The sequence below is a fragment of the Panthera tigris genome, chromosome C1 (assembly GCF_018350195.1).
Source record: "Panthera tigris isolate Pti1 chromosome C1, P.tigris_Pti1_mat1.1, whole genome shotgun sequence".
Lineage (NCBI taxonomy): Eukaryota > Metazoa > Chordata > Mammalia > Carnivora > Felidae > Panthera > Panthera tigris.
In genome coordinates, this window is record NC_056667.1 from 118250976 (window position 1) to 118322356 (window position 71381).

The 71381-nt window shown below is 49.3% G+C and overlaps 1 protein-coding gene across 1 annotated transcript; it reads right to left on the minus strand.

Annotated features, from left to right (window-relative positions):
- Positions 1-17973: 17973 nt before the first annotated feature.
- Positions 17974-58201, minus strand: MARCO (macrophage receptor with collagenous structure). The gene is made up of 16 exons (XM_015541598.2): positions 58016-58201; positions 44035-44136; positions 42724-42945; positions 41368-41403; positions 36279-36323; positions 35918-35962; positions 35490-35597; positions 31973-32071; positions 31840-31875; positions 31256-31354; positions 31101-31163; positions 22784-22828; positions 21691-21789; positions 21064-21108; positions 20387-20563; positions 17974-18234 (listed from the first exon to the last, which is right to left on the minus strand). Exons 1-16 carry the CDS (start codon positions 58122-58124, stop codon positions 18104-18106), a joined length of 1461 nt encoding a protein of 486 aa, XP_015397084.2. The 5' UTR covers positions 58125-58201; the 3' UTR covers positions 17974-18103.
- Positions 58202-71381: the final 13180 nt, after the last annotated feature.

Genomic DNA, 71381 nt, shown 5'->3' on the forward strand with positions numbered 1-71381 from the left:
CTCTATCTCTATCTCTATCTCTATCTTTCTAATCTGTATCTCTATCTCTATCTCTATCTTTCTAATCTACATCTCTATATCTCTATCTCTATCTCTATCTCTATCTCTATCTCTATCATCTCTATCTTTATCTCTATCTATCTCCATTCACCAGTTGATGGACACTTGGGCTGCTTCCATAGTTTGGCTATCATAGACAGCCAATGGATAGATTGGCTATTGATGCCGCTATAAACAACGGGGTGAACGTATCTTTTCAAATTAGTATTTTTGCACGCTTTGGGTAAATACCTAGTAGTCCATTTGCTGGATCCTAGGGTAGTTCTATTTTTAACTTCTTGAGGGAACTGCATTCTGCTTTCCAGAGTGGCTGCACCAGTTCACGTTCCCACCAGCAGTGTGAACGTGGACGGAGCTAGAGTGTATTATGCTCAGTGAAATAAATCAGTCAGAGAAAGACGAAGACCATATGATTTTGCTCATATGTGGAATTTAAGAAACAAGACAAATGATCATGGGGCGGGGTGGGGGGGAGAGAGAGAAAAGCCAAGAAACAGTCTCCTAACTACAGAAGACAAACTGCCGGTTCCCAGAAAGGAGGTGGGTGGCCGGGTGGGTGCACTAGGTGACAGGGATTAGGAGGGTGCTTGCTGTGATGAGCACTGGGTATTGTATGGAAGTGATGAAACACTAAATTCTACCCCTGAAACTAATATTATGCTGTATGCTAACTAAGTGGAATTTAAATAAAAACTTAAAAAACAAGAAGCCCTACAGTCAAGGAATGCATCTCTTTGCCTTGTCCAGCTTCTAGAGGTCCCCTGTGCTCCTTCCCTGATGGCCCCCTCACCTTTACCCTGACTTTGACCTTCCTGCCTTCCTCTAACAAGGACACCGTGGTTACATTTAGGTCCCACCCGGATAATGCAGAATGCTCTCCCCATCTCCAGATCTTTAATGTAACTGTATGCGCAGAGTCCCTTTGGTCACCTAAGGTAACATATTCACGGGTCCTGGGGAATCGGATGCGGACGTCTTTGGGGATCTTTTTTCTGCCGAACACACAGCCTCCTGGAGTTAATATTCTGGTGCTTAAACACAAAGATATTCACGGCAGCATTACTTGTAACAGCAGAGAACTTGAAAAGCTTAACCGACCATTAATAGCAGACTAGTTAAATTGGTTATGATGCCTCCATTTAGTGGAGTCCCAGGCTGTCAAAGATCTGAGCAAGGTGGGGGCTGTTTGTAGTCACAGGGATCCATCTCGCAGATGCTTCGCTGAGTGAAAAAGTGACTGCAGGGCAGGATGAAAAGTGAGCTGACAGCTGAGTGGAAAGAAAAGTGCATATGCTTTGATATGCATAGAATGTATTTGGAAAGATACACAAGAAACTGTTAATGAGACCAGAACTGGATTGAGGGTTTGAGTCAGGGCGAGACTCTTCATAATATATCCTGTGGTATTGTTTTCCTTTTTCACCATTTGTAGAAACAACTTTTCAATTAAAAAGAAATCTAGCTAGGGAAAGGATGGAAATGAGACCATCAGTATCTTAGCGGCAACACCTATCACTTCCCAAAAGATCTGCCCCAATTCTCTTCTGACTGATATGCCCTCGAGGGCATCCTAGAGCAGCTCTGGTCCTGGGAGGGCTGGCTGGAGGGCTCAGGCAGCTGGAAGAACACAGAGGTGGGACCTGAAGGCAAGAGGGCAGGCAGGAGAACAGCCAGGTATGATTCCTTCCTTCCTTCCTTCTGTATTTCTTCCTTCCTTCCTTCCTTCCTTCCTTCCTTCCTTCCGTATTCCTTCCTTCCTTCCTCCCTTCCTTCTTTCCTTTCTCCCTCCCTTCCTTCCTTCCATATTTCTTCCTCCATCCCTCCCTTCCTTCCTTCCTTCTTTCCTCCCTCCCTCTCTTCCTCCCTCCCTCCCTCCCTTCCTTCTTTCCTCCCTCCTTCCCTTCCTTCCTTCCTTCCTTCATTCCTCCCTCCCTCCCTCCCTCTCTTCCTTTCTTCCTTCCTTCCTTCCTTCCTTCCTTCCTTCCTTCCTTCCTTCCACAAATATGTACAGAAAGCCAGTGTGCAGGGCCTGAGTCAGCATTGGGAGGGGGAGCTGGGGGGTGAGGGGCACTCCCTGGAGCCTAATCTCTTAAAGTCCCCTCTCACTTCAGACCCACGAACACTTGACAGGCGCCCTGGGTCTGGGAAGTCTGGGCACCTGGGTACTCTGCCTCACCCTTGATGAAGTCAGATGTGAGTTTTAGAAAACCCCTTGGGCTGGGAGGGGGAGCGGGGCACAGAGACCAAGAGGGGCAAGAGACGAGGCAGGGCAGAAGCTGGAGGTTGGTTCGGGGGAAGCGGGACAAAGATCTGGGTTAAGACAGTGGCTGCTGGGAAGAGGGAAAGGGTCTGAGGATGACCTGGTGACAGATGGAAAAGACTGGGGGAGCTGGAGGGACCCCTTATCTCCTTTCTGAGAAGGGGCGTGAGGGGGACAATGGTCCTACTGTGAGAACGTGCAGGCAAAGGCACTTGCGGGACGCCCAGAGGATGATGACGCTGCAGGGGTGGATGAGGGGCCAGCAGCAGGGTCCTCACCAGAGGGACAGAGTGGTGGCGGTGCAGGGAGGGGAGGGGCCACAGCGACCGGGCTGCACGTGCATGCGTGGCACCCCGCTCCTGCTCACCTCACTACCATAGAAATAGCAAAGTCCTCTAAGATGATTTAAGCTTTACTGAAGAATGACAACACACACACGTCACTCACTCGCATTTTCTCTCTTCCTCTTCCCCCTCCTCTTCTTCATCTGCTTTGGAGGTGGCTTTGGGAGGAAGCAGATAGAGTTGGGGTGACCACCCCCAGCTACCACGTGGCACCGTTCCTACCAAAGAACGTATGGACAGTGAAGCAAAGAGAGAGTGAATATCAGTTTTTCAGGGCCAAACAGAAGAGAAAGAAGCTGGGGAGGAAGGCTGAAGGGGGTGGGTCAGGGAGACAGCGGGGTAAAGCTCCAAAAAAGTTTGAGAAAATGAAGGAGAGACAATGTTTCGAAAAACACATAATGCATTTTGAACTTAAAACACATTTTTTTTAAAGGAGGCAACGGTTAACAGTGTCAGCTATCTCCTCTCTCTCTCTCTCTCTCTCTCTCTCTCTCTCACCTATCTATCCATTCATCCATCTGTCTAATCCATAGATACCTAAGGCATGTCTGCCAAGCACAAGGCATTATGGTAGAATCTTTAGGCAACGCTGTTAAAGTACCTACACTCTAGTTGGGTGACACTTGAAAACTAGCCATAAAATATTGAAGTGGCAGCTTACCCCTGAAGCCACAAAGGAAAAGATGGATAAATCTGACCACACACAAAAAATGAAAAGCTTTAGTCCAAAAACAAAAAAACAAAAAAACAAAAAACCAAACCCTTCAGTACACACTGCAGAGGTATTTGGAGTGCATGTGACGGTTGGCCCATTTCCCTAATTTACATTGAAAGAATCATTGAAAGACCCCAAAGGAGCAGATGTGAACAGGAAGCTCTTGAAAACGAAAGCCAATAGGAAAAGTAGTCTCAACTTAACTCATAATTAAAAGAACGTGATTTAAAACAGCAAGGAGACTTCAATAATCGCACCTACAGCTTGGCAAATCTTAAAATGCTCATTACTATCAAGTGTTGTCCAGGGTTGGGGGAAATAGGTACCCTCTCACTCCCGGTGGCAAGTCAACTGGGAAACCTTTTTTGGAAGCGCCTTTAGGACTATGTCAGCATTTAGAACACATACCCCATTCGACTCAGCAATTCTACCACCACGTACACAAGGTATACCAGTAGGAACACTCAGGGCAGCACCGTTTGAAGACCGCAAACTACCTAATATCCATCGACTGGGGACGGGAGGGATGAGTCATTTTGCATCTCTATTGTGGAATATCGTGTTAGCCATTAGGAAGGATGGGGTATAATAGAGAACAGTGTGTCTAGAATTATGCCATTATGTTGATAAAAAGCTTAGGCAGTAAGCTGTATGTGGATTACACTCAATTTGTTTTGGAAGGATACATGTGAAACTGGTAACCGTTTCTGTCTTAAAACACTGTATGAATGGTTACTCCATCGGGCCAGATGAGAAATGCAGGAGCAGGTCTTTGGATGGAAATCATGAGTCTGGCTTTTGCCTGTTGAGTTTAAGGCATATTTAGGGGGAAGACAGAGAGGGGCTCAGTGCAGACAGAAAGTCACTGCTATTGTCTACTTTATGTTTTCAAGTACTATTTCAACTCTCTACTGTGTGCGTGTATTACTGTTGCCTTGTAACAGATTTTAGGTAAAATTACATACTAAGGCAATAATGGAGTAGTTGGCCCAAGGCCGCATGTGAGAAACATTGAATTGCTCAGCCAACAGGGGCTGGGATGGGAGGGCTGTCTGGTCACCCCTCTGCACCATGTTGTTTTTCTATTTTGTGAAGTCCTTATGTTACTGCGTATTGTTCATGGAGGTCCTCAGGAAAAGCCCCCCCAAGATGCCCGAGATGTTCCCCCACCACCATTAGCAGCCCCCGCCATCTTGCCCCAAGATACAGACATGGCAGGTTTGTTCTGAGCAGCTTCCATTGCATGGTGATCCTTACATGTCCAAGTATTGTCTTGGCCAAAGACAAAATGAGTCACTAACTTGGGTAACTGTGTGTGTGTGTGTATGTGTGTGTGTGTCCCAAGGTGGCACAGCTCGGTGAGTGGAAGGAGCCCTGAACTGGGGACAAGGAAACTTGGGTTCTAATCCAACTCAGCAGTTAACCCAGATGTGTCTCAGTGCCGATCTCATTGCCTCTCTGGATCTCCCTCACTTGCCTATAAAATGAAAGAATCCAATTCAAGTCACGCCCTACAAAGATCCTCGTAGCCCAGACATTCTGGTTTTGCCACATTTCTTTCTAGACCCCATTGCAAGCCTTGGTTATATTTTCCTCCATTTCTCTACTTTCCCATAGAGCCTCCTGTAGAGCTGAGCCAACAGAGGGCTGGAGTGGTTGGCATCCTAGGGTGGAGAGTTTGCGCCTCGAGTCAGTCACATGTCCTCGGATTGGGACTCCGTTTCTGCTTCTTACCAGCTGTGTGGCCTGGAATAAGCTGATGATCTTTTCTGAGACTTGGTTTCTCCCTGTATAGAGTACCCTCAAGGTGGTCATGGAGATTAGAGATGCTTCCTCTCAGGGGCCTGGCACACAGTAGGTGCCCAATAAAAAGGGAAATTCTTATCACTGCACCAGAAAGTAATGACAGGAGGGCACAGAATGTCTACGCCCTCACCTCCTTCAAGGCTTCTCAAATGCCCTTCCTTCAGGCATCTGTGTTGCCTCACTGTTGACTGTATGAGTCATGCCCTATTGGAATTGTCTCTGGATACCCCCATCTTCCTCATTAGACTCTGAACTCCTGGATCACGACGTTCGCCCCCCGATCTCTAGTACTTGGCACGGTGGCTAGCACCGAGAACTGCTCTACAAACATTTGTCGAGCTAGTGTAGCCACGTGCAGGCTTGTGGGGCCTGCAGGCTTTGGACGGTGGTTTTGCCCCTGGCCCACGCTTTGGTCCAGACCACCTGTCCCAGCTCTGATTGAGCTAACCCAGGAGGGTTCCTGTACAGATGGGGGTGAGGAGGGCAAACTGATGGAAGCTAACCCAGGGAGGGGGTTCATTTTCAATTAATCGCAGCCTCTTTTGTCAATGACAGGAGGGGCCACAATCGGCATCACAGAATTGCTCTAATTACCTCTGAAAACTCTCCACACTTCGGATGCTCTGGGAGGGCCTCCGCAGCGGGCCCAGGCAGCCCTGATGACTCCCTCCTCTCTTCCCCAGTTAGTCAGCTCCTCTGGGGCATCCCATAGGTCAAACTCAAGCTTCTCTTTTCCACGACCTGCCCTGTTCCCAAATTCTCCGTGTTGGTGACTAGCACAGCCACACTCCTGGGCACCCCAGCCAGGAATCAGCCTGGAGTCCACCTTCCATTCTGGGCATTGAGGGCCCATCCTGTGCCCAGGCCCCTGTCCCAGCCCTGGTCCTCTCTTGGCTCGGCTGCTGAGCCAGGCCCCTCGCCGGCCTTGCCTGTTGAATGTCCAGCCCCTACACCCTCCTCACCCAGCTCTCCCTTTCTACAACAGCTTTGCCCCGGCCTCACTCCTCTGGCCAACCTCGATCAGCCTCCCATGAGCTCTGTCACCTCAGGTTCACCATCCTGCTCCATGTCCCTGGACCCCATATTAGATCCTCTAGTTGTGTGTTGATGATTCCTCTCCCCGGCTGGACCGAGAGCTCTCTGGGGTCCTGGCTGTGATGGGCCCTCTCTTTCTCCCCTCCCAGCCCCTGCTACAGGGCTCCTGGTGCTTAGAATGTGCCTGGGCAAGTTTTGTTGAAATGGAATTAAATCCAACACCCTCAGAGAGAAAGAGGCTGAAGAGAGAGCTTTCTTCAAGGGAAGGGAGGACGGCTGTCAAATGCCGGGAGCACCTCCTGATGCCAGAGAGCTTGAGACGTAACCAGCGGCTGCAGACCGGCTGAGACCATGCGTGAGCAGCTGCTTAGGAGCGCATTTGTTCCCCTGCGCACTTCCCAGATGGCACACCCGTGAGATTGTTGGCATGAAGGCCCCTCCTGGTTCTTTGCTGTCCTCGCTGGCCAGTCCTTGGATGAAGCCCCTACTTGGGGAGTCCTGCATGCACAGACTATTGGAGATGGTAGGGGGCTTTGCAGTGACCTAGTCTCACCCTTCCTTGTCCGCTAGAGAACCCAAGCTCTTCAGAAGCCCCTCCATCAAATCTGCCGGAGGACCCACCGCCCGCCCAAATTCTTTACCCGGGAGTGTGGGTATGAGAAGAGGATTGCCAGTGCAGGAGAAGAACATGAACTTCTAGGTCAGCTTGTGTTTAGACCATTAGCTCTGCTGCATACCTGCTTGCTGGGTGGCCCTGGGCAAATAAGGTAACCTCTCTGAGCTTTGGTCTGTCTCCTCAGTAAAATGGGAGTTATAGACGCTCATGGGATTGTTCCGAGGAATTAATGCATATGAAGGACTTCATGGAGCACCTGGGTTGAGTGCCCAACTTCGGCTCAGGTCAGCATCTCACGGTTGGTGAATTCGAGCCCTGCGTCCGGCTCTGTGCTGACAGCTCAGGGCCTGGAGCCTGTTTCCCCCGCTTGCGTTCTGTCTCTCTCTCAAAAATAAATAAAGATTAAAAAAAAAAAAAAAAAAGAACTTCATATGGTACCAGCTCATAGTCAGTGCTTAATAAACGGAAGTTTCCCTACATACTAAGGGAAACGGACCCAAGTACGTGCCTTTTTGAAAGCATTCTGTCCAGGGCCAGCTGTAGATTGGTTATTCCCGGGGAAGGTGAGGAAGGAAGGAGGAAGGACTTTAGTGGAGGCCCGGGCCGGGCACAGACGAAAGGCGTGTGTTTCTTCCGAGGCAGGTGGGTTGAGACCCACCGGCCAGCCGACCTTGGCCGACCGACCGCAGCGTCTGGAGGTCTGTACACGGGCAGAACCGCGGAGACCGAGGCAGCTGCCTGGCGGGCTGGGCATGGCCTGCAGCGCCCCCTCGTGCCCACAGCGAGAAGGCAACCTCCCAAACCACCACCACCGGATCTGCTTGTCCCCAGGGCTTGTGCCCTGAAGGGAGAGCAGGGTCCTGTCAGCAGGCCCTGAAATCAGAGGCAGGATATGTTTAGAGGAAAGGAGAGGCCTGAAACCCACCCTTTTCCAGACCGCTCCTCAACAGCAGCTCTGCCATCACCTGCAATGGTCAGTCATTGCCCAGCATATACCAGATTCTTGCCCCGGGGAACGCCAGCCTGTGTGCATTAAGCCCCTGTTATGCCCCTTGTTGTATTCTTCCCAGTCCCGGCCATAAGGGCCAGAGGGCCAGAGAAGAGGTTTCATCAACTTATCAAAGGACTGCAATAAGAAATCCAGATAAAAAAATCCCATTTAATGTGTATCTTAAACTTGGAAAGTTCTTGTGTTATCTTTTGCATGATTTTGACGTGCACTTACTGGGGAGACACCATAAAGCTGTTTCGCATGTGTTATGAAGACTTTTCTACAGAGGGGCACCTGGGGGCTCAGCTGGTTAAGCGTCAGGACTCTTGTTTTTTTTTGGCTCAGGTCATGATCTCTTTGTGGGTTCAAGCCCCGCGCCCGGCTCTGCGCTGACAATGCAGAGCTTGCTTGGGATCCTCTCTCTCTCCACCTGCCTCTCTCTCTGCTCCTCCCCACCTCGACACACACACACTCTCTCTCAAAAATAAATAGGGGCACCTGGGTGGCTCAGTCGGTTAAGCGTCCGACTTTGGCTCAGGTCGTGATCTCGCGGTCCGTGAGTTGGAGCCCGGTGTCGCGCTCTGTGCTGACAGCTCAGAGCCTGGAACCTGCTTCGGATTCTGTGTCTCCCTCTCTCTCTGCCCCTCCCCCACTTGTGCTCTGTCTCTCTCTCTCTCCAAAAATAAATAGACATTAATAAATAAATAAATAAATAAATAAATAAATAAAAGATTTTACTATGTAGATTTGGGAAGCAGGGCTGAAGGAAGGAATTCCAATTGGGCCCTGGGTCTGGCTGGGATTCAGAGCAAAGACCCCCCACATTCCTGGGCCAGCCCAGTCCATTGCTCTGTCCTGAGAATGTATTCACTTGTGGCTTCCCCCATGGACCCTGACCGCAGGGGACAGGAACTGGGCCGTTTATCTTTGTGTCAGTGACTCCCTCGTAGAAGGCACAGGTGAATGAATGTCTGACACATTGCAGGGGAACGTGCAAATGCGAGATGTTGAGATTGGGAACAGGGTGGCTCCCAGTGGAAAGGGAAACAGAGGTGCAGCACCGTGTTAAGTAAGAGGGGTCCTCGCCAAAAACGCCTTTGAATTTTCATTAAGGCGTCGGCAGCCATCGATACATGAGACACCCCCCCCCCCAAATCTGTTGGGTTCTCGGGCAACAGGACTTGACTGGGAGGTGAGCAGTGGCATGGGGTGAGGCCCAGAAGGGCAGAAAAGGAGGCCAGGGGGGCGCCTGGGTGGCTCAGTCGGTTGAGCGACCAACTTCGGCTCAGGTCATGATCTCACGGTTTGTGAGTTCGAGCCCCGCATCAGGCTCTGTGCTGACAGCTCAGAGCCTGGAGCCTGCTTCAGATTCTGTGTCTCCCTCTCTCTCTGCCCCTCCCCCACTCATGCTATCTCTCTCTGTCTTGGAAATAAATAAACATAAAAAAAAAATCTCATAGAAAAGGAGGCCGGGGCGCGAGGTTCAGCAAAGGCATCTTCAGCAGAGTGCACGGAGGGCCACTTGACCCTGGCATCAGACATGCCTGGGTTCAATTCTGGCCTCAATTCTGTGCACGTTGTGTGTGACCTTGAACACAGACCTCCTCAGCTCTAGAACGGTTTCAGGAATCTTCACCCTGTAGGGTTTTTTTTTTTTTTTTTTTTTTTTTTTTTTTAAGTGAAGGCTAGTTGACACACAATGTCACATCATTTCGGGACGTACAGCCTAGTGATTCGACAAGTCTATTAACGTGGTGCTATGTTCACAAGTGCAACTGCCATCGGTCACCATACAACACCATCCCCGTTCCATCGACCATATTCCCTAGGCTGTGCCGTTCACCCCCACGACTTATTCATTCCACACCCAGAAGCCTGCGCCTCCTACTCCCTTTCACCCATTTTGCCCATCCCCCACCCCCCACCAATTATCAATTTGTTTTCTGTACTTAGGGTCTGTCTCTCGCAGGTTGTTTTGAAGATCAAATGAGAGGATGAGTGTCTGGCCCAGGGTAAGCCTCGGTGGATGGCAGCATTTCCAGTAAAGGCAGCAGTGGGCTGCACGCCCCCCCCCCGCCCCCTCCGCCCCCCGCCCAAACCCCAGAGTCAGATCCTTCTCCCTTGACACTTCCGCCACCCGTCCCTCCCCGCGTTCAGCGGCTGACCTTGGTTCATGCCTTTTGAGAACGTAGAAGCAATCAAATGAGAACTCCACCCGTCCCTCATCTTCCCAATACCCAATGCACGGCTTCTGCGTCTTTATTCGGATTTTCACCTTCCTTCCTCCTGCCATGGAAGAGCTCTCCTGCTCCCACCAATTGCTCTGAACCCCTCTGACCTCTAGCCCTTGTAAGGACGTAGCTGCTGAAATTCTGCCCTGTCTCCCGATTTACAACTTTCTCCCTACCTACTGGGTCCTTCCCATCAACATACAAACAGGACTTAGTATATCTTGTTGTAAAATACAAAGTCCTCCCCTGCACGCCTCGTCTCCTCCGGCTGCGGTCCCCTTCCCCGTCACAGCCCAGCGCACCCTAGGTGTTCTGTGGACCCCATGCCTCATGTCCTCCAAGGGGCTTGTGCTCCAGGACACACAGAGAGGGGGACCAGGACTGAAGGTCTGAGCCCAGGATGGGGAAGACGCTGGACCCTTTGATGGTGCATCGTGTGCTTTTACCGTCCACTTTAAATAACAATCTCTCTTCTGCTTACGAATATACATTCATGGTATATATTTATTGTCATGGTAGACAACTCCCAACGCAGAGAAAAATAGAAAAAATACAATAAAAACCAATGCTAAAATAAATCAAAAATAAAATGAAATCCATCAGGATCCTGCCAAAGAGAAATATTTTGGTGCATTTGTTTCCAATTTTTTTCCCAAAGTGTATACATTTAAAAATTTATTTATTACATACACATACACCTTACATACGTACACACACATGATATATACACACTATGTGCCTGGCACTATGCTGAATAATTGGAGGACACTACTAAAAACACAGTTCCTGCATACACAGCAGAGAGAGGCAATGAACAGTCTTTTTTTTTTTTTTTTTTTTTTTTTTGGAGAGAGAGAGAGAGAGACAGAGCGTGATCAGGGGAGGGGCAGAGAGAGAAGGAGACATAGAATCTAAAGCAGACTCCAGGCTCTGAGCTGTCAGCATAGAGCCCAACATGGGGCTCGAACTCATGAACCATGAGATCATGACCTGAGCTAAAGTCAGACGCTTAACTGACTGGGCCATCCAGGTGCCCAGAACGGTTCCGAACTATGCTGAGTGCCATCTTACTGACTGGATCTGGGCATATGGGGATCAGAGGAGATGGGGCGGGAGGAAAAGTGGGGGCGAGGAGGGATGAATGGCCACGGCTGTTCTGAGGGACTGTGTGGAGCTCCTCAGGCTGGAGAGTAAATTTGGGCCAAGTGACAAGAAGCGGTTCAAAGGCCAAGAGGTCAGTGGGGCCAGATGACAGAGGGCTCCTTCTACCACGGATGGGAGAGGGGACCTTCTTATAATGGCAGTGGGTGTTCTTTGAAGGGTGTGAAGCAAGGAGAGTGACCAGATATAAGGCCACTCTGGCCGCTTGGGGAGAATGGCTAGGAAGAGGCCAGACTGAAGGGAGAGAGACCAGCTGGGAGGTGAGCATCACATAGGCCCCTGACGGGAGCTCGGGCTGTGGTAGAGGCAGGGGTGGGAGGTGGGGGGACCGGTGGACACATTCAAGAAGCATCTGAGGGAGAACTCAGACATCTGCGGCGTGTGATCGACTCTTGGTTAGGGGTGGTGAGAAGGAGAAAGCTGACTTTATTAAATTGTGGTCCTTCTGTACATATTGTTTTACAGCGAGGGAGACACAGAATCCGAAGCAGGCTCCAGGCTCCAAGCTGTCAGCACAGAGCCCGACACGGGGCTCGAACCCACGAACTGCAAGATCATGACCTGAGCTGAAGTCGGACGCTCAACCGACTGAGCCACCCAGGCGCCCCTAGACTCCTATTTAAATTGCCATTTCTCTTTTGATTGTTCTGAACACCTTTAACATAAGTTAAAGGTGCATCTGTGTGGCTCTGTAGCGTTACACACAGTGCTCCACGGATATACTTCTGTGGGTTTGTAGATGCCTAATTGGCCCAGTTCTACCCCCTCTCCCATACATGCGTTTTGTCCCTTTGCCATCCTCCTACTGAAGGTGGAGGGAACATTCCTGCCCAAGGACTTTGGGCTTGGCCATGTGACTTGCTCTGGCCAGCGAAATGTGGCCAGAGGTGACAACGTGCCGGCTCTGAGCCTGGGCTTTAAGAAGTATCCTGTATTCTTGCTTATCCTTTGACGTTGCTGCCTTTACCAGGAGACAAGTTGTGGAGGGAATACAGGTGGCACAGCTGGGCCTGATCCACAGCGAAGAGCTTAACCCAGCTGGCCCTGCAGCTTGAAGCAGCGCCCCCTAGTGGAGCCCAGCCTGGATCCGCCAATCTCCAGCTGACCTGCAGGTGCAGTATAAGAATTCTAACCTGACAAATCTTGGTGTGATTTGTCGTGCAGCAATAATGAACCAATACAGGGGGCATTTCTGATTCGTTCCTTTTTCTGTTTCAAAAAGCTCAAGTCACATCTCGACAAATTCCCCTCCCCCACACCCGGGAGATCCATCTGTATTTCTATTTGCAGTGGTTAATGGTGTTCTTTTCCTTCCTCTTTGACCAACACCAAAGATTTTTTTTTAATTGCCAATTTGACATTCAAATAAATGACCTCATGGGTTGTTGTTGCTGTTGCTGTTTTTTGCATTTCTTTAATTGAATGTAATGATGAACTTAAAACAATGATTATTGGACCATGATCTCTTGTGAATTGATGGCTTATATTCCTGGGACTTGATCTAATTGGCCTCTGATTGCTCCACTACAAAGGGGAACTGAAGAGTGTTTAAATGAAAGAATTCCTCGAGTTCTGATCCCCTCCTCAGTCCCAAAGACTTAGAACAGCCCTATCAGGGGAGTGTTGTTTGCATATTATTTTAATGCAGGCTCCCATATGGCAACAATACACATTTCCTGAATGGTTCCCGAGTCCAACATGGTGCAAAGGAAAAAGAGCATAAGTAGAAGACCTGGGGATGAGTTTTACTGAGCAAAGAAAAGTCGCCTTATGTCTCCCAGCCTCAGTTTTTCCATCTGCAAAATGGAGGTATTAATGAAACATTCCATCCGATGCGGCGGCGAAGGATAATCGGCACAAAAATATAACGCATCCAGCATAGTGCATATCACACAGTTGGCTCTCAGAAAATCTTAGGTTCTGTGCTGATTTCTCTTTCCTTACATGGATGGGCCATTGGGATTGAGTGAAAAGAAAGATTTGTCTGCAGCAAGAGTCGTCAGAAAAGGTTTCCTAAAGGAAGTACAACGTCAACTGGGCCATACAGGGTGGAAAGGATTCTGGAGTGGTGGGTGGAAGAAGATACAATATTCTAGGCGTGGAGACAGGTTACAGTGGAAGCTTGGAGTCAAGCTGTTCTCATAACTACTGTTACTCAGTTCCCAGTATGTACCAAGAGCACGGGCAGTTAATCCATGTGAGGCACTATATTATTTTTATTTTTATCATCATCATCGTCATTTTCCCCCCTTTACAGATGGGGAAACAGAAACTCAGAGAGGGTATGTGACTTCCCCAAAGCCACACAATCGGTCATTGGTGCTGGGATTTAAATTTGACCCCAAACCCCACACGCTTTCCCCCAAACCACCCCCAGCAGCCACGCAGGAGAGAAGCTATCCTTCAGCTGCGGGAGCACAGGAGCCTCCGGCCTCTGGGCGGCGATGTCCGGATGCACCTCCACTTCCTGGTCAAGTCCGCGCACTTCCGGGGCAGCCTGGCCAGGGACTGAATGGGGCAGGGGACGGTGTAGGGCCTGACTATTCCTGCCCAGCACGGGACGCCTAGAGGGGACCGAGTCATGTCTGCATGTGGGTCTCCGTCTCTAGTGCCTTTTGTCTTTCACAGGCCTTACCCCCAGTAAACGTCTCCCACTGCCAGCTCTGTCTGTGTAGGGCCCTGGAGGACCCACGGACCCCATCTTAGTGCATCCTACCCCACAAGCGTGTCGCGGATGGGAGGGCTCTGAGAACACCCTCTTGCCTGGGGCACAGGGCCCAGCAGGGCAGTTGGGGGGAGGCAAGGGTCGAGGGGTGGACTGTGGAGGGTGTTGAAGGATCATAGTAAGGAGCACGGAGCATTTACCATGTGCCGGGCACCATGCGAAATGCTTTCTTTTTAGCTATCATTTTGATTAATCCTCACAAGAACTCTGAGAGGGAGGAATTCTTACTATATTTTATAGACAAGGAAACCAGGGCCCAGAGAATTTTTTTTTTAATTTTTAATGTTTATATTTGAGAGAGAGAGAGAGAGAACCATGCTGATAGCAGAGAGCTCCATGCGGGCTTGAACTCACAAACTGCGAAATCATGTCCCGAGCCAAAGTCCTACGTTTTACCGACTGAGCACCCAGGTGCCCCCCGGGGCCCAGAGAATTTCAACACCTTGATTGTCCAGGTAAAAGCCTGTTATAGGCTGCCCAGCCCAGGCAGCCTGGCTCCGGAACCTTCCCTCTTAGGTGCATCTCTATGGTTGGATGCCAGGGAGCTCTCTGGGCTTTCCCTGCTGGGCAGGGGAGTGATGGGGGCGGGGGGTGCAGATTGTGCACAGAGGGCCATCTCTGTCCTGCTGGGCCGGGGGGCCCCGTGCTGGTTTGTGACCTGCGGGCCTCAGCCAGGCCACAGCATTTCCAGGAAGCAGGAGGGAAGAGGATTACTGCACATGAACAGCAACGTCTGGCAGAGGTTAGGCAGTCATGCCCAACATTCAGCAGCCCCAGCCCAGCCTAGTCTGCTCTCGGGCAGTTGAGGATGCTGTCATGCTAATTTTACCCACTTCCCCTCCTGCCCCACAACCAGCCCTCCATCAGCCACAGAACCAGCGTGCCCACGCTGCGGCCATGTGCCCCGCCCTGCCCCGCCTGGCGGAGGTTCTGGAAGGAAGGTTTTCTCAGCTTAGCTTGGTCTGAGAGCTAATGAGGGGAGCTGCCTGGCTGAGGTGCGGGCGGCAGCAATTTTCCTTGGTCTCTTAAATGTTACTGGTGCCAGACAGACCTGGGTTCAAATCTCTCTGCCTCTTACTGGCTGGGTGTCCTTAGTCGAGTTAATTGTGTTAGGGGGTTACTGCTACATAGCAAACCACCCCCAAAGCCAGTGGCTTTAAGCCACAGCCATCGGTGATTGCCCATGCGTTTATGGCTTGGTTGGACAGTTAGTCCCTCCAGCGTGGGTCAGGCTTGACCAGCCTTGGCTGGACTCCCTCATGTGACTGGGGCCTAGGCTGGCTGGTGGAGGCTGGCCCCAGCCGGGGTGACCGGACCCTGCTCCACATGCTCATTCATCCCCCAGTGGGCTAACCTGGACTAGTTTTCATCACATGATGAGAATTCCCAGAGAGAGAGAGAGAGAGAGAGTGTAAGAGAAGAGACCTGGCCTCTGTTGACGAGCTGCAGGGTCACGTTGTGAAGGCCACGGATGGAAGGGTGATGAATTGGGAGCCACGTGCCGCGGGTTTATAAGATGAGAATAGTATCACTTGCATCACGTGATGCTCTCGGCTCCCTGTCCTTTTCGGGGATGTCACTCAGGTGCTGCCACAAGACGGGGCACAGGAGAGGTGCAGGGAAAGGAAGTGTGCTACGCTCACAGGTCCTAGTGAGACAGAGTCACCGCAGGCCGAGGGGCCGCCACATGGTGGGGAGTGTTCAGGTTCAGGGAACAGGTTGAGCCATATAGGTGGGGAGCAGAGAGACCGAGGACCCATGGGCAAGGGCCTTTATGGGGGGTCAGGGCGGTGCACAAGCAAAGGGCATGAGGGCTCTTCACGGGTCCTCTTTGGTGTTTGACTATCACCAGGTCATAGTCGTGGGAGGTGGGAAGGGGCACCTGTGGCAGGGGGCCACCTTACCATACCGGTACACCTGGTCCCCTGGGCTGGGTGCTCACAGCATGTTTTGTGGGGATGTTGATGCAGCAGGGAGATAGGAACTTTTAAAATTTACAATGCACCTAGTAAACCATGAGCTCCGTGAGTTTGTTTTGAAAGCTACCCTTATAAAATGTAAACGACCGAGGATTAGACTCACCTTTGGAGAAAGCCGTTCCTTCCTTTCCTTGGGAAGGGGTTTCAGTGGGGAGGTCCTCTGTCACAATAATTAGAGTACGATGCACAACATTTGAGGGAAGACGGTGATGCCATCCCAGGGCAGAAAAAGCTGAGTGCTGGGTTTAGCCTGCCTTCTTCCTTCCTTCCTTCCTTCAGGGAGTCGATCAGAAAACAGATAGCAAGAGCCCGTTGTGTGATGTGTAGGAGATAGATCGATTGTCAGGGGCACTTTCTTGTAAGCCATGTGATGCATGTGGCCCACTGCCTCGGGGAATGGGGAGCCTTTGAAGGCCTTAGGTGGGCATCAGCATGGTTTCTTTGTCATTTCTAAAGATCTCTCAGGCTGCTGCCCAGAGAATGAAGAGGTGGCTGATGGGGTGTGGTGCAGGGAAGAGACTGATTAGGAGATGTTCCAAGCATCTGGACTATTGGTGCTGTGGCCTGAACCGTCGTGGTTGCAGAGAAGGAGCCAGCTGGATGGGCTGGAGAGATGTTTTGAAGGCAGGGCGGTAGAATTAATGGGACTGGGTGCCTGGTGCTTGAGGGGTAAGGGATGGGGAGGCGTGGGCTTTGGCATTCAGTTTCTGTCTTGGGCCCTGATGGAGGGAGCCATTGGCTGAGATGGGGACGCAGGAGTGGCAGATGAGTCAGACCTTAGCTTCCTGACCTTGAGACACCCACAAGGAGGTGGCTGGTAGGCAGATCTGTATGACTAGGGCTCGGGAGAGAGCTCTGCACTTGGAGTATAAGCTAGGGAGTCAATAGCTCAGGGATGGAAACCAAGGACATGGATGGGAAGTGACTGTGAGCCTAAGGAGCTAAGGAGCATCGTGTGTGCCTGCTTACATTTTTATGCTGCTGCCTTCACCAGGAGACAAGCTGTAGAGGGCATCTAGGTGGCAGGCTGAGCCTGACCCTCAGTGAAGAGCCAAACCCAGCTGGCCCTGCAGCTTGAAGCAGCGCCCCCTCGTGGAGCCCAGCCTGGATGGGCCAGTCTCCAGCCGACCTGCAGGTGCACGAATGAGTAAAAACTAAGAATTCTAACCTACCCGTACTTGGTGTGATTTGTCGTGCAGCAATAACTAACCAACACAGGGGGTGTTCCTGATTCGTTCCTTTTTCGGTTTCAGAAAGTTCAGCTCACATCTCACCAAATTCCAGCTTCTCCATCCCGCAGAGATCCACCTATGTGTTTATTCGCGGTGGGTAACTCCTAGGCCCGGGCCTTCCATTGCCCCTCTGTGGGTTCTAACCTTGGCTCCCCTGTTTACAAGTGACCCTGGGCATTTTTTCCGAATGCCCTGAGGCTGAGCTCCCCATGGGTCCGGTGCAAATGATGATACCTCAGAGTCATATCACACATGCATCTCACTCTCCCAGATTTACCATTTACCCAAAGCATTTATAGTGGACAGAGAGAGAGAGAGAGAGAGAATACTCGTGAGAGTGCACTCAGAAAATATATAACCCAGGGGAAGCTGAAAAGGGAGTCAGAAGCCAAGTTGTGCAAAGCATGAGCCCCTCCACCCTCTTGGTTTAATTCAGTTCATTCACTACATGTTTACTGAGTCCCTACATGGGTGAATAAAACAGACAAAAGTCCTTTTATTTATGGAGCTCACATCCCAAGGAAACTAATTTTCATGCTTAAAGGCGCCATTCCTATTTATCACGCACCATGATGTCAACCACATGCCAACGTCCTCACTCGCTGGCGAACGGCCCCAGTGCTGGGGCTGAATGATGGTCATGCCTCACACTGACTTCGGGCACTCTTCGGTTTCCACATCGCGTTTAGATCCCCCGAGTTGAGACGCCACTGTCTCCCCGGGAGAACTCAGTGAAATGTGTGCGTGGAGTGGGCTCATCCGTAAGGGATGAGAGGTAAGAACGAGTGATTTCGGCCCCAGCCAATGACATTACCAGCTAGTGCTTTGAGCTTTATTAGTGACCCCACCCCAGAGGGACCCCTCGGAGAGCAGTGGCCCTCCCCCAGGTGAGCTGAGTGCCCATGCCTGCAGACACTTTGGGAGCGGAAGTGGAGGGGCTGTGGGGGGTCAGCTGCATTCCACGCCTGCGTCCTCATTGTGGTTGCAGTTGTGAGAGCCCCAGCTATTCTTGTTGCAATTCCACAGGGTCCCTTCTGTCCCTTGACATGCAACGTTATCCAGCCAGATCTGCCCAGTGCCTGGAGATACGGAAGGCGAGGAGAGAGAGGAAAGCACAATTAGGGTCAAACTTCCATTTGTGGGTAGACTGCCAATTTCCCTTGCATCCACTCAGGCCCAGGGTGCTGACAGCTGGTCTAGTCTCTCTCTTTCTCTCTCTCTCTCTCTTTTTTTTTTTTTTACTTTTTTTAAATGTTTATTTATTTTTGAGAAAGAGACACAGTGCGAGTGGGGGAGGGACAGAAAGAGAGAGAGAGGGAGACACAGAATCCGAAACAGGCTCCAGGTTCTGAGCTGTCAGCACACAGCCCAATGCGGGGCTCGAACTCACAAACTGTGAGATCGTGACCAGAGCCGAAGTCGGACGCTTAACCGACTAAGCCACCCAGGCACCTCTCGTCCACACTCTTATGTTAACTCCGCTTCTATTCTGCTTTCTACCCTTTGGCAAAGGTCTCACCCAAAGATTAAATGAGATAGATTAAGATACATTATGATATTCAAGCTGTTATTAATTATTATTACTTAAGCTATGCACTGTTTGAAATTTCCTCCTAGGGGCTCCCAGTGTTTACCTCTTTCCTGCTGATTCACAGCAGCCATACCTACCTTCTTCAAATGGCCTTTTATTACCAGGCCATCCTCTGGCTGGAAAGCATTCACACATTCTTCAAAAACCCCTAACTTCTGATATAAATGATTTCAGATCAATAGCACAGGGAAAAACAGCAGGATGACAGAGTCCCCACTTACGATGGTCTGATTTATGACTTTTCAAGTTCACGATGGTTCAAGAGTGACCCACGTTCAGTAGAAATCATACTTGAGAATTGTGAATTGTGATCTTTTCCTAGGCTAGAGACATGCGAGGCGGTGCTCTTGGGGTGTGGGCCAGCACGAGCTCTCAGTCAGCTAGGCGACCACGAGAGTCAACAACGGATAGACTTAGAGCCCTTCAGTACCCAGATGACCATTCCGTTCATCACTTTCAGTATGGTAGTCAATCAATTACAGGGGCAAGTTGACAACATGATAAGTAGGTTTCGTGTTAAATAATTCTGCCCAACTGTGGGCTCCTGTAAGTGTTCTGAGTATGCTTAAGGTAGATGAGGCTAGGCTATGATGTGTAGGTGAGGTGTATTAGTTGCATTTTGTGCACAATGTTTTCAAATTAGGATGAGTGTGTTGAGATGTAACCCCATCGTAAATCGAAGAAGATGTGTATTCAGTTATAGTAATTTATACTACAGTGTGGCCATCTATATAAGGGTAATCTACATGAGGAAAATATATCCTTTAAAGTAGTGTCACAATCCAACTGGAACTCAGATTAAAAAGCAGGTGGGTGCTGGGGCACCTGGGGGTCTCAGTCAGTTGAGCGTCCGACTTTGGCTCAGGTCATGATCTCATGTGGGTTCGAGCCCCTCGTCGGGCTCTGTGCTGACAGCTCAGAAACTAAAGCCTGCTTCAGAGCCTGTCTCGCTCGCTCTCTGCTCCTCCCCCATTCACGATCCCTCTCTCTCTCAAAAAATGAATAAACATTAAAAAAGAGAGGAGGCATTTTGGAGTAGAGTAAGGGCAGAGAGTATTTAGAAGTGTGGGCAGGAGAAGCCAGCCTAGTGTCCCTGCCAGGTCAGCTCTTGTGGCCAAAGAAATGATCTCAGCCTGGGGTCTTCACTCCTTTGTTGAAAGTTTGGACCTTTTGCTGAAAGACACAGGACATCTTTCCAAAACGAACTTTAGGAAGTCCTTGCCCCAATTTATTTTCTCTTCCTTTTGCACCTTCTCCTTAAAGACGGTCACAATATGGAATGTCCTCGTGTCTAGTTCCCAGAAGACTGAGAGGAACCCCCGCGTTTGCCCGTCCTGCAACTTCTCTGTCCTTCCGGGGCCAGCGCCTCAGCTGGCCTTCAGAGAGCCATGCCTCGGCCACGGAGCGACCTGGCTTCAGGGAGGCGCAGACCGCGATCCAGGCCAGGTCAGCCAGAGCCCCGACCAAGCCTTTGCCGTCACTGTTGTGGAAGACAAGTCCTCTTTCTCCTGGAGCCGCCAACCTGGAAGGCTGGCGGCCAGGGGCACTTTTCAGATGCTTAAGCCAATCCCTCTCTTTTAACCCAAACTCGCTGAGTCACTTGCAACCGAAGGGAAGGCCTCAAGGAAAGACGCACTCACCAGGTGCCATATTGACAAGGGCCCTCCCCCTGGAGTAGCCCAGCATGCGGCAGAAGACAGTGGCATCTGAATGGTCCCAGTCATCGTCACAAATTGTCCCCCAGACGCCGTTATAGTAAACTTCAGCCCGGCCTCGGCTGCTAGTGCCGATAATCCTGACGGACACCAGGGATTCACCTGGGTGAAAGACATACATGGGAGAGGTGAGGAGAGTAGTCTAGGGCTTTGCATGGATGTGTGCTCTGCCTGTCCGTTCTTGGAAGCTCTGTCGTTAGGGAAGAGCCAGCCCCCCGCTTGGCCGTCACCAGAGCAGGGAAGATCCCACATACGGCACAGGTATGACCCGGCCGGCAGCCTCCATGCACCTGCAGCTGGCCTGGCCTGGCCTTGTGGGGAGAAGAAAAGGAAAAGTTGAGGGGGTAACGGGAGGGAGGGAGAGAAGGGAGGGGGAGACAAAGGGAAGGGGGGAAGAAGAGAGAAAGAGAAGGAGTCGGGGGGAGAGGACGGGAGCTGTGGCTCTCGGCCATGGGCAGGCCTAGCCGAGGGATAAGCCTGTTAGCTTTTCCCAAACCGAGGGATTTCTCCGAGAACCAGGGCCTCTCCCCACCGCACCTGCAGTTTTCAAGTGCAGAGTTTCCTCTAAACCACAAATTAAAGAGACTAGAAATAGTGATTACCTTTTTGACCTTTTTGTCCCTGTATTCCTTGTTGTCCAGAGGATCCTGTCACAAGGACAAAAAAAAAGCCCCCCCCCCAACACACACAATTTGAAGGAAACCAAGAAGCCAGGATCCCCTCACCCCTCTTTGCCAGCAGTGGAGGAGGGTGGGGAGGTCAGATGGTCTCCTGCAGTTTTGCAGGTGACCTGGCATCATGAGGGCTGGATGGACCACGGGCACCCATGGTTGAGCCAGACGAAATAGGCTTACAATACAGCATGAAGGATTTGAGCTCGACCAGAGAGGAGCATTTAACAGGGGAGAAACATGTGACCCCATCATGTGACATGTGGGAAGTACATGTGACAGACAGGGGAGGCATCTCCTTTGTGGAAAGGTGCAGCGGCCGGGGCATTGGCTGGGCGTGAACGCGTCAAATGTTCACATGTTTGCCTCTCTGAAACGCCCACAACGTGCCTTCTTCACTTCTGTGTGCTCAGGGCCAAGGGCAATCCCAGCACAGAACTTGTCCAGGGTGGAGGAGGGGAAGCCAGTAAACCTCTACACCTCTGGTTCTGGAAACTCCCAAACCCCTGACAACAGGGACTCTCCTCAGAACCCACAAATCAGAGACCGAGGCCTGACCTTTCACTCCTGGCTCTCCCTTTTGGCCTTTTAGTCCCGGTGCACCCCTGAGGCCTGCCAGGCCTGGGCTTCCCTGGCTTCCCTTCATGCCTGCAGGGCCTGGAGAGGAGAGAAACCATGTTAGTCAGATGCTTCGCTCTGCTTTCCGAGGGGGGCCAAGGGCCTTGGTCCTCAATGACTGAGTTGTCCTCGACTACCACGTTTCCCACCTCCGTGAATGGGCTGCTAGGATGTTCAGCCCGTGTCTTTGGTCCACCTTGGAGGGACAGTAGGGTGCAGGGTGTTGTTCTGATCTCCCCACTGACTCTCCTACGAATGCCGGCTGGGAACACACAGGTAAAAACAGCGGACGGGATCCTGGAGGGCCTCACCGAGTGACATAATTGTGTGGAAGGTGTGGCCATTCTGAGAGAACTTGCCGTCGTGTTTCTAGGTCTCGAGTTCTCCTTTAGGAAGTTCAAACAGGAACCGAATACCCAGATCATGAGGCAGAAAGAGGGTTCAAGAGATGTGTCTGAGAAGTTTTGCGTTGGCGCCCGTTGGGGCGGGGGCTGTGGAGAAGGCTAGAAGCGAGTGCTCTGTGGGAAGTGCCATGCGCAGTGACCGACCACGCGCTTGGGCTTGGGAGGTGATCATAATAGGCTAGCGGACAGCAGCAGGAGGAGGGGAGGAGCTTGAGGGGCCAAAGGGAAGACAGAGATGGACCAGCGCAGGTACGGGGAAGCAGATGAGGCCTCGCAGCCCACTGGGGAGGTGGAGAGGAAGGCCGCACAGCTCCATGGTGGCCACACGGCCTGAAGCCACCAGCCGGCCCTGGCTCTCCAGGCTCTTCTTCACCCCTTCTCTACCCTCAGTGTGGCCCCTCTCCCTACCCGCCCAGGTCACTGAGTTCTGTCGCTCTCCAGGTTTTCCAGGGGCAGGAATCTGAGACTTGAAGGACAGAGTCCTGGAGTCTTAGCCTCAAACAGGCTTGAGCCCTAGCCCCTTTGGGGGAAGGTCACAGCAGCATGTTCAAAGTCAACAAAACCTGTCCTCCAAGCACGAGGTTTTCCAGACATCATTCTGAGAAATTAAAATGAAGCCGGCCCTTTACCTGGAAATCCTGATTCTCCTTTTGTTCCTTTCTGTCCTTGAAGTCCTAAGATCGAAATACAAAAAAGAGGGGAAGATAATAAAACTTAGATATTAGACACTTTTAATCTTAGACAACCTCTACCTTTTGTCTGATTAATGCAGACGGAAAGATACATTGGTTCTCCACGATTGTTTAAAGCCTCCTGAGCAGAGCATAAAAGGAGACAGACTGCAGATAAATGGGGACACGTGTTGGGGACAAATAGAGATGGAGTGGAGGAAAGTCTGCATTAGACAGACAGACAGACTCTGGATTTACTGGCTGGCCTTCTTTGTCTGATTATAACCTGACTTGATGGCTAACTCTAATCCCGTTTCTTCCTGATGCATTTGATTGGAAAGAAGTTGAGGGATATTTTGAAAACAAAGCTCTCTTTATTTCCAAAAGCCTGTGGAGGGGACTCACTGGCCGCCAGGAGTGCTTGGGGGCTCTCACCCATAGTAGATGCCCCACAGAATTTGTGGGTTCATTTCATTGTGGCCCTAATGTGGCTAAAGATTTATGTGGCTAAAGGGTCTCGTGTCCAGAAGATGGAAAAATTATCACTGCAATCATTGGTGATGATCGTATTTGTGGTTCTAATGTGAAAGATCCTTCCTTCCCCCCTCCTTTCCTCCCTCCCTCCTTTCCTTCCTTCCTTCCTTCCTTCCACCCACTCACCCCGTTATTCACTGACTCATGGAAGGCCCACTGTCCCCAGCACCATGCTGGGTCACAGGGAGATAATACTTTGTTGGTTTAGCAACATTGTGGTTTCCTTTTTTTTTTTTGTATAAACTTTTTTTTAAGTTTATTTATTTTAAGAGAGAGAGAGAGCAAGCCAGCGGGGGAGAGGCAGAGAGAGAGAGGGAGAGCATGAGAATCCCAAGCAGACTCCATGCTGTCAGTGCAGAGCCGGATGAGGGGCTCAGCCCCCAAATCGTGAGATCGTGACCCGAGCTGATATCAAGAGTCGGACGCTTAACCGACTGAGCCACCCACGTGCCCTGCAACATTGTGGTTTCTGGATTTTAAGTGCCTGTACCAATTTGATTTCAGAGAGAGACGACTCTCCAAAACCCACAAACTTGGGGAAACGAAAGCTCAGTATTGACTGTGAAGTACCAGTTACTAGAGGGTAACCAGAGGAACACTGTGCTCACCACCACACCCTCGACTGGTGTCCTTCCCATGGCACAAGCCCACTGGTGGCAATCCCTAGCAGCCACAGGGAACTCAGTTCCCCAGCTTGCCCATGGCCTGGGGGGAGTTCCTACCTGGGGAACTTCCTGCCTCTGACTTCAATTTCTGACTTTCCTAAGCACCTACTGTGTGCTGATCAATGGAGGGCAGGCAATGGGCCTGGTGGGCCTCTTTGGGACCCCTTTCTGGAATAATGAGCAAGGGAATTCCTGGCTCCCAGCAGCCCTTCAGATGATTCTCCTGAGGCCGGGAGCTGCCTGGAGGTAGATCAGAAGCCCCAGGAGCTCAGACCTTGGCACCACAGAGGCAGGAAGCACTGGAATGATCTGAGAGGGCAACTAGTTCAGCTCCTCGTGTTAGGGATGGGACAGAACTGAGGTTCAGGAAGCTTCTTCTAAGGGCTAAAGGAACCTCAGAGGTCAGACCCTGGCAGGCAGGCCCCAGCTCACTCCGGGGTCATTTGCTCATGCCCCAGCCCCCTTTGTGGAATGCCCCACTCCCTTCATCCCCCAGAGAACTCGGATCAAGCCTATGAAATCTGCTAAGATGTCAGATGTCCCTGACTGCAAAGCCTTCTCTGGCCTCGCCCATGGATGGCATACTTCCTTTCAAGGTGGCAAAGTGGCCAGAGTCAGAGAGCCTGGGCTTACATCCGCCTCTGTGACCTTGAGATAGGTGCTGCCCTCTGGGAACCTCACTTTCCTCCTCTGAGTCTCCTGGCTGCCTCGGGGGCCCTTGGGAGACTGAAACGGAGTCATCTGTGTCATGTGCTGAGCCTCACGTCTGGCGTGGGCTCAGTAGACCCTGTCACAGGGACCCCATGGACCCTGTTTGCACGTGTCTGTCTCCCCTCTTGGCGGGGAGTGCCTCGGACGCTGGCCCACGTGAGTTCCAGGCTCGCTGCCCAACAAGTCCCATAAATGTTTGCTGGTGACCTGAGGTCACCCAGCAGAGGTGGCAGATGCTTCTTGTCCGCTCATCTACAGCTGAATTGCATGCGTCCAGATGAGAGAGGAGAAGCCACGCTCAGAAACACGTTATTAAATAGGAAAACGGGTCATACATTGACTCTTGGCTCTTTGCATCCTAGAGGGCACCGTATTGCAAAACTCTCTACCTTAAGAGTCTGTCCCTGGAAGCAAAGTTCAGGGACCCCGGGCCTTGTGACCTCCCCTAATTGTCCCCTCCTGAAGAAGTGCCCATCTCCAGCTGTCCCCAAAGCACCAAACGACAAACACCCTGTACAGACAGGAACCATAGGGAATCCCCTCTTCTCTAGACCTATGGTCCCTGCAGCCTGACCCACCTGGCTCATTTCTCACACCCTCCTTCCCAGCCAGTCACCCCCCGGGGACTCTGCCTCTGCAGCGTCCTGCTTTCTGCCAGGCACCGCTCCAGGGGCTTCACAGACACCGCCTCATTCCGTCTTTCAGCTGCCCTGCAAGGTAGTGCCATTTTCCTTCTTACAGGGGAGGAGGAAGTCCACAGTCACAGACGCTAGGTGATTTATCCAAGGTCATGCAGGGAGTGAGCGGTGAACTTGAGTTGTAACCCAGGTTTGGCCTCCCACTGGGTGCCGTAGCTCCCTGTGTCCTATTCGCAAGGCAGCTCACACCTTCCTGAAGTTTCCCTCTCGGGCTGCCTACTTGGTACCAAAGACACTCCCGGCCCCACCGGGGGCCATCTCGTTCCCCTAAAGGAGTAGTCAAACTCGGGGTGCATCGGAATCACCAGCACAGGGCTTGCCAAACAAAGCAGCCTGTTAGGCTCTACCCCGGGATTGCTGATTCAGTGGATCGGGGGTGGGGATCTGAGACTCTGCATTTCTAGCAAGCTCCCAGGTGATTTTAATGCTGCTGGTCCAGAGGCCACACTTGGAGGAGCAAGGCCTTAAACAATCCTTAAACTCACGGCCCACCTTCTCCAAACAGCCTTCCCGTCTCTGAGGCAAATAAATGCTGAGTTTCTCCTCTTAACCACAGCTTCCTGAGTCTTCCTGGATATTGCACACATCTCAAGCTGAGGGGACCCCAAAATATTTATTTGCAAGGTGTTTATTTAGAGAAATGACTTTCTCCCAAGAAAATCGTGTAGTTAGAAAGCACACGTCGTCTTATTGTTCAGCGCTTAGCTAGTATTTTGCCTAAAAGCTTAGGTTCCTGCTTTGAGGGGAAACTGCCAACTTCAAACCCAGAGTTATCAAACTAGCAGAGATCTGGATACTATTCTAGACGATTCCTCGCATTCCACAGGGGAAGAAACTCAGGCCCGGGGCAAGCTGGGGAGCAAGTCTCCCAACTCTGATTTAACGTAGAAATTTCCAGTACATTAGGAAACTTCCTTCAATACTTTCCTGACATACAGACTAAGTGCAGCCTGGCAGGTTGAGGATAAGTTTAATAACTGACAGATTGAGCTGTGTAGCAAGAAGGGGACCAAAAACTTGGATGCATGTAGAATTCTACAGATACCTCTGAGAAATTTAGAGGAAAATGAGAAAAGTTTTACAAGCGACAATTTAGTAATGTGATTTGGTAGAATTTAATAAGTTCTGGGGCTAACCCAGTCCTTAGATATGGCGGCTGGAATGAACTGAGAAATTATATTCACAGTATAGGGCTTAATTGCTATTATGACGAATTCTTTTTGCTTACCTTCAAAGTAAAATGTCCTAAAACACAGATGAGAAAATGGATTGCAGGTTATTTGCATTTTGGCTTTGCCTCAAGAGGAAAATCAAAGAACGTAGAAAATTCAGATGCTTGTTATATTTTAGACGGGAAGGCTGTTGAGATGCAGAACTTCTGATCCGATTGGTGTTTTGGAGCTTAAATGTTTTGGTTGCTTCTAACATCATTTTATGAGGTGGAATGATAGAAAGTGAAATGCCAATCACAAGATGAAGTAAGTTCTTCCTCGTGTCCAAACAAACTTCAAAATGGCTAAGGGATTTTGAGCTAAAATTAATTTTTGTGTGGGGTTTTTGTGTTTAGCAATTCTCCCCACTTCAAAGTCAAGTGATTTTGTAATCCTTTGAAAGCTCAAAGGTTAGAAAAAAACAGGGGCGCCTGGGTGGCTTAGGCGGTTAAGCGTCCAACCTCGGCTCAGGTCATGATCTGGTGTTTTGTGAGTTCAAGCCCCGCATCAGGCTCTGTGCTGACATCTCAGAGCTCGCAGCCTGCTTCAGATTCTGTGTCTCCCTCTCTCTCCGACCCTCCCCTGCTCGCCCTCTGCCTCTCTCAAAAATAAATAAACATCAAAGGTTAGAAAAAAACCAAGTTTGGGGAGTTTCGTAAAATGCCGTTTGGTGAATGGGTGAAGGAAAGGACCGTTAGAGAAAGTTCTGCTGAGTGATAATGCCCTACTTAATAAACTGTGCACCTTCCCTTCCCAGCAGAAGGAAAAGAATTTCCTCCTCACTGTCTTTAATCTGAGACGGCTCCTTTCTCGCAAGAGGTGTCAATGAGGGGAAACATTTCACTTGGATGCGCTGGGGTGTGGTTAGTGGCTGTTCATAGCGGCAGGGGGATCTGGTGATGGGGCCAGGATTTACCCATCTGCTGTGGAATGGGAATACAGGCGATTCTGACTTCTCTGGAGTTCTACACTATGTTATTCTATGTGACAAAATCTGGAACAGCGTAACTTTGGAATCTGACTTTGGGATCAACTCCTGGATTCAGAGTATATTAACTGTAAGCCCCCCGCCTGCCTACCCCAGGAGAGGTTTTGCCTTCGGGGAGTCTTTGCTTCTCCTGCTGTAAGGTAGCGAAACTCAGGAGTGTGGGCAGGGGAACTAAGATGATGGGAGTAAATCCCAAGCACAGTGCTTGGCCCAGAGGCATTGTTAATCATAAACAGATTTATTATATATATAATATAATATATTAATATATAATAATATTATATATATTATATATGTGTATATATACATATACATGTATGTACATATGTATATATGTATGTACATATACATGTATATATATGTATACATATACATATATGTATATATACATACATATATGTATATATACATATATATATACATATAATATATTAATATATATTAATATATATTATATATGTATATTATATATATAATATTATATATTAATATATTATATTATATATAATATATATATAAATGTATATTATATACAATTAATGCACGATAATGGGATCTAGCTGTTACTTAGGTCAAGCGAAGGCACTATAATTTCTCTGTTTTCATCTAGGGAGGCTAGATATTCTCTTGAGAGATTAATGATTTTATTTACAAAATGGGAAATGCATTGGTTTGAAAAACTGGCTTGATAGGATCAAAACTGGACAAACACCGTAGTGCCTCCGGTCTGGGGAATACCGATGTCCTCACATGGAAAAGCATGCGTTATCTTCCATGGTGAGAAGGCCTGGCCCCTGGGTGGGAGCCCAGCCTTCCTTTTCCCACTTCAGAAATCTAACTTCTCCAAGAATTCATTAACCTCTGACCCCGGGATGGTATGGAGACCTGCCTATGGGCCGCCAGACTGTGGACCTATGGCAATTCCCTCCTGAGATGTCCATGTGGGCCATTAGCTCCTAGATCAAGACAAGCATTTGGATTTGTGTGGGAAATCTGTGCAATTTTACATAAGCTGTAATTATCACATGCTCTGCTTTGGAAACATAATCACCATGTTTACTTGGGGAGCCAGAACTAAGGAAGAACCCTTAGAATGTGCCCGGTTGGTATTCACCAGTAGGCCTGATCGATGGAAATCCCCAAAAAGGTGCTCAGCAAATATACAGGAACTTGATAATGGGGTTAAAATGATCCCCAGGCTAAGGGCCAACTGTCTCTCTGCTGTAAGGGAGGTGGGTTTGGGGGTAAATAACGAAGAGCCGTAACAGGGCCTGAGAACTTCATGTTTCCTTCTCAGAGTGGAAGAACCTGCTGGAGCCTCAGCTCTAATCTTCCCTGGACTGGGATGGAGAGAGAAGGTGTTGCTCATCAGAGCGCCTGATGGGGGGCAGGGGGCACGTTCAGGCTGCCTGGGCAGAGAGACAGCATGATGGAGTGCAGTGGGTAAGTCCATGGGCGTTGGGTCGGCCAGGTTTGGGTTCTGGCCCTGGCTGTGTCTTCTCCTGGCCCCTCGAGTCTGGGCAAGTTCCTGTGAAATTGTACTCACAAGAGTGCCGCTCCCACTGTGTTGTCACAGAAAAGCTCATTATCAAGAGGGGCTTTTACTATGTAAACCCTCCCAGGACGTGGACTACAGGGCAGAATTCCATACCCTCAGACAGTGGGAGACACAAGTTGGGGGCTGGGGAGTAGGCACAGTGTTCCCTGTGCGTAAAACCATGCTTTACCCCTAATACCCTTGCTTAGTTAAGAACCTTTGGTCTGGCAGTGGGGGAAGGGTGTGGACAGGTGGGGACAGAGACTCATTGCTTATAGCCGAGGGATAAAAGCCATCATCACTATGAAGCCAAACAAAAAACTCAGGGAGAGGGCAGCCTCAGGCCCTAAATTCAGACCCCCTAAAATCTGGGACCAGGGAAGATGAAAATATATATGATCAGGAGGAAACAGCCAACAAGTCAGGGGCATCTGACCCCCACACCCAGATGGAGCCTTTCTAGAAGGTGAAACCTTGCTGGCTGCCTTCAGGTGGCATCTATATGGCATCCTGGAGCAGGTCCCCTGCCCACACTGACACATAGTGCATAAACAAGAAATTGACTCCGGGGCTGGATGGACTGGAAGGGCAGTGGGTGTTATAGCGGCCTGCGCCATGGCTCCTAATAATCTTCAGAAAAGCCGAGATGGTTGAAGGCCCAGAGTCCAGGGCCAGCCAGGAGGTGGCCCCGCTTATCCCTCTGGCCAGAGCTCCTGACCCTCTCTCACATCTCAACCCTAAATGCTAGGGACATCAGCCTACAGAGCCCTCCCTCATTCTTCTGTGACTTTGCCTGCTCTGTTCCCGCTCTCTAGATTTCCCATCCCCTCCTCACCATGGCCAAGCTCCACTCATTCCATGAGACTCAGCTCAAGCTCTTACATCACTCCCGGACTGCGCTGCCTTTCACCACCCCTGCCAGACAGGGGACACTGTGAGACTGAAGCAGTTAGCTGAGTTAAGTCACATTTGTTTAAGGAATCAATCCATCCATCAGTCAACCACTTGATCAGCGAGCACGGAGAGGACGTGCCCCTGGTGTGGGTCTGTGCACCACTCTGCCTGAGGGCATCGGGCTGTCTAACCCGGCAGGACCTTCTGCTCGGGCGGAGGATGGAGCCACAGAAGGCTGTCCACAGCCATAACCTTGAGCTGCTACCACATTCCAGGCTGCGCTTGGCTTTCTAAAGGGCATTTGTCACGTCTCACTTCTCCATGCAAAAGCCCACAACACAGTGTGCCTGGCACATCCTGGCAACAGTCTGTGTGCCTGTCTCCTGCACCAGCCTGTATGTGTGAGGCCAGGAAGCAGGTCTTACGCATCACAGTGACCCAGCGCCCAACACAGTGGCCCACACTTTCTAGACCACTGTAGGCGCTCAGACTTAGGGACGCGACAAAATTGGCGTAGAGGTTCGCAAAGCAGACCGCACTGGTTTGATGCTTTGTAACCTAGACGAATTTGGCATGAAGGTTCATCCTGTAGTCACTGTGAGTTTGATTACGTGGGTTCCTCCTCCCAGCCCGAGTCCCTCTGGGACAACGTGCAGGAAGGGGTTTCTTGACACCTCCTGCCCACATTCAGAGCCCTGACCCTGGGGGCCCCCCTGCAGGTCAGCAGGAGAGAATAGAAACTACGCACACAGCCGGAAGGCAGGCCAGGGGACATTGAGGGCCAGCTGCCCTTCTCTTCTCTTTAATGGTGGAGGTTTGGTCATGGCATTGAGGCCTTTCAGGGATGCTGGGCAGAGAGAGGACAGCCCTAGGGCTCTGAGCTAAAAGGGCCCTGACAGAGGGAGGTGTCCTTAATCGGGGTGCCTCAGGGGCCAGAGCACAGGAGACTCTGTGCCTCCTACTGGGGGGCCCCCTGAGGCAGTGCTCCTCCCTATCTACCCAGCACCCATCCACCCCCTACCCACACCCTCCGTTACCTGAGTCCCCCTTGCTTCCCTTCATGCCGTCGGCTCCTGGCGTCCCGGGTATCCCTGGTGGTCCTGTACAACAGATGTCCGGAGAGCATGAGGGCTGGGCTCTGTGGCTCTTCAGACACCACTCCCCATGCCCACGGCAGGGCCAAGGACCTCACCTGTCAGCCCAGGGGGGCCAGTGCTGCCGGGCTCACCCTTGGCACCTGGGGATCCTGCTGCGCCCGGAGAGCCGGGAAGACCCTGCGCTCCAGGTTGTCCTGCAAGTTAAGTGACAGCTGCAAGGTTGGGGGTGGTCGGCAGAGAGCTGGCTGCCCACCCCTCGGCTCATCTGTCTTCTCGGCTGTGACACGTGTACCTCCTACCAGCGTGCATGTTCCCTGGGCAGTTTTCCACATCTCCCTTTAGAAGCCACGAGCGAGCCCAGTTAGTAGGAGAAAAGTTACAGCCTGAGCCGTGTGTTCATCGTTACCATCACTCTGCAGTGCCTGGGGCTCGCGGACTCCCTAGGCACCCCGGTCGTGGGTGTGGGCTCCACACCCCTGCATGGCGGACTGCGGCAAAGGTCTAAGGGGAATGCCAATCGAGCCTGTTCCTCCCAGGCGGGGCCCGGTTTTCAGAGACCCCCCACGTGCTCTGGGTTAACACTACAATGAAACTAAAGACAGTGGAGTCGTGTCCCGGACTTGACTTTGCCCAGGGACAGTAGCAGCTCGAATGATGTCTGGATCCCCAGAGTTCTTACCTTGGTCTCCTTTCATTCCAGGAGATCCAGCCGCACCTAAAATGAAGAAGGACTTTTAGAGATTTTTGTTCCCCTCTAGCTCAGCCTGCCAGAGAAAAAGGGAATATGGACAGGCCGGTGGACGGCCTCTTACCTGGGGGGCCTGGCTTCCCTGAGTCACCTTTGCTCCCCTGGGCTCCGGGGGGTCCCATGACCCCTGTATCTCCTTTCATGCCCATGTCTCCCTTGCTTCCTGAAAAACCAAGGAGTTGTGGTCAGGCACGGAGGAGGACGCAGCCGGCAGCCAGGTCCCGATGACGCTGTCCCACCCAAAATCCAAACTCAAACTCCTTGGGCTCCGCCTACCTGGTTCCCAGAAGTGGAAGATACAGTGGTTGGCCTCAAGGAGCACACCATCTTGCCCCAGAGACCAGATGGAAACGCGTGAGAAATAGACGAGGTCATGGAGCCAGGCTGGCGTGCAGCCGAAGGCCCAGAAGCCAGGCTCTCAGGACCCTGGTCAGCACGCTGGTCCCCTTGGGAGGGACCACAGCCCAGGCTGAGCTAAGCGCTGCCCAGCTCATTTTAGTGTCTGCATTTGGGGAATTTTTTTTTTTTTCAAGCCTCCCAAACTGAAACCTGAATATTCCAGAATGCCGATCCCAAGTGCCGAGAATAGAAACGTGAAGGCATGAGTGGAGAGGAAAACATTGCAGCAGCTCGGACTCCTGCCAGTGCTCCAGCCACAGCCTTTCCTGGTGCCCAAGGTCTCAAATTTTCCACTTGTCATCAGCATTCGAGGCTTGTCCCAGCCTGTCCTCTCCTCGGTCCTCCATTGCTCCCTCCTCCTTTCTGCGGCTGCATGGCGCATATCAATTGGGGGAGACTCCTCGCATGGGGCCTGCCAACCTCTTCCCAGTCTGCGGGCTTGGCTCCCGAGCAGGCTGCACACCCTCGCTAGCCGTGCCAGGCTGGGTCTGTTCATCAGCGGCCCCCTGGCTTGGCTGGTGTTCCTGGAGCTAGTCAAAGTCCCATCCCGGCAGTTCCCTCAGCCCTGGGACAGGCTTATTGGGATGGAATTTGGTTAAAAGGCTCCACTCCACTATCTTCCCGATATCAGAGCTGGGAGGACGCAGAGGGATAGCAGCCTTCCCTCCTGTGCGTTGGGAAAGGAGACAGAGAGGTCTGAAGCAGCGGGGGGCGGGAGGTGGGGGGGAGAGTCACGGGTCACGCGAAGCTTTCTGGTCTAAGCGTGGGGTGACGTTAGGGGCAAGGCTCAAGAAGTAGCTTCTTTCAGGTGGTTTAGATACTTGAAGGATGATTATTCCCTGACGGGAAACAAAACAATCAGAAAGAACTCGGTTCTAGCTGAGATCGCTTATGGCCTCAGGGGCAAGCCCCAAAGAAGGCGATCCTTGCTCATTCAAGGTGTGCGCTTTGGCAGAAGGGACAAATGGCATTTGGCAGATGGGACTAGGAATTACTTCCCTGGAGGAATATGTTGGTGCCCGACTGCCCCGGGCAGGCCGGAACCACCATGTTATGGGAATCCTTAGGCTGCCCGAGGATTCGGGAGCGTGCTCTGGGCCCGAGTCTGTGTGTGGCTGTGTGTGGCTATGACTGCCGTGTCTCCATCAAAGGGGGCGGCCTTGGGAAGCAGGGCGTTCTCGGTGAAAGGCCCAGAGTCTAGCCCTACCAGATGAACATCAGCTGCCGTCTGGTGTCAGAACTTTGCCATCACAGCTCAAGGCAAGGTGAGGAAAACGCACCTGTCCCCTGGCCCTTCCCCAGGGACATTACCCCTTAGCGGGGACAAAGACCACAAAGCCTCAGGACCACTGGAGCGGGGCCCCTCGTGCCAGCCCTGTCTGCCAGCAGGGGCTTAGGAAAACAGCGGGTGAAAGAGACCTTGCGATCTTGGGAGAGGAAATTTGGGAAGAGGAGGGGTGGGTCAGAGTCCTGATTTCTGAAGAATTGAAACTTTCGCATTTCCCCTCGCCAACCACAGCTTTTCCAGGCCGAGTGTGGGCGGGGGGGGGGGGGGGGGCCCACCCCGGTGTCGGGTATCTGCAAATCTGGGGCGCTGGATGAGTGTGGGAGGGAAAACAGTAGGGCGCAGACTCCACAGGCAAAAGTGCTGGCTGTCACCCCCTCCCCTGGGGCTGGCAGGGCCACCTTGAGAAAGTCTGGGCCTCCCTTTCCTGTTACGTAGAGAACTACGGAGAGCAGCCTTTGGAATCGCCGTCAGAGGTCAACTGTCTAACCATCCGCCGGGTGCACAGATGCCCCCCCCTCCCAACCCTCCCGGTCATCTCAGCACAACTGGCTCTCCTGATACCTTTGATCACGGCTCCTCATTCTTCAGGATGGCTGACACCTGCCTGTAAGGGCCCTCTTCCTGAAGCGTGCACCCCAGTATCTGATAATGTGAATAATTCCTATTCGTAGGTACAGTGCCATGCATCTTCTGTCTTCTACTCCAGTTGTAACTCAATCCTTATTCAAGGTTGCTTTTATTATCCCCCTCTTACAGCTGAGTAAGTTGTGGATCAGAGAGGTCAAGTCATTTGCCCAAGGTTGCCCAGCTAGTGAGCCATACGAGGACCCAGATGTGTCTGACCTTAGAACTGAAGTCCTTCCCTTTCTACCTTAAGGGATCCCTAACATCATTCATACGGACGGTTATCATTTGTTTAGTGTTTAACCATGTGGCAGAGAGTTTGAACACATGATCTCTAGGGACTGCCCTACAAAGTATGCATAATTTCATTATTATATATATGTTTATTTATTCCTGAGAGGGCACGAGTGGAGGAGGGGCAGGGGGGCGGGGGACGGAGGACCCGAAGCAGGCTTTGTGCTGACGGCAGCCAGCCCGATGAGGGGCTCGAACTCACAGACCGTGAGAGCGTGACCTGAGCTGAAGTTGGAGGCTCAACTTCAACAATCAGGCGCCCCTGATTGTTATCATTTTAATGGCCATTCTTTTCGGAAATGAAGACACTAAGCCTCCGCTGGTTAAGTCACGTGCCTAGAGGCACACGTGGACAGGTGCAGAGCAGGGGCGACGTCAAGCCTTCTAGCCGCACGGCCCTCATCCCCCCTCTACTGTACCCCATAACCACCCGAGGGGGCTTCCAGAGGCCAAGCGACAAGGGGCGCGAAAAGTGCTCTGTCGTGGCCGGAGCCCCTGGGGCAGCGCTTCTCAGAGCGTGCCCCCCAGACTTCCGGCATCAGAATCATCCAGGCCTTTGAAACACAGACTCTTGCACTTTGAACAAGGGCCCCAAATGGTTCTGACGTAGCACCTGCTTCTGGAATCAGCCCTTTCACCCTCCCTGCCAGCCAGTCTCCCCTCCTGCCCTGTGCCCATCTCACGTCCCACTGCCACCCCTCGCCGTCCTCTCCTCAGAGCTTGTCGCATGGCCTGTGTCCTCACTTGTCACCGGTTGTGCCTGGCATCACGTTGTGTCTCCCCCCACCCATGCTACTCTCAGCTCTCCATTCCTGGCCTCTGCTCACCTGGACGGATGGGACACATGTGCTCCTGGGGGAAGCAGAGCACAGCCCTGCCCTCAGTGGGACCAAACAGACATGCTTACAGAGGGTCGGGGCCCAGCTCCCCCTCAGCCCCTCCCCCACAAGCACCAACACCCCCACCAGGCCCTTACCTGGGAGGCCCAGGTCTCCTTTGTCTCCTTTAGCCCCAGGTTCGCCTTTCAGGCCAACGAGTCCCCCATCACCTTTGCTGCCCTTCTCTCCTTGCCGTCCTGGGGTGCCTGGGCAGAGAATGGCCAATAAGATGGGCTCCTGCCGCCCTCCCAAGGAGGACTCAGGAGCCGCCCACGGGCTGTTCAGCAGTGGGGCAGGAGGCATTTTGAAAAGAAAAGAAAGGGGCCTCTGGAAGAAGTCCGGGGGATGTTAGGTCATCTCTTGGGTGTCTCGATGAGGCACCGTAAGACTCCAGAGCAGAGGACTGTGGGAGGGCACCGACCCCCTGGGGCTGTGGGTGGGGATGTGGAGGTGGGGGGACCCGGGCAACTGGCTCAGCACCTCAGCCAAGGCAGGGCTGAGCCCAGGCAGGGGAAACATGCGTTACCAGGGGCTCCTTGTTTCCCTGGAGCGCCACTGGGTCCTTGGAGGCCTGCGGAGAAGGAAAGAAGAATTAGTCACAGTGTTCCAGGCTCTTTCGTCAGCTGATGTTCTAGAGCCTGTAGGAGGGGGCGAGGGCCCAGCACGAGGGGAAGGAAGGGCTTCAGTCTGTCTCATTCTCTGTCTCTCACACACACACAGACACCCCAACAGTATCAACATTCACCCTTCACAACAGCAAGAAAAAGAGAGATTGAGAGAGAGAGAGAGGAAAGAAAAGGCTGAGTTGTTAGACACAAAGGTGTAAATGAGCCAGGCCCCTGCCTCCTGACTCCCCCCACCCGCGCACTCACCCAGCCCCTGCCCACCTGCCTCTCCCTTGATTCCAGGCGGGCCTTGGAGTCCCGGGAGGCCTGGAAAGGAAAAGGAATTCAGAACGTGGCCTGGACAAGGAGGAGAAAAAGGATTACGGGGCTAGTAGACAGACGCTTGTATCTGCTGCTCCCTGGCATGCCTCAGTCCCCTCAGTCCCCCTCTCAGCCGATGGCCTTTGCAGGCCAGGGATGCCAGACATGCCCTGGGCCCCTTTTGACCTGGAAGACCTGAAGAAGAGGGGCACAGACACCAAGGGGCCAACTCACGAGGTGGGGTGACAAGGCCACTTACACACCTTTATGTATTCAACGAACTGTCACTGAGCACCGAGAGCGGGCCAAACGGTGTGGGCAAGAAAAGGAAAGGCAGGGCTCCTTCCTACAAGAAGCTCAGGGCCTAACAGGCGAAATGCAGTCGTATCGATGACGTCACCCGAGGGAGGCTGCGTCACACAGACCTCGTGCGAATCTCTCCCTCATTTTGAGCCTCAGCTTGCTCGTCAGTGAAATGGGGCTAATATGCCAGCTTTGCAGGGCTGTCCCGGAGGCAGGCTCTGGATAAACGGAACCTACTTTTGCTGCACCTTGCGCGCGGTTCTGTCCCTTTCCCAGGGCTGTGTTGCAGGCTGGAGACGCACAGCACCCCGGGAGCGCGGGACGTCCTGTCCTAGTCCGTTCGGGTTGCTATAGCAAAACACCGCAGGGCGGGTGGCTTTGAAACGACAGACATTCATTTCTCCCTGTCCTGCAGGCGGGAAGCACAAGGTCCTATATCCAAGAGCTGGTGTGGTCGGGTTCTGGAGAGGGCCCTCTTCTGGGTTGCAGACCACTAACTTCTCACTGTGTCCTCACACGACGGTGGGGAGCTGAGGGAGCTCGTTGGGGTCCCTTTGATAAGGGCACTGATCCCATTCAGGAGGGCCCTGCCTTCAGGACTGAATCCCCTTCTAAAGACCCCACCTCCTAACACTGTCGCTTCGGATGTTAGGTTTTCAACGAATGAATTTTCATGAGAGAAAAACACTCAGGCCGTGGCTCGTCCCCCACATCTCCACGAGGGGGGTGACTTTCTGAGAGGCGTGGCTTTGCCTGAGCTCACACATGTGGAGAGAGGCCAGCAGATTCCAGGTCTCCCGATGGCAAAGCCTATCCCCGTGTCAGGGCACCACGATGACAAGGCCTCTTACATGCTTTCTACTTCAGGGTAGAACCCCAGTCTGATTGGTGGGACCCATGATGCCATATCTCTCCTACGTGCACAAGACGGGGGGTGGGGTGGGCAGAAGCAAGGAAGCAGAGCAGGGGACTAGGGTCCCTCTCACACAAATCTCAGGGAAGAGCACTGGAGAATCAGTTCAGGCTCTGACCGCTGGCCCCCACTGACCAGCCTTTCACACGGCCTAGCCCGTTTTCCCATGTCACATGGGAATGCCGCCACCTGCCTCACAGGGTCCTCAGGGGACCACATGGGGTCATGGGACACGGTAAAAACCCAGGGAAAGTGAGCTTTGGCTACACTTACCAGCCAAAGGAAAGAGGCAAGAACTCCAGAGACCCTGCGAGTACAGGGCTCAAGGCCAGAGGCTCCGGCCCCTGGCCCTTTAGGAGTAGCGCCCCACTTGTTGATAGGACAGGTCCAGTCCCTCAGGGGAATTTTTGAGGCGAGTCCCTAGGATCCTATGCCCGTCAGTATGGCTCCTTCCCACCACAGGCTACACAGGCTGTACCAGCCCTGCTGCGGTGGCCTGGCCCCCGGGGCGGGAACGGGACTCAGGCTGCGGAGTCCGACTCTGCCCCTCCAACTTTGCCTGAGTTAGCTTGAGTAAGTCAACGTCCCTCTGAGCCTGCTTCCTCATCTGTGAAACGGGGGTAATAGCAGCAGCCACTTGGGGTTAGCATGAGGAGTCAACCAAAATACGTAGCTAGGGGTGCCCCCTTCACCTCCCCTGACCCAGGCCGGCCTCGTCCCCGCCGCTCCTAGCCTGTCTTCCACCTCTGCTCCTCTGGTTCTTGCACTCCAGCACGTGGGTCTGCCTTCTTTGCCTTCCTACGCTCACCAAACCCCCTTCCTACCTCAGGGCCTTTGCACATGTGGGTCTCTGTCTGGAACCCATATTTCCTGACACCTTCTGCTCATACCCAGGTCAAGGCCACTAGGTCTCTCTGGGAAACCCCTTCACGTGCCGGGGTTAGGCCCTTTCTGTGCCCTCCTTACCTAGGGAGTTGTCCCAGTCTATCAGAGCAGAAGGGGCTGGAACCAAATCATGCTTCCCTGGGGGCAGGGGTTCTGTCTGTCTTTTTATGTCTGCGTTCCCAGTGGCTGGACGTTGCCTGGTCCTTAAGAGGCTTTCAGTAAATATTTGTTGGAAAGTCCAGAACACACAGGGGAGGGAAAGAGGTGTGGGTGGGTTCCACATCACCCTTTCCCCAAACTTGACTTAGGTGCAGCTCCCCTCTCCATCCCCGCTGTTCTGGAAGCTTGGGCCAGAGTGCAGTTTCTCGGCAGGCTGCCTCAGGGCCAAACCGGTCATCCTGAGCCCTGCACCCAAACATCCTCTGGGATCCACCTATTGGTCACCAGGGGCCTTTGCAGGAAAATGTGCCTTTGGGGAGCCCTAGCCAGGCGAAGCAGGCCATGGGGGAGGGGAGAGAGATTGCAGCCTCCCCTGGGTGGGCCAGGGTGGTGGGGGACGCTGGGAAGGTACTGGTAGTGGGGGCGTTGCTGAGCTCCAGCTGCTAGAATCAGTTTCCAGCCTCTGGTTTCTGGGCTCCAGAAGAGAGAGAAAGACAGGGACAAAGAGGTAGTCAGAGACAGAGAGAGGCTTCAAGAGACATGGAGAGAGAGTACTGGAGATTATATACATACATACACGTACAGAATCTTCCTTGACTCACAGTGGGCTTAGGTCCCGATACACACAACATAAACTGAAAATATGCTAAGTCGAAAATGCATTTAATGCACCTAAACATTAATGCCCGTGACAGCTCAATCTCACCCACCGTAAACATGCTCAGAACACTGACATCAGCCTACAGTTGGGCAAAGTCATCTCACGCAAGCCCACTTTATAACACGGTGTTGGCCCTGTCATGTAACTTCCTGACTAGTGTACTGAAAGTGAGGGTCAGGATGGCTGTCTGGGGACAGAGTGGTTGTCAGCGGCGTGGTTGTTTGCGACCAGGAGCTGCCCCGCCCAGCTTCACGAGAGAGCATCGTCCTGCCTGTCGCTAGCCAGGAAAAGATCCAAATTCAAAATTCAAGGTACAGTACCTGCTGAATGTGTATCACTTTGGCACCGTGGTAAAGTTAAGAAATCGTAACTGGAGCCACTGTATGTCAGCGACTGTGTATACGTTCACACAGAGAGAGAGACGGAGACAGAGGGACAGAAGGGAGGACGCTCTCCACCCTGAGGGTGAGCTGGGCTCTGTGTCTTGTTCCTGGAGCACTGGGCCTGGGGCGGGTGATGGAGCAGATTTTAAACGTCAGACTAAACCCACTGGGTTGACAAGAGGTGTAAGCCCCCATCATGTTGGCTACGGCGGTAGAAGCTGTTGGAACAGCATCTCCTTGGAAGGGAGGAGACGACGTTCAGTCAGGCCGGGACTGCCCCGGAATTAGCGCGTTCAATCTGCCCCAGAAAATAACAAAGCAAATAGTAACAACAGATAACAGCAACGACACTATCGAATGCTTCCTCTGAGCTGGGCGTTGGACTAAGCATGTTTACCTTCATCATTTTAATTCTCGCACCAATCCCGGGAGGTCCTGGGATTATCCCCTGCTGCGAGGGGAGAACACAGAACTCAGAAATGTTAAGTGACTGGTTCAAGGCCACCCAGCTCCAGAGGGAGCCACTGTTTGTCCCGGTGTGATAGTCACACAGTGCACACTCAAAACTCTGCTGCCTCAAAACTCTTCCTGGCCAGCAGGGGCGCGCCCAGGTGGCTCAAATAGTTAAGTGTCTGACTCTTGGTTTCAGCTCAAGTCATGATCTCACGGTTCGTGGGTTCAAGCCCCGCATCCGGCTCTGCACTGGTGGTACAGAGCCTGCTTGGAATTCTCTCTCTCCCTTTCTCCCCTGTGCGCACGCGCGAGCTCTCTCTCTCTCTCTCTCTCTTTCTCTCAATCTCTCTATCAAAAATAAATAAATAAACATTAAAAAATAAACAACACAACTCTTCCTGGCCAGCAGCATGATCTGGGCCATACGTGAAAGATTCTGAAGCCAAGGAGTTTTGTCCCAAGAAGGCTGTGTACCCTTATCTTCCAGGTGGAATTTCAACCACTCAGGTGACAGAAAGGAGTAGGACGTGAATGAAGCGTGTGCACACGTGTGCAACGAAACCCGAGTGTGTTCAAGGAGAAAGAGAAAGCAGCCGAGGAGGTTGTCCTCAGAGAGCACTTGCCATTGTCAGACATTCGTGGCCCGCCACTTCCCATGAATCTTCCAGCATCCTTATGGAGTGAGCCCAATTGTCTCCCTTAGTTTTGACACCAGTGAGTGGCTGAGGGTCCAGAAAAGTTAAGTACCTGGCCCCAAGTCACACAGCTGGTAAGCAGCAGACCTGGGATTAGAGGCTGCCCCTCCCGTTACGGTCCACCCCTTCCCCCATGTCATTACGGTGCTCTAGGAGACGCGAGTTGTGCGGCCCTGTCAACAATCACGGCAAGGTGGGGAGACGAGCTAGGTGTTGGGTAATCAGCCCTGGAATCAGTGCTTATGGGAGACAGAGGGGGAGTCCTGCATGGGCAGCAGGGACGCCAGGAGGAGAAGGAGCAGGGGGGATGCACGTAGGTTGGCCTCGGAAGATGGCTTAGAATCGGCTGGGCGCGGTGGAGGGAGAGGTCACTTCTCATTTCAGGCAAGGAGCAGGGTAGAGGCCCAGAGGCTGGGAGTCCCAGCACGGTCAGGGAACAGAGAGCAGACCCGACTGAGGACCAGTGAGTTTGTAGGGGGGCTCTGGAGGCCGGTGGGAGGTAAGCTGGGGTTGAGGCCCAGAAAAGCACAGGCCCAGGAGCCCCTGGGGGAAGGCTGTGGGGAGCGGGCGACGTGGGTCAGAGCGGAAACGAACGTACCTGGAGCGCCTCGTTCCCCTTTGATCCCGAACAGCTCTGCAAGGGGAGAAGAGAGGGTTGTAGGCTGGGCCGGGCGGGCGCACCCAGCTCAGAGCTGGAAGGCTGTGTGCCCTTGGGGCTGAGGAGCAGGGGCTTCAGGCAAACGGGGGATTTGGACAACAGGGGCCCAACGCTCGGGTATTTTCCAGGAATGAATGTTTTCGAGAAACATTTTGGTTTGGTTGCAGGTAGTGGTCTGCACCGGAGAGCTGTGGATCCCTGGGAGCTGCAGAAGTGTGGAGAGAAGGTTGAGACCCCCGGAGTCTCCCCTGTGTGGTCAGAAGACCTTGGAGCCAAACCCACGAAGGAAGAGCCTCAGGTTAAAGGCAGGGCCCCTCGTGTGGATCACCACCTTTGTATGTCAATGAAGAGAGGGCTGGTCCCGGTGTCTGAGTGGCTAAGCCTGGACTCCACCCATCTACCACGGCTGTCACCTCTCCTCACATCAGGGCTCGGCCTCTGTCTGCACTCACGACGCAGCCTCGGAGGGATTTGCCCACCTGGACCCTGAGTCCTTTCAGCATGTGCTCCCCTGGGCACAGAACCACCGTCATGGAATCAGCCCCCAAGGCTGTCTCTGGAGACAGAAGAGCCGGAGCTCCAGGCCACAGTGTGAACGCTGCAAACAGATCACACCTAGGAGCCGGTTTGGCCCAGATCAGCTCTTCCTGCGTGGGCACAGCCAGAGGGTGGCAGGTGCAGTGGCGGACAGCCTCGCCTGGCCCAGGGAAGACCGAGGGAAGGCGGAGGGCACTGGCATCTCCACCGTCCACTCTGTTTTCTCCCGTGCGCAGCCCTATCTTCCAAGCCACCACACTTCCCCAGCAGGCCCACTGCCCCCTCCCTCCAGGGTTCCCACGTGACCTGGACCAGCTTGGTGCCTTCCGTGATGCTCTCTTCAGCCACGAGCCAGTATTAGTTGGCTGCACGGGAGTGGTCTTGGGAATCGTCCCAGGCTCTGTGTTTTACCCACCTTCCCAAACATTCTAGATCCATCTGTGGGCTTTGTGACTAAGACCTGGCCTTGGGCCGATTGCTCTGGTCCCTGGCTCTCGGAGGTCATACTCTGCTTGGATAGGGCACTTGCACCCTAGGCTCTTGACCCACTGTCTGCAGCCCCCGATGGGGCTGTAACCTCATGCCCGTCCATTTGGCTCTCACCCCTTGTCTTGGGCCCCAGGGTCTCATACTCTGGGTTCTGGAATGCTCTCTTTGCCGGGGAAGGACTTTCAGGCCCAAAGATCCCCTTACCCATGAGCCAGCAGCCCCTACTTTCCATCCTCTGAAGGGTCCCTGTGCAAGGGGAGGGGGCCAAACCTGGGTTTCGAGTGAAGTTGTCCACTTTCCGCAGCAGATGCTCCTGCCTGGTGCGGACCTGGGTGATCTGGGCCTGTAAGACTTGTAGCCCCAGCGCGCCCCCAGGGAGGTGCGGGATGGGCATTGACTGGAGCAGAGAGAAGGACGGGTTGTCCTCGGCGCCCAGCGTTCCATTGGCGAAGTGCATCTCCAGGGCCCAGAGCCGCTCCTGAAGATTCAGAACTGGACACCCCACCCCCACCCCACAACACTCTCTTAGGGACCTCATTAAAGCCCCGGGCATGTGAGCATGTCCCTGACATTCCTGTGTCATATGTGCATGGCTTCTGTGGGTCCTGAATACTAAACACACATGTCATGTGTTATGAGGACCTAACGTGAGCACAGAGCTCTTTCCGTACCTTGCACATGTGTGCTTTATACCGGGCATGACGTTACACATCATAGAATATTCCTGCGTGGCCTAGGGATGTACCCACAGCATCGCGATCAACTTCAGCCTTCCTGGATACTCTGGGTGTGAACGTATGATGACTAATGTACCGGTGTGATCTAATCATGTGAGACCTTAATATGCGAGTGACACATGTTTATGACAGCTGAGCACACGATGTTCTTGCATGACTTCTGTGTCTGCAGGTGGAATTGCTTCATGACCTTAACATTTGGACTGGGGACACTTTGAAAGTAAGATCATGTTAAAATGAACAACCGGGGGTCCCCCGGGGGGCTCAGTCGATGAAGCGTCCGACTTCCGCTCAGGCCATGATCTCGCGGTTCATGAGTTTGAGCCCGGCATGGGGCTGTGTGCTGACAGCTTGGAGTCTGGAGCCTGTTTTGGATTCTGTGTCTCTCTCTCTCTCTCTCTCTGATCCTCCCAACTCACACTCTGTCTCTCTCTCTTTCTCAAAAATAAATAAAAACATTTAAAAAATTTAAAAAATAATAAAAATAAAATGAACAATCCGCTCAATAGAGCCCTTTCACACCCAGACGCTGGGGATCCTTGATGAAAGACACACATGACATCCTGGGTGAAGTTATCGCACTGTTCACCGCTCTAGACACACACAGGTTCACATGTGCTTTCTCTCTCTCTCTATCAATATGTCTCTGTCTCTTTCTCTCATACATACACACACACACACACACACACACACACACTCCTCCCTGGCCACTCCCCACCCCCTCCATCAATGTAGCTGCCCAGAGACTAAGAACTCTCTCTCCACAGGTGACCCCAGGGCTCTTCGCTCAAACCTGAGCCCTTTGTCAGCCCAGGAAGCACCAGACAGCACCAGATCTCTTTACCTTTTACCACCAGCAGCCCGGCACCTGCGGTGAGGAGAACCAGGTAGATGGCCACCATGACCATGAAGCAGTTAACCGTCTTTCTCTTCCTGGACTTCGGATCTGAAACACAACCCCGGTAGAAGGTGGCTATTGTAGAAGGCAGAGAACAGGGAGCCCCAAACTGCGTCCGATTCCCCTCTGTGTGAGGGGAGGGTAAAGACCGTGAGGTCTTTACCCCGTGAGGTCGAGGGTAAAGACACAATGTCTCACTACCCCCAAGTCTTCCCCCGATCCTCCTCTTCCCACAAACCAGGAAATGCTATCATCGGTCACTCACTGGTGTGCTGGGCACACAAACACCCATGCCACACGTCATCAGTTGGAAGAGTGCAGTCCTTAAACCAGGCTCACTGCCAAAGCCCCTTCCAGTGCCTGGAAGTAGAGGGCTCTCAAGAGACGTTCGGCGGATGAATTAATGAGTGAACATACTTAAATTTCAAAACTTTGGGAGGAGGATGCTTGTTGCCTCTTTATAAACTGTGGGTGAGGTTCGGAGAAGTTGAAAAACCTATCAGGTCGTGAGATGCAGATCTGGAAATCAGGTTCAGGCTTTGGCTTTCTTTGTCTTTAGATTATGTAATTATAAAAACACAACCTGCTTAATATAATTTATCAAACAATATAGAGAGCATTGCAAAGGTTAATGATCTTGTCATCAGGGACTTCAGGGGACCTGAGTTCTTTGGCGTCCTAACCCACTGACATAAGCTTTGCTGGCGTTCTGGGGTGTGGCCTTCATCCTGCTTATTCGTGGAAACTGACAAACCCGTACCCTGCTGAATGGACTTGTTTTTTCTTTCGATTTTACCCAGATGACGTCATATTACATATAATACAGCACGTTGCTTTCTGCAATGAGTGATTTTCTACGGACATTCCTCCAGTCTTTTGTTTGTTTGTCTTTTGTCTTTTTTGTAGAGAGAGATTGGGCCATTCTTTTAACAGCTGCCTGATATTCCTTTTTTTTTTTCAACGTTTTTTTTTTTTTTTTTTTTTTTTTTTGGGACAGAGAGAGACAGAGCATGAACGGGGGAGGGGCAGAGAGAGAGGGAGACACAGAATCGGAAACAGGCTCCAGGCTCCGAGCCATCAGCCCAGAGCCTGACGCGGGGCTCGAACTCACGGACCGCGAGATCGTGACCTGGCTGAAGTCGGACGCTTAACCGACGGCGCCACCCAGGCGCCCCTGCCTGATATTCCTTAAAGACAAGAGCCACAATTCCTGCAGATAACGTCCCCGTTGACAAGCTGTTTCCAGTCTGGGGTGTTACAAAAGGAGGCCACGGTGGTTCTAACTCCAGTGTTTTCCCCATTCCAGCTGTCTCCCCACTTTGGGGCATCCAAAGGTGGGGAGCCGGCCTACTCGGTGCCAGGCACTGTCCTCTATCATCTCTAATGCTTCCCACAATCCTGCAAGGTAGGTGTGATTATCCCTTTGTACAGACCTGGTGTTCAGAGAAGTTAGGGCAACACAACAGGCATGTGTCCCTGGGTCTGTCTAACCCCAAGGCCTGAGCTTCCCTCATCAACCTACACTGACAGTCGCCCTTGGAAAAATGCATTTGCAATGAACTCCAAGGGCAGGTGTGAGGGCAAAAGGGATCATAGGTGAGCCTCCCAGGGGAGGGAGGCAGGGGTGGTGAACACATTTTTTTTTTTTTTTTTTGCTTTGTGGTAGGTGACGGTGTAGAGGAACCTCGCGTCTAGTTTCTATCACCTGTGGAACCGTTACTATTCTGCTGATGATCCTTCCAGCCACCTGCAGGGCACATGCCTCTGCGTTGGCATCGTCTAATGCATGGTGGTCTCAAGATGGCTCTGGCAGAGGCAAGAGGAGTGGTTATTTGATTGGGTGGTTTTTTAGTTAGTGGCACTTGGTTACGCTTCGTCTAGCACAGACTGTCCCCCGCACTGCCCCTCCCAAAAGGGGGGCCCACACGGCGGCCTCGGTGAGCACTCTGACACACAACTTGGCCAAGTCGCTTCCCTATCTTCAGCCCTCCAGTGGCTGTTCACTGCCCACTGTCCTGTTCACCTCCTGCCAGCCAGTTGTCCCGTGGCTACACCTCCACACCACACCCCACGTGGACCCTGACCAAGAGTCAGGCCGGACCACTCGTGGTGACACCCTTCTGATTCCAGGCCATGTATCTCCTCTGAGTACATGGCCCTGCCTCCTCCCTTCTGCGTGACTAATTCCCCCTCATCTTTGGGGAGCACGGCGGAGCTCCTCCTGCTCCAGGACGCATTCTCTGACTCCCCTGGGTTAGGTGGGATCCCACTCTGCCTCCCCACATCGCCCTGGGTTTCCGCTTGATGAGGCATCCATCTCCCTGAACCGTGTCTTGTTTATGTCTCAGTTTCCCCCAAATAGCCCGGAAGCTTCTTGGACTGCCTTCTGGCACCAATGTGGTGTAGACCACACGCGACGTGCTGGAAGATGAATTTTCAATGGATGAATGAGTGGCCGCAGAGGTTGGGCGCTGAGCACGTGCAGAGTGGAGCACTGCCAGGTTAGAAGTGTTGGGAAAGCATCAGGAACGCAACGGCAGACCTCAGGTAAGCGTGTCATTGTGGCAAGGATGGGCAACGCACAAGGGAGGCCTCGCGTTTAACAGAAGATGGCGGACGATGAATACAATCTTGTAGACAGCACTACACCTTGTAAAAAAATGTTTGTTTTAAGATATATAGAGAGAGAGGCAGAGAGAAAGAGAAAGAGAGAGAGAGAGAGAGAGAGAGAGAATCCCAAGCAACCCCATACTGTTAGCGCAGAGCCCGATGCAGGGCTCGAACTCACAAAGCAGACAGCACTAAAGCCAAGGAAACAATGGGAATAGAAAGATAGTGTGCTTCAGAGACACGGTGTTAGAGAGGTCAGAGGTGGCAATGAGGGCCAGCATGGAAAATATAGATATTCTCTTTTCTTTAATTCACATTTTAGTATAATTAAATTGGCAAGGGGACACATAGCTTTCTTTAACGGCTTTAAAACATATTTAGATTCAAGTTAGTTAACATATGAAAATACGAGTATGTTCAAACCAGATGGTCGGAGGGGTGGAAGGCATTTGAGTAAGGATGATGAAAGGAAAACCAGACATGATAGTATGAGGGGAGTAGTTCAGGGGTGTTCACTCAGGCCCAGGATGCTTTTTTTTTCTTTTTATGTTTACTTATTTTTGAGAGAGAGAGAGGGAAAGAGAGAGACAGAGCATGAGTGGGGGAGGGGCGGAGAGAGGGAGACAGACTCCGAAGCAGGCTCCAGGCTCTGAGCTGTCCACACAGAGCCCGACGTGGGGTTCGAACCCACAAGCTGTGAGATCATGACCAGAGTTGAAGTCGGACACTTAACCGCTTAACCAACTGAGCTACCTAGGTGCCCCAACAAGGGTGCTTTTTTAAGCCGGAGCTATCATGTAACACAGAGGCAAGGTATTTTAGAAACTGGGAATGGCATTTCTCTAACTGACTTTGTACAGAGCTGATAATCTGATAAAGTTTTCTTTTTTTTTAAAATAAGATTCGGGATGAATCTTCTTAAAGTTTTTATTTATTTATTGTGAGAGAGAGAGTTACGGAAGGGGCAGAGAGAGGGAGAGAGAGAGAGAGAGAGAGAGAGAATCCCAAGAAGGCTCCGTGCTGTCAATGCCGAGCCCAAGGTGGGGGTCGAACTTGCGAACGGTGCGGTCATGATCTGAGCTGAAATCAAGAGACGGACACTTACCCGACTGAGCCACCCAAGCGCCCCAATCTGATAAATTCTTTACCGTCTATGCCGATCATTTAAGCTCTAAGGGAGTAGAAGAAACTGCGAAGGAGTTTCTCCTCCAGACTGGATCTCCCCAACAAGGAAGAGCAGTCTGAGACGAGAGAATGAAAGAAGCCGCTGGCAAGCTAGAAAGAGCTTCCCCGGAGCAAACCGTGGTGAGTCTGGCTGAAGAGTTTAGAGAAACAGTTTTCAGAAATGTGGCAGCTCTATTGTTTGACTCCCAATGAAAATGTGGCTCCAGAGGCAAATAAAATTTCAATTCTATAAAAGATCTCCACGAATAAAAAAAAAAATCCATACGCAGACTCTAGGGTTCCCAGGCTTGCCCTCTCCCAGCTCCTTGTGCTGTGGCAGATTTGGCTTTGGTGGGTGCAGAAGCACCCCCCCCCCCGCCCACCCCGCCTTGAACCCAGCACGAGGCTGCTGGTGGGCAGGCCCAGGAAAGTGGCTTCTGCCCTATTGGCTTGATGTCTCCACCCCCCGCCTAGCACCACTGGACAGTTTGAGGAAGTATCTTCTGCCCCTGCAGGCGGCACCAGAAGGGAACCAGCAAGGATACCCATAGCATCAGGGGAACAAAGTAGACCGGAACAGCGTAGTGAGGGCTCTGAAAACTAAGTTGATATTGGAACCACAGCCCACAACGTGGGCCAGAATGCATGTGATACCAGCGATGTGATTTTCTACCAAAACAGAAGATTTAAAAGGATCCAGCGTCTCCTAACATACTACACAACGTGTCCACGATACAACGGAAAACCACTCATCATACCAAGAACAGAGAAAATGGCAACCTGAATGAGAGAAGATAATTGGCAGGTGTCAAAAACATTGGACTTATTTGATAAGGACTTGAGAGCGGGTAAAACAAAAAGGCTTTAACGCTCAATTACAAATACTCTTTAAACAATAAAATAAAGAAAAATCTTAGTGTTTATTTCTTTTTGAGAGAGAAAGAGAGACAGAGAGAGAGAAAGGTAGCATGAGCAGGGTAGGGGCAGAGAGAGAGGGAGACACAGAAACTGAAGCAGGCTCCAGGCGCTGAGCTGTCAGCACAGAGCCCGACGCGGGGGCTCGAACCCATGAGCCGTGAGATCATGACCTGAGCCAAAGTCGGACACTTAACCGATGCTTAACCCAGGCGCCCCAAACATATTTTTTTAATATACGAAAAAATAGAGAATATAAAAAAGAACCAAATGGAAATTGTAGAACTTCAAACTACCAATTAAAAAAAGAATCTCACTGGATGGGCTCAACAGTGCAATAAATGTGATGAAGGAAAGAATCAATGAACTAAATGATAGAACAATAGAAATCACGCTTTCTGGAAAACAGAGTAAATTGACTAAAAGAATAAATAAAGAGACTTAGAGACCTATGTATCAATAGCAAAACACATAACATTCATGTCATTAAAGTCCCAGAGCGTGAAGCCGAAAAAAATATTTAAAGAAATAATGGTGGCTGAAAACTTCTCAAATCTGGTGAAAGTCACAAACCTACCAATTCAAGAAGCTGAGCAAACCCCAAACGTGATAAATTCAAAGCACTCAATAACAAGACACATCACAAGTAAAAAAGCTGGGGAAAAAACAGCCCTACATACCAAGAAAATTAAAAATCTAAAGAAAAAGAAAAAATCTTGAAGGGAGCCAAGAAAAAATGACTCATGACCTATAGACATACCGATTTGAATGATAGCAGATTTCTCATCTGAAAGCGGAAGTGACATGACATTTTTCATGTGCTCAAAAAATGAGTTATCAACTGTATCCAGTGAAAATATCCCTTAAGAATGAACAGGAAATAAAGATATTCTCAGATGAAGGAAAACTACACGAAGTTATTGCTGCTAGATCTACCTTTACAGAATGGCTAACAGAGGGCGCCTGTCTGGCTGTCAGTGGAGCTTGTGACTCTTAATCTCAGGGTTATGGGTTGGGTGTAGAGATTACTTAAAAATAAAATCTTGGGGCGCCTGGGTGGGTCAGTTGCTTAAGCGTCCAACTTCGGCTCAGATCATGATCTCACAGTTTGTGAGTTTGAGCCCCGCGTCAGGCTCTGTGCTGACAGCTCGGAGCCTGGAGCCTGCTTCAGATTCTGTGTCTCCTTCTCTCTCTGCCCCTACCCTGCTCGTGCTACCTCTCTCTCTCTCTCTCTCTGTCTCTGTCTCTCTCTCAAAAATAAACATTAAAAAAATTTTTTTTAATAAAAATAAAATCTTAAAAAAAAAAAAGAAAGGAAGAATGGCCGAAGGAAGTTCTTCAGACAGAAGGGCAATGATAACAGCAGAAAGCATAGCACTTGCAAAAGGAAAGAAGAAGAAAAAAGAATGAGTAAACATGGAGATGTGTTTAGGCCATCTCTCTCATGATTTTTTAATTTTTTTTTTAACATTTATTTATTTTTGAGACAGAGAGAGACAGAGCATGAACGGGGGAGGGTCAGAGAGAGGGAGACACAGAATCGGAAACAGGCTCCAGGCTCTGAGCTTTCAGTACAGAGCCTGAAGCGGGGCTCGAACCCACGGACCGTGAGATCATGACCTGAGCCGAAGTCGGCCGCTTAACCGACTGAGCCACCCAGGCGCCCCTCTCATGATTTTTTAAAATCACATTTTTTTTAATCGATTTCTTAACAATTTTTTTAATGTTTATTTATTTTTGACAGAGAGAGAGAGCGTGAGCACTGGACAGGCAGAGAGAGAGAGAGGGAGACACAGAACTGGAAGCAGGCTCCAGGCTCCAGGCTGTCAGCTCAGAGCCCAATGTAGGGCTCGAACTCACGAACTATGAGATTATGACCTGAGCCGAGGTCGGAGGCTTCACGGACTGAGCCACCTGGGCGCCCTTTAAAATCACATTTGATGTTTGAAAAAAAAAAATCATAATTATGTGATACCTAGTGCATGTAGAGGAAATGTTTAAGATGATTACATTTCAAAACTGGAAAGGCTCAAAAGACATAAACGGAAATAAGATTTCTACACTTGACTGAAGGTGGTAGAATGTTGATGTCCGTAGACTGTGATAAATTATATATGTACGGTGTAGTGCTCAGAAAAAAAAAATTAAGAAAACTATTTCAAATGATGAACTAAAAACAAACAAAAAAATATAAATAAGTCAAAATGGAATCCTAAAACATGTTCAAGCAACTCATGGGAAAGTAAGATAAGAAAAACTGCTAATGGGAACCAGAGGAACAAAGAGAAAATGCATAATAGCATGGCAGATTTAAGCCCTAACACATCAATAATTGCTTTAATGTCAATGGTTTAAAGATGTCAGTTAGGAGGCACCTGGGTGGCTTAGTCAGTTGGGCGTCTGACTCTTGATTTTGGCTCAGGTCTTGATCTCACTGTCGTGGGATCGAGCCCCATGTCAGGCTCAGCATGGAGCATGGAGTCTGCTTGTGATTCTCTCTCTCTTTCTCTCCCTCTGCCCCTCTCCTGATCGTGTGCACGCTCTCTCTCAAAATAAATAAATAAACTTTAAAAAACAAACAAACCAATGAGAAGGCAGATAATGACAAAGTGGATTAAAAAGCATGACTCAACCATATGCTATCTCTAAGAAAGTCAACAACAGAGCTCCCATTTGTATGAAGGAAAAATTGATATAACTGAAGGAGAAATCAATATATCCACGATAATACTGGGGATATTAACATCCCACTCTCAGAAACTGATCAAAAATCAGCAAAGCTATAGAAGAAATGAACAACAGCATAAACCAATAGAATCTAAAGAACAGTTATAGAATATTCCATGCAACAATAGCAGAATACACATTCTTTCCATGCACACATGAGATATTCACCAAGATAGACTATATCATGGGTCCTAAAACAAACCCCAACAAAATGGAAAAGAAATGAAGTTGCACAGAGTATGGTTCCTGACAATCGAATCAAAACAGAAATCAGTAACAGACAGACAAGGAAAACCTCTAAACACTTGGAAATTTTTTTTAAAAATTAAATAATGTATGAGCTATAAAGTCATAAATATTTTTTTTTTTTTGAGAGAGAGAGAAGGAGAGCAGAGGAAGGACAGAGAGAGGGGGAGACATAGAACCCCATGCAGGCACCGTGCTGTCGGTGCAGAGCCTGACATGGGGCTTGAACCGATGATCTGTGAAATCATGCCATGAACCAAAATCAGGAGTTGGATGCTTAACTGACTGAGCCAACCAGGTACCCCTTAAATAAAAATTTTAAAAAAAGCAACTGATTGAAAGTGAGAATACAACATATCAAATTATTGGATTCAGCTAAAGTAGCACTGAGAAGGAAATTCATAGCAGCACTAAAGGCTGACATTACAAATAAGGAATGGTCTCAATCCAATAAGCTAAGGTCCTAGCTCAAGAAATTGGAAGAGAGCAGCAAAATAAACCCTAAGCAACCAGAAACAAACAAACAAACAAAATAACAGAGATCAGAGCAGAAATCAATGAGATTTAAAATAGGAAAACGAAAGAGAGCATCAAAAGAACAAAACATTGGTTCCATGAATCAAATCAGTAAAATCGATAAAGCTCTGGCAAGACTCACAAAGTTAAAAGAGGAAAAGACACAAATCATCAATATAAGGACTCAAATAGGAGCTATCACCACAGTTCCTGCAGCCCGGAACAAGAAAATAAGAAAATCCTGTCACTGACTTTATGCTCACAACTTGGAAGAAATGAATCAATTTCTCAAAAACTACAAACTACCAAAACTCAGCCAATAGGAAATACATAATATGAATGTCTGTATGTATTAAATAAACTTAATTTGTACTGAAAAAGCTCCTGAAAAAGAAATGTCAAGGCCCAGATAATTTTATTGGAACATCCTATCAAACCTTTAAGAGAATTAACACTAGCTTTACATACTCTCTTACAAGATAATGGAAGAGTAGAGAACAGTTCCTAACTCATTTTAGGAGGTCAGGATTATCTTGAAAATGCAAACCAAAGATAACATAAAAAAAGAGAACTGAAGATCAGTACCTTTCATGAAATGTGACATAAGAATCCTCCACAAAATATTAGTAAACCATGTTAAACAATGTATAAAAAGAATTTATATATACCATGACTAAAGGGGATTTCTAGGTATGTAACTCTGATTCAATATCCAGAAATCAATCAGTATGATCCACCATACCAATGAGCTAAAGAAGAAAAATCAGATAACCATATAATGGACACAGAAAAAGTACTTGACAAAATCAAATTCATACTGAAACTCTCATAATTACAATTCATAATTCTAACTCTCTTTATAAATAATAAATTCATAAGTAAAAACTCTCAACAAACTAGAAATAAAATAGAATTTCCTTAACTTAAAAAAAAAAGGAGCATCTAATGGGGGGCCTGGGTGGCTCAGTCAGTTAAGCGTTCAACTCTTGATTAGGGCTCAGGTCATCGTCTCACAGTTTGTGAGTTCAAGCCCCGCTTTGGGCTCCACTCTGACAGTGCAAAGCCTGCTTGGGATTCTCTCTCTTCCTGTCTCTCTGCCCTTCCTGTGTGCACGTGTGTGCTTCTTTTCTCTCTCTCTCAAAAATAAATAAATAAAACTTGAAAAAAAAAGGAGCATCTAAAAATATCTAAAGTTAACATGATACATAATAATGAAACAGGATCATTTGCTCTGAAGATTGGGAAGAAGGCACGGATGTCTGTTCTCACTCTCTTATTCAGTCACTACTGATATATTCCTGGCAAATAGGTGGAAATCACAATTAAAACATAATGGCATTTACAGTCGCTCCAAAGGAAATGAACTTTTTAGATATGAAGGCGACAAAATGTATACAGGAGGTGTAGGCTGAAAATTTGAATACCCTGATTAAAAAACAAAACCAAAAAAACAAAAACAGAGACCTAAATAAATGTGGAGATGCACTGTGTTCACGGATTGTAAGACTAAACATAGTTAAGATGTCAATTCTCCAAAACTGACCTGGAAGTGTAACACAATTCCAATAAAATCCCAAAAAGGTTTTTTTTTTTTTTTTGTAGGTATCAGTAAGCTTATGCTAAAATTTACATGGAAAGGTACAAACTGTAGAATAGCTAAAATCATCTTGAAAAAGAATAAAATGTGAGGAATAGCTACTTGATGTTTCGACATCGACAAGTATGGTGTAGTATTGGTTACAGGAGTAGAATTTAGTGATTCATCACTTACATATAACACCCAGTGCCCATCCCCAACAGTGCCCTCCTTAATACTTATCACCCGTGTAGCCCATCCCCTCACCCACCTCCCCTATAAAACTTTTAGAATTAAACATAAGAGAAAACTTGTGGGCCCTCAGGCCAGGTGAAGAGGGCTTAGACTGTAAATCTGTAAATCTGTAAATCTATAAATCTCTAAATCTGCAAAAGGGGAAATTAGACTGTAAATCTATAAAAGGGGAAATTGCTAGGTAGGGCCTCCCCCATAGAATTAAATACTTTTGCTTTGTAAAAGACTGTTAAGAGGATGAAAAGACGCGTTACAGACTGGGAGAGAATATTTGCAGACATTAGCAGCCGTTAGGAAAACACAAATCAAAATTACAATAGGATATCGCAATCAGGCACCCATCGGAATGGCTAAAATAAAAATAGTAAAAATACCAATTGCCGGCAAGGACTCAGAGAAACTGAGTCAGCTGTACGTCACAGGTGGGAACGTAACATGACACAGCCACGCTGGAAGAATAGATCCGCCGCTTCTTAAAAAACCAAACCCACACTTAGAATGCAGCCGCTGCACTTGGAGGTGTTTATCCCGGAGAAATGAAAACTTAGGCTTACACAAAAACTTTTTCGTAAATGATCATAGCAGCTGTATTCGCAGTAGCTGCACACTGGCAACAGTGTGTTACGTCTTTGAAGGGGTGCGTGGTTAAACACGCTGCGGTACATTCATATCATGGGATAATACTCACGAGAAACACCCCTTAATAAAAAGAGCTGTTGATACATAACACCAACTTGGATGGATCTCGAGGGAATCGTGCTAGGTGGAAAAAAAGCCAATCTTAAAAAAGTTACATACTGTGTGATTCCGTTTATACACCATTCTTTAAACGGCAAAACTGTAGAATTGGGGAACCGATTGGTGATTGCCAGGGGACGCGGATCGCCGGTGGGGGGCGGTGAAGGGTATGTATGTGTGGCTATAAAGATAACATGACACAGAGTCTTGTGATGCAACAGTTCGGTATTCTGATGCTGGTGATCGTTACACAAATATGCACATAGGATAAACTCATAGAGAACTATTCACACACACACACACACACACACACACACACACACACACACGAATGCATGTAAAACTAATGAAATCTGAGCTCTATAAGTTGTGCCAATATCCATTTCCCGGTTGTGATATTGTAGCTACGCAAGATGTTCTCACCGGGAGGGAGAAACCGGGTGGGGGGTCACAGAGACTTGCCTACACATGTTTTTGCAACTTTCTGTGAGTCTGTAATGGTTTCATAATAAAAAGCTAGGAAAAAAAGAACTCAAGGGTGGAGCTGGATGTCTAAAAGATGCTGAGAAATAGGGACGTGACAGAAACCAAAGTCAGAACAAGGACCTGGAGTGACAGCAATCTCGCCAGCGCCCAGTGTTCAGGTCTATTTGGAGAATATTTAAAATCATTTTTAGAGCAGGAAGAAGAGACAGCTAGACCCACCGCTGGGGGGAACGGTGCTTCCTGCTAAGCAGAACAAACAACTTTTCCACCCGTGTGTTTGGGGGTTTCCACTGTCAAGAAGTATGTTCTTAGACAGAAATTGGTGGGAAGGCGTACAAGAAGCAAGACGTGAGGCCCGAAATAGTGGAGGGCTCCGGGTGAGAGGTCCAGACAGATTCCATCCCACGGACCGCAAGAGCTTCCTGATGTGCTAACAGAGCTCCTTCTTGAGAAACCAGACACACTGGGGGAAAGACAGGAAGCTCAGTAAAGGAAAATGTCCGTAATTTTCCAAAAGGTGCACAGGAGCGCATCCCAGAAGGATACTGACACAGGGGACAAGGGGAGAGTTTCTTGTTCAAGGCCAGACGCTCTGCCGTTGAGGGGGAGGGGGAGGCTCGTACTGGTCCCCGAGGAAACACCGGGGGTTTTGGTGGGCCTTCTGCGCAGCAAGACCAGCGGTAGGTTGAGTCTCTTCAGAAAACGAAAGCCATCTTCAGGAGACATAAGGAAAGGGAGGGAGCGAGGGAGGAAGAAAGAAAGGAAGATGCGTGGAGCCATTTAGTGCTGAAGCAAGGAGTTTTATTCATTTCAGTAAGCCCTGAGGGGGTCACTATGTTACAGAGCCTCACAGAGATTACTGTTCATAATGGCATTCATCTGGAAAGTTCCATATGGTCCGCGATCTTTGTATGAGAAGACAGGAAGTTGTCAATGCATTTAGAAAAATGTTCCTTCCAACGAAGCTGGAGGGTTTTGTTTGTTCGTTCAGTTTTTGGTCAGAATTTTAGTTAGCAGCCTCCGTAAACCAAGTCAGAAAGCTGGAATCCCTCCTTGAAGCTGGCCTCCCCCCTCACTTGCGTTGCCCCGCCATTAGAGTCCTACTGATGTGACTTCTAATATCTTTCCAGAGCATTCTCTCTTTCCCTTCCTCATAACCATTGCCTCTTATTGTCTCTTGCTGCCATGCTTCTCTCTGTCCTCAGAGTTACTCTTTGTAGCTCATCCTGTGTTTACATCAAGTAATCTCAAATGCAAACCAATGCCTCTTTGCCCAATGTCAAACGTTCAACGCTCCCCATTGCCTTCAGGACAAAGTCTAAATTAATTGGTCCTAGTCTCAGTCCCCTCTGAACTTCCCCACTCAATGTTGACCCCACCTCATGGAACCATCTGTATTTCTCTAAATATCCCCTATGAATAGATCATAAACTTGTGGTCCTCTATTCCTGCTCCAGCCAGCATCTTCTGTCACTAATTCCCTTTATTCTTTCAACTTTAGAAGAGTTCCCGCCTCTGACCTTCACATGAGACCAGGTTGGATCTGTCCATAGATCTGTCCTGTGCTGATGACAAATTGTTCAGAAATAGTTTACGGGTGGCCTCATCCTGCCATCCTCCTGCCACCACCAACGTGACTGAAGACTCCCCATTTACTCTTGCTTGTTCCCTCGGTGCCGAGAACAGTGCCCAGCAGGTGCTGAATATGTTTGATCAGCTGACTTTGCTTGCACATTTTCAGTACCTTAAAAGGCACATATCAGCAATGCTGCATTCCCCCAAGTTCTGAATAGCCAACAATTATTAAAGGCATTTGCATGCATGCGTTCTCTGTTACCACACTGCAAATTCCTAAAGGCAGAACACCCAACCCCTCATCTTTGTACCCCCTTAAATCCCAGCCGGTGACCGCACGAACAAATGCTGGATGGGAGAGACAAATCAGGCCAGGGGACAGAACTTCGCTTGCTCTGAACATACAACTTCCAGAAAAGACTGGGAGCGGGAATGACTCATTAGTTCAGAAGGCAATTCCGAAAGGATATTCTGGAATGGAAAACCAGAGATCCCCTGTGGAAAACACCCCCTGGTGACTTTAAAGTCTAGAAGATTTAAAAAATGCACCACCTGTATAACAATGAGGGAGAAAATAAAGACGACAGAGTTGCCTGAATTTTTAAAACCTGAAGCGAATCTAAGACAAACTAATTATGAAGCTACAAACATAGCCTAGCCCACACGAAATGCAGAAAGCACTCCCTGATCAACACATCAGTTATTATGGAAGTCACCTAGAAGAATTTTCAAGGAATTACATTAAATAACTATGTGGCACTGGCTTTAGTTTTGTGGAAACTTTTCATCCCTCTTGTTTCGTTTTGCCATTTCATCGCACAATCTGTGTGTCCAAATAAGACGCTAATAAAAAGCAGGAGCGTATGGTAACTGCATTAATCTGGGGAAATTATTTGAATACAATTTATTGCGAAGCTAAAAAAAGCAATCCCAACTATATGCTAACGATACAGCATCTATTACTCGCATTCTACGAATTCCAGATTGAAGCATTCCAGAAATGGATTAGTGAGAGTCTATGGTACAAACCTAGGCTTCCTATCACCTTGTCCATTCTCATGTTGCCAACAGAAAAAGTACATCACCAGGGAATGCCATTACTGGGAAGGAGTACTTTACCGTTGATTTCAAAGGTCTCCATAGCAGGGAACATGGTTTGGTTGATAGTTTCTCTTTCTCCAGTGCTAGCCAAGAACTTGTCCTCCTTGAGAATTTCTTTATTTTCCATTGTGAAGCTTTATAGATGGCCAAAAAGTCCTGCAGCCAGCAGAAACGTTCCCCTCAAGAGGAACCACTTGGGGGAAAGATTGTTCCTATTTAACCACTGCAGCTAATTGTAGGACACACGGCACTTCCCTTTGGCTCTGACTTCTGAATCTGCAAAATGTTTCCTGACATGATCAGAATGGGACATTTCTCAAAAACAGGCTATTCACATGTGGAGCTCCTGCTCCGTGCAGCTGCTCGTTAAGGGGGGGGGGGGGTGTCAAGGTGGCTTTAGGGCATAAGTCACAGGTCCTTGGAACCACCCCTCGCTCCAGGCTCCTGAGAGCAGGGTGGTGGATGACCCCAAGGAGGATGTTTCCCTCCCTTCCCTCCGCCCACCAGAGCCCCGCCATCATCACAGACCCAGGACACTGTCCCAGGACCTCCGCAGCTTACACTGAAATCTCCCTCCTTTGGCCTCCTTTGGCCTACTTTGGCTTCAGGGTTCATCTTTGCTCCTTAAAGTGTGGACCCGGGACCAGCAGCATCAGCATCACCTGGGAACTTGTTAGAAATGCAGTCTTGGGTCCCGTCCCCATGTGAATCCAAATCTACAGTTTCACTAGATTTCCGGGTGAGGTACATACACGCTGGAGAAGCACTTCTCTGTAGCACACATTGTGGCTTTTGATTCTGTTTCCCCTCGTATTTTCCCATGCTCTGTGTGGGTCCGCCCGTGTGCTTGCTCTGGCCCCAGTAAGACCTGGACTCCTGGAAGGGAGAAACCCCTTCCTTGGCTCCCTCTTGTCAGGCATTCCCCATCCTTCCTGGATGGATAGCCGGGTGGTGAAGCCACAGACCCTACAAGTTCAAGTGTTCGGGTTCGAATTCCACCTGCTCCGCAGAGGAGCTGTATGACCACGGGGACATCAGGCGGGCTCCAAGCGCCTCACTTTCCTCGATCGTAAACTAAATAGGATGGTGATATTCGTTTGGCTGTTGGCTAAAAGGATGAGACCGTGAATAACGGCCAGGATGGCACCTGGCAGGCAGTGGGTGCTCAGGGGGCATGGCTATGATCGCTAGAGACGTGAGCTTCCTGGTTTCCGGGGAGATGAAGGGAACGGCTTTTGCCTCAAAAGGAGCTCACAGTCCGGTATGCGGGGAGAAAGTGGATACAACCGAATTCCAGAAAACTGCTGTGAAAGGAGGCAGTCACTGAAGCCCCTGACAGAATGGCCTGGAGGCAGCAGGGCCACCAGAGAGCTTGCTGATCAGCTCCGGGTTCGAGGGCTGACCGGGGCTTTGCCTGGAGAGCGAGATGGGTGGGGGGTTCCCAGGTCAGAAGGGTGGTGAGTACAGCGCACAGGCAGGGAGGCCTCAGGGCCGAGGCGCCACGAGACTTTGGGGCTGCTTGGAACCCGAGAGGTGAGGAGGAGAGGTGGCCGGAGATGAGGCTGGGCCCCGCCGAGTCACTTTCTCTGGCCTGTGGCGTGTGACAGAAAGCCAAACGGGAGAGGAACTCGGGAAAGTGAGTTACTGGCAGTGCCCACAAGGCAGAGGTCCCCAGTGGTGCCTGCGGTTTCAGTAATCAGGAAGTCCCTGGCTGGGGCTGAGGTGCGGGGAGCTGAAGCCAGCACAGGAAAGGTTAAAGGCGAGGAAAGGGAAGCAGCTGTCAGCTCTAGTCAGAAGTCTGGGCCACGGAAGATAGTAGAGGCTGCGGGGGGTGGGGGTGGGGGTTTCCCCTGCAGGAGGGCAATCCTCCAGGGACAGGAACCTGCTCATTTCTGCTCCCCCTGCCTGGTCAGCTCCTCTCTGGCCAGGAGTAACCCTCATTCCCGGTGGGCTAGTTGCCGAGTGCATCATCCTTGGAGGGAGCATTTAGTGGATCTCAAACGTGGTTCTTTTGGCTGTAGATACGGGGCCAGAAAGACCTGGGCCACAAACCCAACCCTTTCATGAACTTGCCGGGTGACCTTGGGTGACTTTCACTTCTCTGGGCCTCAGCACCAAGTAACAGTGCATCGAACCATTAACGGGTGTCCAGGGTTTCTCAGGGCCCAGCACTGCGCTAAACACGTGTGTTACTCAACACTCTCTACAACGTGCAACTAGCCTCAACTCTTGTGGTTAGAAAGTGAGGCCGCCAGAATTGGAATCCAGGGTATTCTCTCTCTCTCTAGCCTGGTCTAGACCGAGTTTGATCCAGAAGCTGTAACCCAGTAGCTCACACTGGAGGAGTTTTTTGGGAACACACATACCATTTCTCCCCACCCCCCACCCCCCCAGCCTGAGATTCTGGTTATAACACAAGCCCCATGGTTGGATCTATGTGCAGCCAGGCTGAGGACCTTTGCACGCCCAAAAATAAAACAGTCACACGTAGCACAGAGACGCGTAGGACTCCTTCCTGGAAGCATCCATTAGGGACACCCCTACAAAATTATTGCTATTCAGCCCTTTCTGACACGTAGTAAATGGATACTTCATAGGATTCAAGCTAATCTTCTCGGCCTGCAGGGCTGGGCCTAGAATAAGGTCATTGAGGCACCAGCTTCCGGTGCAAAGAGATTCAGTAATCAAGGTCGTTAACATTTTAACACGATATTTTAAAAGTCAGTTAAATGCAAAAAGCCCGTGATGAACGAAATGTCAGCATCTTAAAAAAAAAGACAGGATCCCACGCTGCATTTGCAATGATCCATCGCTTACTCTCCCTGGTCCCAGCGCTGCTCTTTACTAAGTTTCGGCGACCTCATTTGCAAAAGGGGACACCGGTAGTTGCCCTGTTTGCCCACAGGGTGGGCATGAGGGTCCGACAGAACAATAATAGCGTAAGCTTGTTTATCAGTGGAAGGGCCCTCAGGAGAGTGGCATCTCCTGTCAAGCCAGCATGTGATGTGAAACTCCTGCACTGTTAAATAGGACCCTTAAAAATCCCTTATGTCTCCCATAAAGTACAAAACACGCAATTTGGGAAATACTGTACAGTCTCTTCTTAAGTGTCTTCCACTCAGGCACTTTTATCTTTGGGAACAAGGATCGGGCTGTTTTTTTCTCTCGAGCACTGGTTGAAATGGTTAACTTGCCTTTGGGACCGTGTTGTTCAAGAAATGCGGGGTTTGGCTTTACTTTTCCAGTGCGTATAATTGGATTGGAGAATTTTTTTTTTTTTACATTTATTTATTTTTGAGAGACAGAGTGAGACAAAGTGAGAGCGGGGGAGGGGCAGAGAGAGAGGGAGACCCAGGATCGGAAGCAGGCTCCAGGCTCTGAGCTGTCAGCACAGAGCCCGATGCGGGGCTCGAACTCACAGACCGTGAGATCATGACTTGAGCCGAAGTCGGACGCTCAACCGACTGAGCCACCCAGGCGCCCCCCCCCTTTTTTTTACAAGGATTGAAGAATTTAAATGTGTGTTCAGCGTTGCTCTGATGTAGTTACCTCAAGTTCTGTTGTTCTCCAAAGTGACAACCAAGTGGCTCACGGTGCTCTTATCAGACAGGGGTAATGTGGCTGGAGTCCCAGGCAAGTGGGACCCCATGCCTGGTGGTCTCTGTACAGCTGGGCTTTCTATGAACTAGTGGATCCCCAACTAGTTTAGCCGGTGGGTCAGCCGGCAGATCAAGAACTTCTGAGCAGCCTCGTTCCAGCTGAACACTGGGGCAACCATGTTAATGCATGATGTAAAAATCGCCAGCACAAACCCAAGTGTTCAGAACAGGCAGACAAAACCCCACAGCAAGCAGGCAAGCCCAGTCTCCAGTGGTGGTCCCAGAGTTTCCGTCATACCTCCCTGGCTGTTTGACCACTTATTCTGTCGTCTGCCTGAGCTCATCAGCATAGACAATGGAAAGGGGGATCCAGGCAATGTATAAAGCATACCAAAGAAAAATGTTAAAAGTTCTTTGACTTTATTTTTCTTTCTAGCTGTGCGGGATGGTGGTGGTCGGGGGCCCCCCCACCTAGCTCATCGCCTGGTGCTTAATGAAGCTTGGTAACTGCTGATTGCAAATCGGGCTCCTGGGTGGCTCAAATGGGTGAGCATCCGAGTCTTGATTTCGGCTCAGGTCATGATCTCCCGGTTTATGAGTTTGAGCCCCGTGTCGGTCTCTGCGAGGCTGGCATGGAGCCTGCTTGGGATTCTCTGTCTCTCTCTCTTCTCCTGCACGCACACTCTCTTTCTCTTTCTCTCTCTCTCTCTCAAAAAAAAAAAAAACATTAAAAGAACATTTTAAAATAACTGCTGATTAATTAAAAAAAAACCCAGCAACACAAATGGCCATCATTGGGTGAATAGGTAAATAAATTGTGGTATGCCCATTCAATGGGATATTAATCAGCAGTGGAAAATAATAAGCAAAAGTATGAGCAAAAGAAGCCAGACCTCAAAGAGGGCACCGTGTAGGACTGCATTTATATTAGGCTTCATAACAAGCAACATTCATCTGTGGTGTCAGAAAACAGAACCATGGTTTCCTGGGTAGGGGCTAGGGGGCAACTGATTGCACAGGAGCACAGAGGAATTTCTGGGGTGATAGCAATATTCTGTATCTTGATTGGCACATTACTTCCAAAACATACTGAACTTCATGCTTGAAAGGTGTATACAGTTTCCAAAATATACCTCAATAAAGCTAAATGGATATAGTATATAAATTATACCTCCATAAAGTTAATTAAAATAGCAATTAAAGGCCTCACTGAGCCACCCACACCCTCTCCTCCCTGAGTGGGGAAACTTACCCACGCTTTGGGACTGCCACGTCAGGACTGCAGCCTGTGCTTTCAGAACAAAGAAAAAAAAAAGTGAAATAAACAGGTCTATGGTGAGATTTTCCCACTGATCCAATGCTACTCCCCCCACCCACAGCCCACCCAGGGCAAAGGTCTGATTTCAAGAACATGAGTTCTCCTGACCCCAGACCCTGTGGTCTACTTTCCTGACATCTGCAAAGTTTTCACAGAGGCCAAATCCTTTATTCCCTTGCCCCATTAAAATGTGTCTTCCCAGGGGCGCCTGGGTGGCTTAATCAGTTAAGCATCCGACTTCGGCTCATGATCTCACAGCTCGTGGGTTCGAGCCCCGCGTCGGGCTCTGTGCTGACAGCTCAGAGCCTAGAGCCTGCTTCCGATTCCGTGTCTCCCTCTCTCTCTGCCCCTCCCCTCCTTACACTGTCTCTGTCTCTCTCTCAAAAATAAACAAACATTAAAAAAAATTTTTTTTAATGTGTCCTTCCAGGGGTGCCTGGGTGGCTCAGTCGATTAAGTGTCTGACTCTTGATTTCAGCTCGGGTCATGATCTCACAGTTCATGAGATCGAGACTCGCGTTGGACTCTGTCCTGACACATAAAGCTTATTTAGGATTCTCTCTCTCCCTCTATCTCTGCCCTCCCTGCCCATGCTCTCTCTCTCTCTCTCTCTCTCTCTCTCTCTCAAAATAAATAAATTAACATGAAAAATAACTTAAATGTGTCCTCCCAAGAGAGGAAACATTTACTTATCCATTCTGAGGTATAAACAGGCAATATTATTCTATTCCCAGAGCAGGTTTCGGGGGTTGGAGGTGATGCAGCAACGGGAAACAGTGGGACCACCCAGGTCCCTGGAAGTCTCTGAATAAGAAGATGTTAAATATGCACTGAAAGAGAGGTAAGAGCCACTGTTAGGAATTTTGGTGTCATAGTTGTGCCAAGGGTCACCTGTGCTAATTCTCATCAATCTGAGACAAATTGTGCCCGAGCAATCTGGGGCTAAGAGCAAATGGGATGGAACAGAGAAGGTAGGAAACACATCAGAACTGCTGTGGAGGCCAGTTGGTAGTCACCCCCCATTCGTTCAACTGATGATTATCGAATGCCTACTTGTCCCAAGCTCTATGCTGGTGGGAAAAGAAAAGAGAGCCCTATCTTCCCTGATGAACTCGGTCTTCACCCTCCCAGGGTCACATGCTCCTAGGGGCATCTCTACCTTGTCATTTTTCATGATTGTAAATCCTTCATAATCCCTCCTGTCTTTGTAGCTCATTCCTCTAAGAGAGTACTTCCAATAATCCTTTGCCTCAAGTACTTCTGCTCTGTTGTTCTGCCATCTTCCACTGTCCCTTACCCCTTTCCTGTCCTCTCTCTCCTACTCAATCAACTTAAATTTATGTTCCTTATAAGCACCCCCTCGCCCACATGCTCAATCCCCAACCCACTCTTGCTTCACTGCACTCACTTGACAAAAACCCCAATGTGGATTGGACCCAACCCTTCGCACAACCGAATGTGACTGGAGAAAAGGATGCTTATGGTCTTTTTAAAAATCTTTTAACATGCACTGAAAATGAACCTTAATCCCATCTGGCCATTGTAGTACGGGTTCGTTTGTTTGTTTGTCTGCAGTATGCTTTTCGACCTCCTCTCCCATTCAACCCCCATTTCAACCTTATTCAACCTCCTCTCCCATTCCACCCCCATTTCAACCTTATTCAACCTCCTCTCCCATTCAACCCCCATTTCAACCTTATTCAACCTCCTCTCCCATTCCACCCCCATTTCAACCTTATTCAACCTCCTCTCCCATTCCACCCCCATTTCAACCTTATTCAACCTCCTCTCCCATTCAACCCCCATTTCAACCTTATTTAACCTCCTCTCCCATTCCACCCCCATTTCAACCTTATTCAACCTCCTCTCCCATTCCACCCCCATTTCAACCTTATTCAACCTCCTCTCCCATTCAACCCCCATTTCAACCTTATTCAACCTCCTCTCCCATTCCACCCCCATTTCAACCTTATTCAACCTCCTCTCCCATTCCACCCCCATTTCAACCTTATTCAACCTCCTCTCCCATTCCACCCCCATTTCAACCTTATTCAACCTCCTCTCCCATTCCACCCCCATTTCAACCTTATTCAACCTCCTCTCCCATTCAACCCCCATTTCAACCTTATTCAACCTCCTCTCCCATTCCACCCCCATTTCAACCTTATTCAACCTCCTCTCCCATTCCACCCCCATTTCAACCTTATTCAACCTCCTCTCCCATTCCACCCCCATTTCAACCTTATTCAACCTCCTCTCCCATTCAACCCCCATTTCAACCTTATTCAACCTCCTCTCCCATTCCACCCCCATTTCAACCTTATTCAACCTCCTCTCCCATTCCACCCCCATTTCAACCTTATTCAACCTCCTCTCCCATTCCACCCCCATTTCAACCTTATTCAACCTCCTCTCCCATTCCACCCCCATTTCAACCTTATTCAACCTCCTCTCCCATTCCACCCCCATTTCAACCTTATTCAACCTCCTCTCCCATTCCACCCCCATTTCAACCTTATTCAACCTCCTCTCCCATTCCACCCCCATTTCAACCTTATTCAACCTCCTCTCCCATTCCACCCCCATTTCAACCTTATTCAACCTCCTCTCCCATTCCACCCCCATTTCAACCTTATTCAACCTCCTCTCCCATTCCACCCCCATTTCAACCTTATTCAACCTCCTCTCCCATTCCACCCCCATTTCAACCTTATTCAACCTCCTCTCCCATTCCACCCCCATTTCAACCTTATTCAACCTCCTCTCCCATTCCACCCCCATTTCAACCTTATTCAACCTCCTCTCCCATTCCACCCCCATTTCAACCTTATTCAACCTCCTCTCCCATTCCACCCCCATTTCAACCTTATTCAACCTCCTCTCCCATTCCACCCCCATTTCAACCTTATTCAACCTCCTCTCCCATTCCACCCCCATTTCAACCTTATTCAACCTCCTCTCCCATTCCACCCCCATTTCAACCTTATTCAACCTCCTCTCCCATTCCACCCCCATTTCAACCTTATTCAACCTCCTCTCCCATTCCCCAGTCTCCCAACCAACTCTTCCATGCTTGTCTTCACTCACCTTGGCTCTGTCTCCATCATCACTCTCAGCTTATGACTTTGCTCCCCTCTTTAGTAAGAAAACATGAGCAACCTGGAGAGAAATTCTCCAGGCTTCCATCACTAGCATCTGCTCCCAAGATCCAGCCTGTGTTCCTGTGACATAAACGAACTTTCCAAGCTCCTGTCAAGAGCCAAGCCTTCAACCTGTGCACTGAATCCGGTCGCCACTCACCTGCTCAAGGGTACCTTCCCCGGGGTCATTCTTCCTTCTCTCTTTATAGCATCGATTGTACTGTCTCTCCTGGATTATCCTCAACTGCTGAACATACGTAACCATTGTTTCTCCCATAAACTGTTATTTTTCCCCTTCAAAAACACTGGCACTTGACACACTTCCCTACAACCTACTGCCCAATTTTTTGCTTTCTTTTGTAGCAAACTTCCTCAAAATTATTGTCTGTGCCCTCTGTCTGTAATCCTTCTCCTCCCACGTTCTTGTAAATCCACCCCAATGAGGCTTTTATTCCCAGTGCTCAACCAAAACTACCCTTGTTAACCTCACCAACGGACTCTACCTAGTGCCATCCTACGGTCAAGTTTTCGTCCTTATCATACTAATCAGAAGCACTTCAGAGGGATGCTCACTGTCTTCTCCATGAAAAATGTCTTCAGGTTTTTCTTTTTTTCTTTTTTTTTTTTTTTAAATTTTTTTTTAACGTTTATTTATTTTTGAGACAGAGAGAGACAAAGCATGAATGGGGGAGGGGCAGAGAGAGAGGGAGACACAGAATCGGAAGCAGGCTCCAGGCTCTGAGCCATCAGCCCAGAGCCCGACGCGGGGCTCGAACTCACGGACCGCGAGATCGTGACCTGAGCCGAAGTCGGACGCTCAACCTACTGAGCCACCCAGGCGCCCCAGGTTTTTCTTTTTAAGACATGACACTCTCCTGATAGTTTTTCTGCCTCACTGGTCACTCTTGGCTTCTTTTAGTGATTCCTTCTCTTTCCCCCACCTCTCAGTGTTCAGCACCTCAGGGCTCTATCCTTTGTTGGCTTTTCCACTTACACTCACTTCCTTGGTGATGCTGTCTCATCTCATGGTTTTAAATTCCACCTATGTGTGATTACTCACAAATTTATATTTCTAGCTCAGACTTCTCTCTTGCACTTCAGGCTCATATCATGTCATACAGACATCTCAGGCTGGCTGCTGAAACTGCCCTCCGTCTTAGTTGATGGCAGCCTCGTCTCTCCAATTGTTTCAGTAAAAAATCTTGAAGTCAACCTTCACCCCGTTGTCTCCCTCTTTCTCTTGCCACATTCAACCTATTTGGAAATCTTTTGCCTTTACCTTCAAAATACACCCAGACTATGAAACTTCTGAGTGTCTCCCTTTTACCACTCTCGTTCAAGTCACCATGATCTCTCATCTGAATTACTTCAGTCAATTTAAATGGTGTCTGTACTTCTGTCCTCGGTACCACATAGCCCACATTCAATATGGTAGCCAGAGTTATCCTTTAAAAATATAAATCATGAGGGGTGTCTGGGTGGTTCAGTCAGTTAAGCATCTGACTCTTGATTTGGGCTCAGGTCATGATCTCACAGTTATGAGATCAAGGCCTGCGTTGGGCTCTGTGCTGACAGCAAGGCCTACTACAGGGCTTCTCTCTCTCTGTCCCCCTCAAAATAAATAAATAAACTTTACAATATAAATCATGAGTGATGTTAGGGAAAATAGTGGATAAGAAAGTAGCAGGAATGGCTCTCTCCAACTGGACAACAATTATACTGGTAGAAACCGTCTGAAGTGACTATGTTGTAACTGTGGAGTTCATTTGAATATTTGTCATTTCCAGGAAACAGCTTAGCTGATAAATGGCAGTTAATTTCTATTGATTTCAGCCATCAGTATGGTGGCAACTACTCTTTTCCCACCCACTCTCGGCCCCATGGCAGACAAATGTGGGGACAGCAGCCCACATTTCTGACATGACTTGCTAGAGCCAAAGTGGGCAAGAAGGACCTTGTCTTTCAAATAATATTGGAGTTCTGTGTTCTGAGTATGCATTGCTGCTTCAGGCTACTGAGGGGAAGGCATGGAAGCTATGCCATTTTTTCATTCCCCACCAACTGATTCAGCTCCCAAGAGATTTAAAGGAGTTATCACTTGTTTTGGGCATTCAAAAATAACCCTACATATGGTGGAATTTAGAAGGTAAACCCAGGCGTAAAGGGAAACATTCAGTTTTCCACCTCTGGAGTAGGGGAAATCCCCATTCTTTCTAATTGTCATTCTCTTCCCCGTGTTTCTCTTTTACCACTTACACAAAAACCTTTGCTTATGACGTTTCTGGTCACCAAATGTATGGAGGTTATACACCACATTGAACAATTTGACGCCAGCTGGGTATCCGACAATTTAACTCATTCCAAAACTATCTACCTGCAGATGACATCAGATCCCATAGGTTTAGGACTCAGCCTCACAAGACTGTCCCCTGTGCCCACACAGACACTTCAGATCCCATTTGCAAGGCCAGGCTCTCATTTATGCTTCTGACCAACTGGTGGCAGATCAGAGGGCCCAATGATCCCTTCCTTGGGTTTAATTAATTTGCTAGAGTAACTCACAGAACCCAGGGAAATGATTACTTATATTCACCAGCTTATTAAAGGAAAAGATAAAGGTTACAGATGAAGAGCCAGATGAAAAGATACATAGGGTGGGGTATGGGAGAGTCCCAAGCACAGGAGCTCCCATCCCTGGGGGGTCAGGGTGCATTATTCTTCTGCTGTGGATATGTTCACCAACCTAGAAGCTCTCTGAACCCCATACTTTTGGTATTTTATGGAGACTTCCTCACATGGGCATCGTCAGTTATTAAGCCTGTTTCTAGCACTCGAGCCCAATTGTTGTCCATCCTCTGAAGGATGAGGGCTGTGGCTGAAAATTCCAAGCTTCTAATCATGGCTTGGTCTTTTTGGTTACTGGTCCCCATCCAGGAGTCATACAAGAGCACTTTCAGAATCACTTCAATAGGACAAAAGATTCCTCTAGTATTCTCATCACTTGAAAATTTACAAAGATTTGGGGTGCCTGGGTGGCTCAATTGGTTGAGCATCCAACTCTTGGCTTCAGCTCAGATCATCATCTCATGGTTTGTGGGTTCAAGCCCTGTGTCGGGCTCTGCACTGATGGTGTGGAGTCTGTTTGGGATTCTCTCCTCCCTCTCTCTCTGCCCCTCCCCTGCTTGCACTCCCTCTCTCTTTCTCTTAAAACAAATAAAACTTAAAAAAAGAGAAATTTACAAAGGTTTCAGGAGTCTTGTGTCAAGGATGGGATCAAATACGAATATTAGAACAAAAGATGTTCTTAGCATTCTCATCACTTAAGAAATTACAAGGATTTGGGGGGCTCTGTGCCAGGAACCAGGGACAAAGACCATTTTATATCTATCTATCTATCTATCTATCTCCTATTAACTCACACTAAGGGACTAAGGGGAAAAGGCAGGTTCAGAAAAGAATTGAGAAAACATTAGCTTTTACCTTAGACTGATTTCCAGCACAGAAACACTCTACAACAATAACAAACAAACAAATAAACAAAAACTCAGAAAATTTTGTGGAAGATGGAGAATTTGATTTACAGATTGACCACATTATAAGATTCAAATATCCATCTTTCAACAACAAAAAATCACAAGGCATATGACGAAATAGGAAAGAATGGGTCCTTCAAAGAAACAAATTAAATGGACAGAAAATGTACCTGAGGAAGTTCATATGTTGAATTTAGTATAGAAAGACTTTAAAACAATTGTCTTAAAGATGCTCAAAGAGCTGAAGGAAGACAGAAATAAATATAGGGGAGAAATGTATGGACAAAATGTAAATATCAGTAGATAGAAAATATAAAAGCAGACCAAAAATAAATTCTGGAGTGGAAGAGTACAATAAATGAAGTAAAATATACACTATAAGTGTTCAAAAGCAGATTTGAACAAGCTGAAGAAAGAATCCGAACACTTGAAGATCTGATCATTGAGATGAGTGAATCTCAACAGAAAGAAAAACAGAAGGAAGAAAATAAACAGCATTTTAGGAATCTGTGGGGTACCATCAAGTGGATGAATATACACATTGTGGGAATCCCCAGAAGGAGGAGAGGAACAACAGAAAGAATATTTGAAGAAATAATGGCTGAAAACTTCCCAAATTTGGTGAAATTCATGAATCTGCAAATCCAAGAAGGTCAACAAACAAGTAGGATAAACTCAAAAGAGACCCATAGTGTTGAACATTATAATCAAGTTGTCAAGTGACAGAGAATCTTAAGGGCAACAAGGCAGAAGTGACTTGTCACATACAAGGGACCCTCAATAAGATTTCACCTGATTTCTCATCAGAAACCTTGGATGCTAGAAGGCAGTGGGTTGGTATATTCAAAGTACTGTCAACTGGGAATTCAACATCCAGCAAAACTGAACTGCAGAAATGAGGGAGGAATCAAGACATTCACAGATAGACAAACAAAAGCTGGAGGATTTTTTTGCTTTTGTTTTTGTTTTTGTTTTTGCCACTAGACCTGTCCTGCAAGAAACGTTAAAGGGTTCTTCAGGTTGAAATGAAGCTAGACAGTAACTTGAAGCCTTATGAAGAGATTAAGATCTCCAATACAGTAAATACAGGGGCTATTATAAAAATTAGTATTATTGCAATTTTAGTGTATATCTCCACTTTACATTTTCTATGTAATGACAAAGGCATAAAATTGAGTAAACTCTGTTGTTGAGCACACAACGTGAGAGACGTAATCTGTGACACTGATAACAGAAAGAGGGGACAGAGCATCACAGGAATAGAGCTTTTGTGTGCTATTGAAGTGAAGTTAGTGTAAATTCAAATTACATTGTTATAGCTTTAGGATGTTAAATGTAATCCCCACAGTAACCACGAAAGAAATATCGATAAAATTTACACAGTAGGAAATAATAAAAGAATCAAAATGTTTCACTACAAAAAATCAACTAAATGCAAAGCAAGCAGTAATGGAGGAAATGAGGGGCAACCAAAGGCTATAACTCATGTAGAAAACAAATAGCAAATTGGCAGCAATAAATTCTTCCTTATCAGTAATAACTTTAAATGCCAACGGATTGAAGTCTCCATTCAGAAGACAGAGTCTGGCAGGATGGAGTTTAAAAACTCACAATTCCACTATATGCTGTCTACAAGAGACTTATTTTAGATTCAAAGACCCAAACAGATTGAAAGTGAAAGGCTGGAAGAAGACATTTGATGTAAATAGTAACCAGGAGAGAAGTGCCGTGGGCATACCAATATTAGACAAAATAGACCATAAATTCAGTGGAGCATTCGACTCTTGACCTTGG

What these genes read in the sequence shown, in the direction of transcription:
- MARCO (XM_015541598.2), bottom strand. Translation starts at nt 58,124, where the DNA reads ATGGAAAATAAAGAAATTCTCAAGGAGGACAAGTTCTTGGCTAGCACT. An exon ending in CAACTTCACTCGAAACCCAG is followed by an intron (nt 41,404 to 42,723) that starts GTTTGGCCCCCT and finishes CTCCCCTTGCAG; the next exon opens with AGCTGTTCGGGATCAAAGGG. An exon ending in TGGAATGAAAGGAGACCAAG is followed by an intron (nt 31,355 to 31,839) that starts GTAAGAACTCTG and finishes CTTAACTTGCAG; the next exon opens with GACAACCTGGAGCGCAGGGT.